The sequence below is a fragment of the Vitis riparia genome, chromosome 19 (assembly GCF_004353265.1).
Source record: "Vitis riparia cultivar Riparia Gloire de Montpellier isolate 1030 chromosome 19, EGFV_Vit.rip_1.0, whole genome shotgun sequence".
Classification (NCBI taxonomy): Eukaryota; Viridiplantae; Streptophyta; class Magnoliopsida; order Vitales; family Vitaceae; genus Vitis; species Vitis riparia.
In genome coordinates, this window is record NC_048449.1 from 23357136 (window position 1) to 23429224 (window position 72089).

The window sequence follows — 72089 nt, forward strand, 5'->3', positions numbered from 1 at the left end:
CATTCCCTATACCAGGACTAGTTAGGGTGCATACAATACTTCCTAGGCCTCTATATTCTTGTAATGGAAGTAATAGCTATATGAAAAACTTCTTAGGATCGAAATTTGAGTGTTTTACCTCATATCAAGATGTTCCTAGATCTAATCTTGTTGGTGAAGAAATGCTCAAAAAACACAATGCAGATGATGTAGATTTCACAAACCCATTAATTTTCCACTACAATGATTCTTTCCTTGAATCTCAGCACTAGAGGAGTGGAATCCTCTCTAGGTTGGCGGCCAGAGATCTCTCTCTTTAGAAAGATTAAGAAGATGGTATTTATAGACTTTTAATGGAGCTTAAGTGACTTAAACCTATCCTAGGCTTGATCAGTTAAACTAGCCCACTTGGGTCCAAATTGATTAATTAATTTACTTGACTTCTAATTAATCAATTAGCCAAGTCCGAAGAGAACATCAATAAGTTCATTTGTAACCTTCCATATTTACCAAAATGCCTTTATGCAAACAAGTGAATAAAGAATTTAATTAAACCTTAGAAACTATGTCATCAAGGAATATGAGCTTAGGGACTATTGGGACCTATAAACAAACACTAGCTCTCTCATAAGCTAATTTTGAAGTTAAATCAATATCCTACTACAGAGAGTCAACTAACTCCAATATCCTATGTATATTACAATGAGACAAAAGTGCTCGGGTTTTTAACCCAGTTTTCATTATATGTAGGTTATCCATGAATTGGTGTTTACCCAAAATATCAAAGTGTGTTCAGCATATGACAAGAAAACTCACCTGAACTTTGTCACAAAATTTATTCCTTGATAATAATTGAACTATCCTAAAGTGCACCTAAACTAAAGTGAACTAAATATGCATCTAAATGAACTACCCTAAAATGCATCTAAACTAACGTGAACTAAATATGCATCTAAATTAACTATCCTAAAGTGCACGTAAACTAAAGTGAATTAGAAAAATCCTAAAATGCAACTAAGTGAAATAAACTAAAGTGCAACTCAATGAGTTGAACTTGAGCTAAAGTGTAGTTAAATTTATTTTTTGTTACATGAGTTTATTTATTTATTGCTGCTAGTTGCTATTACCTATTTAATTTTGCACAAAGAAATGATAGAAAAATCCTGGTGTTTGTTGGAATATTGTGAATTCACCCTAACAAGTGGTATCAGAGCCAGGTTGATTAGCAGTGGGATCTCTCGTGTGAATTAAATGGAGGAAGCTAGGAATGGAATGATTAAACTCACAACTTCCAATTATTCAATTTGGAAGACTAGGATGGAGGATATTCTATATTGCAAAGAGTTGTTTGAGCGCATTGAATGCAGGAGTTATAAGCCAGTTACTACAACTGAGGATGAGTGGAAGAAATTAAATAGGAAAACCATTGGACAGATTAGGCAGTGGGTTAATCAGAGTGTCTTCCATCATGTAGCCAAGGAAGTTGATGCATATAGCCTTTGGCAGAAATTAGAGAGTCTTTATAAGAGAAATACTGCACAGAACAAAGCCTTTATGATAAAAAGGCTTGTGAATTTAAAGTACAAGGATGGTAATAGTGTAGCAGAGTATCTCAATAATTTTCAAGGACTGTTGAGTGAGTTGTTTACCATGAAGCTTGAGCTAGATAATGAGGTACAAGCTTTACTTTTGTTGAGTTCCTTACCAAACAGTTGGGAAACTTTGGTGGTATCCCTGAGTAATTTAGCCTCAAATGGTGTGATAACTGTCAACATGGTAAAAGACAACATGTTTAATGAAGAGGCAAGAAGAAAAGAGTTAAGTATTTCCTCTAATACGGAATCACTTGTTATAGAGCGGCGGGAGAGAAGTAAAAATAGAAAACCTTCCAGTGATTATAACCGTGACAAGTCAAGAGGAAAGTCAAAGTCCAAAAAAGAGATAAAGTGTTTTTATTGTGGCAAGTCAAGGCACATTAAGAGAGAGTGCAGAAAATTCAGAAGAGAACAGTTTAAAGGAAAATGTAAAGAACAGAAAAATGACAAAGACATTGCAATAGTTGCATTTGATGGTGATACGATAATTGTTTGTGATGATGCGTGTGTAAACCTTGCATGTCAGGATTCCACTTGGGTGGTTGATACAACAACGTCGTTTCATATCACTGTACATAGAGATTTCTGTTCTTCCTACACCAGTTGCAGTTTTGGTTGGGTTAGGATGGGAAATGAAGCAAAATGTGAAATTGTTAGCATGAGAGATGTACAGCTAAAAACTAGCATTGGGTGCAAATTGGTTCTGAAAGATGTTAGACATGTTCTTGAAATGCGCTTTAGTTTGATCTCTGTTGGGAAGCTTGATAATGAGGGCTACCATAGTCACCTTGGAGAGGATAAGTGGAAGCTTACTAAGGGTTCTCTTGTTTTAGTTAGGGGAAAGAAAAACAATACTCTTTACAAGACAAAAGTGAGACTAGTCAAGGGAGAGGTGAACATTATTGAGAATGAAGCCTCTATTGAGCTATGACATAAGTGGCTTGGTCACATAAGTGAAAAGGGACTTCAGGTTTTTTCCAAAAAGAAGCTTCTACCAATTAAAGGTACGTCACTATTACCTTGTACATATTGTCTGTCTGGAAAGCAAAGTAGAGTTGCATTTCGTAGATTTCCTTCACATAGAAAATCAGATATTCTTGATTTAGTTCACACTAATGTTTGTACTATGCAAAGTAATACTCTTGGTGGTGCACTTTATTATGTGACTTTTATTGATGATCATTCAAGAAAGGTGTGGGCATATGCTTTGAAATCCAAAGACCAGGTACTTATTCAAAGATTTTCATGTGAAGGTTGAAAGGCAAACTGATAAGCAGTTAAAATCTATCAGAGCAGACAATGGTGGTGAATATAGGGGGCCATTTGAGCAATACTGCAGAAGTCATGGCATCAGGCTTGAGAAGACAATTCCTAAGACCCCGTAGCAAAATGGTGTGGCTAAGAGAATGAATAGAATCATCTATGATAGAATTAGGTGTATGTTCTCTCATGCAAAATTGCCTAAGTCTTTTTGGGGTGAGGCCATGAAGACAGTCGTTGATTTGATTAATTTGTCTTCATCATATTCTTTAGAGGGTGATATTCTAGAGAGGGTTTGGACATGAAAATTTGTTTCCTTTGAGCACTTGAGAGTGTTTAGTTCCAGGATATTTGTACATGTTCTTAGAGACGAGCGGTCCAATCTTGACAACAAGACTAAACGGTGTATCTTCCTAGGTTATTCAAATGAAGAGTTTGGGTACAGGTTATGGGATCCAGCTACCAAAAAAATTATAAGAAGCAGAGATGTTATCTTCTTTGAAGATCAAACAATTGAAGACTTGGATCAGGTTAAGAAGCCAAAGCCTTTCAGTGAAGAACAGGTTGATTTAGGTCTAATCTCTCCTAACCTTATGGGACATAATGAATAGAGGGAAGTTGTGTAAGAAGAATAGGTTGATACAATTGACAGAAATGATGAGTCTATAGTTGATGATGTAGAAGAAAATTATACAGTTGAGAATGATGACCTAGAACAACAGCAAGAACAAGCTACTTTAGAGTTGCGTACTAAAACATAATTAAGAAGATCTACTAGAGAGCGTCAACCTTCCAGAAGGTATACTAGTGATGAGTATTTGTTGCTTTCTGATGGGGGAGAGCCATAAAATTATCAAGAGGTTCTGCTACATGACGAGAAAAAATAGTGGTTGAGAGCTATGCATGAAAAGATGAAATCCTTGCATAAGAACAACACTTATGAATTGATGGAGTTGCCTAAGGGTAAGAGAGCATTGAAGAATAAATGGGTACTGAAAAGAAAGCCTGAACCAAATAGATCATAGCCAAGGTACAAGGCAAGATTGGTTGTGAAGGGTTTTAGTCTAAAGAAAGGCATTGACTTTGAAGAGATTTTCTCGTTCGTGGTTAAGATGTCTTCTATCCGAGTTGTGTTAGGCTTAGCTGCTAGTATGAATCTAGAGAATGAACAGCTTGATGTGAAGACTGCTTTCCTCCATGGTACCTTAGAGGATGAAATATATATGGAGCAACCAGAAGGGTTTACAATCAAAGGCAAGGAACACTTAGTGTGTTGACTGAAGAAGAGCTTGTATGGTCTCAAACAGGCACTGAGACAGTGGTACAAGAAGTTTGATTCATTCATGGTTGAGCATGGGTATGATAGAACTGCTTCTGACCATTGTGTGTTTGTGAAGAAATTCTTTAATTGAGAATTTATTATTCTCTTGCTATATGTGGATGACATGTTGATTGTTGGTCATGATACTAGTAAAATTGATAAACTGAAAAAAGAAGTTGTGCAAGTCTTTTGAAATGAAAAACTTGGGGCCTGCAAGTGAGATTCTTGGTATAAAGATTTCTCGAGATAGGACAAATGAAAAATTGTGGCTATCTTAAGAAAGCTGTATTGAGAAGGTTCTAGACAAGTTCAACATGGGCAAAGCAAATCCAGTGAGTTCTTCACTTGGAAGTCATCTAAAGCTAATTTCCCAACAAAGTCCTTCAAGTGAGAAAAAAAAAAAAAAGAAATGTGAAAAGTGCCCTATGCATCGACCGTAGGTAGCTTGATGTATGCCATGGTGTGCATGAGGCCTGATATTGCTTATGCTGTTGGAGTTGTCAGTAGGCTCCTTTCTAATCCTAGCAAAGAACATTGAGCTGTTGTGAAATGGATTCTTAGGTATCTAAGGGGTACTTCTAAGACATGTTTATGTTTTGGGACTAACAAACCTATGCTTGTAGGATACATAGATGCAGATATGACTGGGGATGTTGATTCCAGAAAGTCTACTTTTGGTTATTTGACCACTTTTTTTAGGGAGAGCAGTGTCATGGCAATCAAGGTTGTAGAAATGTGTTGCTTTGTCGACTACAAAGACTGAGTATATTGCTATCACTAAAGCTAACAAGGAGTTACTGTGGATGAAGAAGTTCCTACAAGAATTGGGTCTACAACAAGAAATGTATCTACTCTATTGTGATAGTCAGACTGTTATTCATCTCAATAAGAATCCAACTTTTCACTCTAGATCCAAGCATATTGACGTGAGATATCATTGGATTCGTGATGCATTAGAGATGAAATTGTTTTGCCTTGAGAAAATCCATAGTGATGAAAATGGATCAGATATGATGACATAAGCAATATTTATAGAGAAGCTACAATTCTGTAGAAAGTAAGCGGGCTTGGTAAAGCCCCTCACATAGTCAGTAGGGGGAGATTTGTTGGGCTCCCTCGTATGTGAGGGAGTGGGCCCCATATTCTTAGGGCCCAAGTCAGTTACATTAAAAAAAAAACAAAAAAAGGAAGATTGGGAAAAGAAAAACAAAGAGAAGAGAAGAGAGAGGGAAAAAAACACATCTGCCCAAATTTCATCAACAAGCCAATCCCACTTCATTTGTGGTATGATCGAGTTGAAATTTGGAGGAGAGGTTTGAAACTCAAGTAGCTACAATATGAACAATGGAGATATGATTTTGAGCTCAGGAACTGGTGTTACTGCTTGTGAACAGTAATGACGTTTTTAGGTATTCTTTCTCCATTTTTTTTTTGTTTCTTTTGCCAAGAGAGATTATATAATCCAAGGCTATATGTGCTCTTGATGTATTTGGTAGCCTCTAGAGATTATTCTAGAGAAGACATGTGTAATCCATTATTGTTGATAATGGAAGTTTGAACTGGACTAGGTCCTGTGGTTTTTCCCTTCGCATTGGGGAGTTTTCCACGTAAAAATTCTAGCGTCTGATTTATTTTTCTATTGTATGAGTTTATTTATTTATCGTTGCTAGTTGCTATTACCTATTTAATTTTGCACAAAGAAAGGGTAAAAAAATCATGGTGTTTGTTGGAATATTGTGAATTCACCCCCCAAAAGAAATAGAGCAAATGCTTCTTCCCATGCTAAGCACTTCACTTCAATGCCCTTAGCTCCATATCTCAGCACACAGTTGAAAATCAGGTTGTAAATACCACCTTGGACTTATTTCCATCAATTACAGGAGGAATCCCCACTGCAAAGAGATCAAGAGGCTCCCATATATCATCCAATAGGAGGACAAATTTCTTCGTCTTCAAGACATTGAATATTGCTTCTTTCCTTTCATCCCACTACTACCTTCCCATTTATCTTTGGGAATCTCCAATTTATTGAAAAGAACTTGTTGGACCTTTTCCACATTGGCTTATCTAGACGCAGTCACCCAAATCACTACATCGAACACAACCCTTATTTTGAGGAACTCATTGTTGATCCTGGTCAAGAGGGTGGTTTTGCCCACACCCCCCATGCCATATAAACCGACACTTCCTACTTTGTAATCCTAGAGTTGCATACAAACGTGGTCAAACAATAAATCTAAGCCCACCGTCTTGTCCAAAGGCCTCTCGATCACGGTAGGGCTGGGCAGAGGTTCAGCCACCACACTGAAATTTAAGCCCTCCGTCTTCTTTGAAGCCACATCATCCATCTTTCCATGTACCATCTTCACAATCTTGTAGCTGGCACGACAGTTTTTGGGACAACAGGTTCCGAGACATTTCTTTTGGATTTCTTCATCACCTTTTGCCAATAAATCACTCACTTCTTTTTCCATGGGTTCTACACTCTGGATCCAGCCATCCACTCCATGAGTACGTTTCTTCTGAAGTTTCTCTTCACGGTCCACCTTTTCCTTCACATCTTCATAGACGTTCTTAAGATCCTCCATTGCAGTTCTTAGAGAGTTGAGATTTTCTGGGAGCTCATGAATGTAAACAGCACGCATGGCAGTACAATCCCACAAGCGAGAGGCAATATCCAAGACTGGGCTCACAAAATCCATGGCAAAAGCAAGAGTGGGAAAATTGAAGCAAACCAGAGATCTTAAGGTTTGAATAGAGGCTTTATGTTTTTATTTAAAGTTATTCTCAGCATTCTCCAAATAAATAAATTTTTATTTAATCGATATTTTTAAAAATTAGATAACTATACATCCTTGTTTTCAATAAAAATATTTTCCAATATCACCTTGAAGCCATCGATATTGAAAATAGGTTCATAGTAGTTTTCACCAATTTACCATCATGGTTTGCCCAACCAGTTGTCAATATTTTAATGAACCATAAACATGGCTAGCTGTTCCAACCTTTTAAAACATTATCTTTCAAAAAATAATCTATACTTCCAGTTATCAATATTTTAATGAACATATAAACATTGCCAGCTATTCCAACCTTTTAAAAATAATGTTGCATACATCAGTGGTAATAACTCCTATTTTAATGAAAATATTGATGTATAGCACCTATACCTATCGACCATCTTCCTGTCAGTTTGAGTCCAGTTTGAGTTTACAGGATTGCACCTATATCGGTCGGTCATCTTTTGTGTCAGTTTGAGTTTGTGTTTTTGGGGTCACACCTATATTGATTAGCCATCTTCCCATTAGTTCAGCTTGGTTGAGTTTTTCGGGACCGTAGTTATATCTATCGGTCATCGTCTTGTCAGTTTGAGTTTGAGTTTTTGGGGCTGCACTTATATTGATCGGCCATCTTCCTATCAGTTTGAGTTTTCAGAACCACACCTATATCGATTAGTCATCTGTTGTGTTAGTTTGAGTTTGTGTTTTTGGGGCTACACCTATATCGATTGACCATCCTCTTATCAATTTGTGTTCAGTTCAAGTTGAGACCGCACCTATATCGATCTTGTCAGTTCAGTTTGAGTCAGGGCCGCACCTATATCGATCGACCATCTTCCTATCAATTCAGTCTAGTTCAGTTCAAGTTTTTGGGGTCGCACCTATATCGATTGGCGATCTTCTTGTCAGTTTCAGTTTGAGTTTTTGGGGTCACACCCATATCAATCGACCATCTTCATGTTAGTTTGTGTTCAGTTCGAGTTGGGACTGTACCTATATTAATCGGTTGTTGTCTTGTCAATTTGAGTTTGAGTTTTTTGGGATCGCACCTATATCGATCGATCATTCATCTTGTCAGTTCTGTTTGAGTTTGAGTTTTCGGGATCACACCTATATCGATCGGTCATGGTTTTGTCAGTTGAGTTGAGTTGAGTCTTGTTTTCCTTCGAGCCATGCCTGCATAGTTGAGTCTTGTTCGATCTTGAGTCACACCTCTTTCTTCGGGTTCATTCTTTCTGAAGATCGATCATTCCTTATCTTACTTATCATTGAGTCGTTCATCGTGTCATAGTCTGGTGCTACTCATTGTACATTACGTATGCATCTCTCGCATCGTCCACATTATCTTTGTTTAGAGTTTCACCTCCCTAGTATGTGCCCTTGATTTTGAGCTCATCGTGTTGTGTGTTTAGACCAAAATTCGGGATCTTTTCTATTCTTTGGTATAGTTCACTTCATTCCATACATCTCTCGCATATTCGTGATCCATTCATTACACTCATGATCTCTACCGAAGAAGGGAATATTTGTAGACCCTCATTTTGGTATGGGTTTTTGGTATTTTAGACCACATTTTTTACCACCTTTTTGGTTATTTTGGTGGCACATGCATGAGGGAGTGGGCTAACAGTGACCTTTTCTGTGGGGAACCAGCAGCTGACGTGTGGCATGAGGATTCTGTAGGTCGTTATGAGGGGGAGCGTTTTTGTTGCTGGCAGCTTGAGGGGAGCGGGGTAGCTTGGGAGGCAAGACAACTCAAGAGAGAGGTAAAGAGCTTGGAAAGACAGAGTAGAGGGAGGCTTGAGAAAGATAACTAGAGAAAGAGAGAAAGAGAGGGAGAGGCAAGACAACTCAAGAGAGAAAGAGAGGGAGAGGAAAGGCAACTAAGAGGAGGTTGTGTGAGAGAGAGAGGGGTGGAGGGTTTAGAGAGAGCTTTTCAGAAAGCTTGAGGAAAATCAGCTATAAAGAAGAAGGAGGTTGAGAGGAAAAATAAGTGTCTAAAGCAGCAAAAGTGACAAGAGTTGAAACAAAGTAGAGAACTAAAAAATAGGTGTCATTGCCTTGCTCCTATCTTCTTTTGTTCATTTCCCTGTTTCTGGTAAGTCTGGGGTGTGAGGATCAGATTTGGATTGGCCGAACCACTACAAGAGAGGGATGAAGGCCGTGTTGATGCCTTTCGCTTTGACCGTGTTAGTGAGATGACTGAGCAACTGGAGGCACTCACAGTCAGTATTGTGCCATGGTACATGTGAGTGGCATCGCCACGTTAGTGAGCGTGTGAAGAGATTAAATGAGGAGAAGGGCTTTGCTGTTGCGATATTGATAGACACTGAGGAGAATGAGATTCAAATGGGGAACTTGGCGGTTCTCCATCAGCCAAAGCTTGGAGGGAGGAGAAAATAATCGACTGGTGCATGTAATCCCTACATGCTCAGCAGACAAGTTTGATTCCTTCCATAAACGCAGATCTGTATCAAGTGTGAAAGAGATGAATTTGATTAGTGTTGTTATATCTGGACATCTGGATCCTTCTACTATAATATCGCCACCTGTACTTGTCTCATCTTCATGCTCCACAAACGAGACTGTAGTAGTAGATTTTGATGCAGAAGTCGAAACAGCCACATCAAGTCATGTCAATTATGCTGCCCATACTAAGGAAGTCTTTAAGTATGATAGCAAAGGGGAGATATCTATAGTAGCTGATTATGATGCAGAGGTTGAAACAGTCGCATCAATTCATGCCAATGCTACTCCCTGCACTAAAGAAACCATTAAATATGATAGCAAAGGGGAGATATCTATTGGTCAGGCTACTAACGCATCAGAGACTGGCCACATGACACATTTTAGACAAATGAATGATGGTGTAACAACAAGACGAGACAAAGTTGATGAATTTGAAAGTGGAAATCCAGATGTTTTATACAGTCAAGACTTAATTGTGAGAGATATTAACTTGCTAACATCATTTTCTTCAACAAAAAATAGAATTATAAATTTCAAATGCTTCAGAAAGGCAAGGACTCAATCTGGGAATAACTTCGACAATCTTATTCCATTTGCAAAGTACCCGTATAAAGAATCTGACAATGGGAGTGATGAAGTAATGCAATCTGTGAAAGAAGAAAAAAATCGGAAGCAAATGGAAGCAATTTCAGAGGATTTATTCAACAATGAGAAGGGGAGATGACGAGGAGTAGCTGGTTCTCTTGCTGACCTTCTTACTCGTGGTCGATGAAATGTTAACATTGGACTATGATGCTGAAAAATATATTATCAACCTTGTATCTAGTTTGGTTTAAGGTCCAGCAAACCGAATATTTTCTTACTCTCATCACACATATGGAGATGAACAAGAAGGGGAATTCATGGCAGCTGCAATCACCAACTTCACAGTGCAGTACCAGTTGCATCCCGGGCTCGCACACACATGGGTTCAGCTTGCATGGCCACCTTGCAATATTTGGGAGTCACCGCGCAGGCTGGTAGAATGATGTAGTTCCCTAGCATGTTAAATTGCCAAATTGCCATGTGAATGGAGGCGTTTGAAAGCTTTGATGTTGTGTCTCTTTCTATTCCACTTCCCCATTACTCAATCATGAAACTCATTGCCACGGAGAATTGGACAGCCTTGACTGTGGAGTTTCTTGTTGTGTATAAGAAAAAATGGTATTGACAGGCAAAGAAGTTGCAATCTAGTTGGAAATCATGAGGAGAATTCCAAAGTCAAGGCTCGATAAAAGCTCTTCGTTCCGGTGCAGTTTGTTTTCAGTAGGTTATGGATTGCGTCCTAAATTAAGAAAATGCACTGCTAGTCTTCAGAAAGAATTAAATTGTTCAGAAAAGTTTAAGCATCATGACGCTGTTCATTTTGTCCAATCAGTTGTTAGAGTGACAATTGACCATGCATATGTTGGCAAAATAACTTAGTGGTCAAAGTTGGTTTCGCTACAGAAGGAATGCACTGCGTAATGAGCCAGTGAACACGCAAGATGAGACATATATGGCAATAAAGAAGATGTTTGCCACACTTGGTGATCATTTCACTCGTTTTCTGGAGCCTGGCAAGTTTAAGAGTTTGTGGTCTGGAACTCTAGGTGCCCTTACAGGTGTCAAGCTATCAATTGAAGATCCTAATGGATTTGGAGGATCACCTGCTGGGCTTCTTGTTATTTCAGCTGCTCCAGGTGGTCTGATAAGTATAGCTGACTTTTTGTACAGAGGTGGAAGATGTCATCTTTATGAGTTTGACTACTATTGCTCCCCTCATTGAGAAATGTGAGATTGATCTAAAGAAAATTGTATGGCTGGAAATCGACAGTGAACTGTGATAGACAAAATAACCATGGAGAAGATGGTTTTTGTCATGATGAAGGCTCTATGGGTTGTGATTCATGTACTAAGTCGCCAAATTCGCCCCAAACTTCATTTATACCGAGAGTATATGTTGTTATTAAAGGAATGGCGCGCTAGCAGTGCAACCCTCAGTGACACCCCAGGCCTCACTCTTTCATGGCATGCATGGCCACCTTTTGGTGGGTCAGTTTTTTTAAATTCTTGCCCTCATTTTCTCCTTTCTTCATCCTTGTTTTCAAACTTCAATTTTCTAAAGTCCAATTTCCAAATAATATTAATTCTTTAACCTTTTTACTCTTCCTTGGAGTTCTAGGTTACCAAAAATTCCATTTTTCAATAAAATTTGTTCCCATTTTCTCTTCGGCAAATGTTTTTCACATCTTTGATTTTTAAATGTTCTAAAAATAAGCATGAATTTAATTGTGTAATTCCAAGTGATGGAGGTTACGGAATTGATTCATGCAAAAATGAGTCGGGCTTTGGTGGGGCCCCACTTTTGTGATTTTCTCATTGATTGATTGATTGTCATGCTTGGTTGATTTGCTTTGTGATACATGCAATTATTTTGTGTTTGTTTACTAACCTTTGTTTTCCTGAAGCAATCAACTCATTACTCATGTACACTCTTTGATTATTTTTAGATCGATGTTCTTTGAGTATCCATGTTGAATCAATCAATTGTCATACGTGTTTCATTTTATTTAGTAGAAACCCATTTTAGGGGCTTAGAGGGGTGCTACGGTATTTACCGTACCTTCCCAATAAGTAACTTGACCCTCGAGCCCATATTTGGTTTTTCGTAGACCATCTTTTCTAAATAAGGAGTCACACTTAGGGTTTTCTTTCTTATTTTGTTTGCCCTTTAAAAATAAAACAAAAATAAGTGGTGACTCCAAGACATTTTCTAAAAAATAAATTTTTTTCTAATAAAAAGCGAGTTTGCCATTGAGTGGAAGTTCATGAGCAAAAATACGGGGTCCACACATCTCTACGCGTATTATCATACGCTCTCATAGTCTATGCAAAGGGATAAAAATCGGTTGGCCTCAAACCCCAAGCAATAACAATGGATAGAGAGCAAATGTTTGTTTCATCTGCATGCTTGCAAGATTACATGGTTGCTAATAATAGTGACCCAACAAGTGGAGAATTGATGGGTTTTGCTTTATTTGTAGATTGTGACCCATTAAGTTATGAGGAAGCTGCTCAAGATGATTGTTGGCTTAAAGCTATGGATGAAGAAATCGTGTAAATGAGAATATTATACATGGAAGCCCACTAATCTCCCTAATTCTAAGAAGCCAATTACAATATGCAAAACCAAGTACAAGACAATGGAGAAGTGAATTGCTTTAACGCAAGATTGGTGGCAAAAAGGTACTAGCAAAAACCAGTTATTGATTATTTTGAGGTATTTATCACTATTGTTAGACTTGACATTGTTCATATGATTATCTCTCTTACCACAAAACAATTGGGAAAATTTTCAAATGAATGTAAAATCAACTTTCTTGAATGATGAATAGAAGAAGAGGTTTGTTTTGAACAATCTCAAGGATATTAGATAAAAAAAATGTCTATAAGTTAAAAGAGACCTTATATAGATTGAAGCAGGCACCAAGAGCATGGTACACACACATTGATACTTACTTCATGAAGAATGGATTTCAAAGATGTCCTTATGAATGCACTTTATATGTAAAATCTAATTTGTAGGGTGACCTTCTTATTGTGTGTTTATATTTGGATAATTTAATTATCACTAGTAATAATTTGAACTCAATTGTAGAATTCAAAGAAGTGATAATTAGTCAATTTGAGATGATAGATATGGGATTGATGTCCTATTTTCTTGGGATTGGAGTAATTCAAGTAGGGAAAGGTATTTTTATTTTTCAAAAGGAGTACCCAAGTGATATTCTTAAAAAAATCAAGATGGGATCACGCAATCCTATTCTAACTCTAGTTGAAGAAATATTGAAATTAGGAAAATATAACTCAAGTGAGTTTGTTGATCCTACAAATTTTAGAATTAGAATGATTGTGAGTTTATGGTATTTGACTTTTAAAAGACTAGACATTGTCTTTGGAGTTGGGCTTGTAAGCAGATTCATGGAGTCTCCATGCCAATCTCACTTATAAGCAGTAAAACATATCCTACGACACATTAAAGGTATGCAAAGTGATGATATTTTTTATGCATATGGTTACAAGATTGAGCTTGTTGGATACATACATAATGATTGGGCAAGTGATGTAGAAGAGTGAAAAAGTACTTTGGGCTATGCATTTAATCTTGTATTTGGAGTTTTTTCTTGATTGTCAAAGAAACAACATGTAATTGCTTTGTCAACAGTAGAAGTAGAGTATATTGAAACTAATCAAACGATCTAAGTTTGCATTACAAGAATGCTTTCTAACTTAAAGCATACTTAAGAAGTTCCCACAAAGATTTTTTTTATGATAATAAATCAATAATTGCATAGACCAATAATATGATTTTTCATGGAAAAAGCAAACACGTTGACATTAAATTTCACTATATTTATGATTTGGTGAAAGACAAAAAATTATGTTTGAGTTTTGTTCTTCTAAAAATCAAGTTGCAAACTTTTTTACAAAGCCAGTCAAGGTGAAAACATTGTTCAACTTGAAGAAGATAATGAGTATAAAGAAATTAGAGAGCTTGAATTAAAGAAGGCAATTTAGGAATCTTAATTAAACCAAGACTGTTTCCTTAGTACATTAGAATTATTAATATTTGAGTTTGATTCTTCTTAGGATTTGGAATCCTAATTTGATTAGGAGTTTAGTTTTTATTATAGTTAGGTTTTTATAATTGTTCCTATATGTATTAAAAAATAATAAAAAGTATGGTATGGTAAATTTATTTAATTATTTATCATCTCTTTCGTTGTTCTTCATTTTTTTTAAGTGGAGAAATTGTTTCTTGTGTTGGAAAGATTATTTTTTATTGCTCACAAGGAAGGTAGTGGAAGTTAACTTATGATTTGTATATTTTGGATCTAAAATAATCGCTCTTGAATTTTTGGGTTTTTAGTAAATAAGAAAAAGTAACTACCTTGTCATGTGACTGATTTTATATTTAAAAATCTTATTTTTAAAATGATTAAATTTAAAAATAAAAATAATTTTAAAATATTTTAATTAAATAAAAATAATAATATTTTAATGGTAAAAAATAACCACACTTATAAGAATAACCATATATAAAAATTTTAATTTCTTTTATACTTGCTATATTGCTAGGATTTATTTTTTTATTTGAAAACTTTGAATCATAAATACAATATCCAAATTATATTCTTTTGCAAAAAGATTGATTCCAAAAAGTTTTAGGAAACTCAAATAACTTAGAGTTTTCTAATTTATCTATGGAATTCCCCTAATTTTAGTGTTTTGTTCAATTTACCCTTAATTTAATTTTTCTATAGTTTGAGTTAGAAGTTTTTTTATGTCGAAATTTTTTCACTCCCACTTTGATCATGGAGGTGTGAGAGAAAAGAAAAAAGAAACAATGAAAAAGAAAATGTGCTAGTGTGGACCCCACATTTTCAGCTCATGCGTTTCCCACTCGATGGCGAGCTCGATTTTTATTCATTTTGTGAAAATTTGATTTTTTTTAAAAAAAGACTTGGAGTCGCCACTTATTTTTATTTTATTTTTAAAGGGTAAACAAAATAAAAAAGAAAAACCCTAAGTGTGACTCCTTATTTTGGAAAAAGCGGTCTGTAAAAAACCGGATCGGGTTCGGGGGGCAAGTTACTTATGGGGAAGGTACGGTAAAGACTGTAGCACTCCTCTAAATCCCTAAAGTCGGGTCTCTACTAATAAAATGAAGCAATGGTGACAATTAACTAATTAATCATGGATACCAAAATTAATAATCAAGCAAATGAGCATGTACAAGTCATAGTGAAAAGCAATATACACAAATAATGATGAAATCTAATTACGAAAATACACAAAATAAATAATATGAGAATTATGCAGAATGATTTATTGAATTAAATAAATAAAAGATATTAAAAAAAAATTTAAAGAAATTTCAAAGGATTTTATTAAAAATGATTTTGAATTAATGATTTCAATTTATTTACTTACAAAAAAAGAATCAATTTATTTTCTCAACTTCATTTGTATTCAATTTTCAAAAAAGTTATTTACACTTAGTATCAAAAGAATTTATTACAAAATTTCAATTTGGGCACAAAAATTATTTTTACTTGCTTTTACTAGAAAATAATGAATTTTTACAATTTTATTTACAAAAGTATTTAGATTCATTTTCATTTAAAAGAGTGATTTTTAAAAATTATATAAAATGACATAACTTTATTTGCAAAAGAAATTTTAATTAAAAAGAAAAACAAATATTTAAATCCTCTATTTCTTAAAAACACTTTTAATTCCATTTTAATTCAGGAAAAAGAATTCATTTGAAAAAATATTTTTAGACAATTTTATTAAAAATTAATTTTTGGGACAACTTTATTTACAAAACAATTTTTGGACAATTTTTATTAAACAAAGAAATTTTTGGACAATGTCATTAAAAACAATTTTTCGAATTCTATTAAAAACAATTTTTTGGATTTTTTTAAATGCATTTTTCTGAATTTTTATAAATAATAAAAAAAACTTTCTTTTATTAAAAATAATATTTTAAAATTATTGTTTCATCAAAACACATTTACTGAATTCTTCCTCTCATTTAAATAAAATTTCTAGTTTGTTCGATGTTCAATTCTGTACACACAAGTAAATATACACAGATAAATATTTATAGAAATCAATAAAAATAAAACTAAATATAAATGAAAAATCAAATATGTACCCCAGTAGGCTTACAACAAGTTCAATGCTCTATTTATAGCTTTTCGAGTCTCACTTTGTTCCATGAAATTCCATGCTCCACGTGTCATAAATTTATGCTCAGCCAACAGGTTTGCAGAACGAGCCCATGCAAAAACAAAAATAGCCCAAGTTTCATATTAATTCACCACCAACAAATTAACTCAAATTTCATATTAATTCAACAATTCAAATATCACAAACAACGATTACTAGTATAATCAAATCAAGAAAAATGAATAATAATAATAATAATAATAATGATAAATAATAATAATAATAATAATAATAATAATAATAATAATAATAATAATAATAATAATGATAATGATAATAGTAATGGGAAACGGATGAGATGGAAAGGAGGTCGCCGACCGGCACTGGCTCACCGGTGGCGGTGAGGGGTTGAGTTTTTGAAAATAATAATAATAATAATAAAGAAAATAAGGAAAAAAATGGAGAATGAAAAGAAAATGAAGGGGTGTTCGGCCGGTGAGGTGTAGTGGAGTGAATGGAATGATGAAAAATAAAAAGAAGTGAATCCTTGGGCGCTTGCTCTGAGTCACAGTGGAGTTGCAGAGAGGGGGAAAAGAGAAAAAAAATTGGGAGGGGGGCTATCGTGTCTCTCTTAGAAAAACTGAAGAAAAAAATTAGGGGGAAAATGGGGACTCCAAGTCGGGCAGCCCGGCCATCCTTGCCTTGGGAAATGGAGGAGATGAACAAAAAAAAACCCTAGGGCTTGAATGGGAGCCCGCAAGTCTTGCATTGGGAATGAGGGAGATGTTAATAAAAAAATGGAAAGAAATGATGAAGAGTGGAAATTGGGGAGGGCTTGGACGTGGAGTGATGGAAGGGTGGGTGAGGATAGGTAGGGGAGAGAGAGGAGAGAGAAGAGAGAAATGAGGGAAATAGAAGGAAAAAGAAAAATAAATAAAAATTAAAAATATAATATAATAATAAAAATAAAAATAATAATAATAGTAAAAATAAAATAAAATATAAAATGATAAAAACTAATAATTAAATAGTGAGTGGGCCAAAAACATCACTTGTAATTGAGATTTAAAATTTATGGACAAAATTAGGCTCAAAATCAATGTAAAATAAAAATGAGACAAATTTTGGGGTCTACAAATATGCCCCTCTTCGGTAGAGTCCACGAGTAAAGTGAGTGTATACACAAATGAAACGAAGTGAACTTTGCCGAAGAACAAGAAAGACCACCAAATTTGTCCCAGTATGACACGAGCTTTCTCAAACTAAAACAAGAACAAAGAGGCTATAAGACCCTACAAAAATGGCAAGAACAAAAACTCTTAAGGTGCCCTTAAAGATGCACTATAGATTTGGACTCCCTCATAAATGTCCTTAAAAGTGACTCGAAAATTGATGTGTAAATCGAGTAGCATCTGAACCACCAAGGAACATAGGAATAAATGCGTACAAAGAAAGAAATCACTCATCTACTATACGAAAGTAGGATGGAATATGAAGTTGTGAGGACAAGGTGTGCAAAGACTAGTGTCACCTAAATCTAAAGTAAAGAATGAGACGCGACTCAGAGGCGAACAAGACTTAACTCAATCTGACAAAATAGTGATCGATCAATATAGGTGCGGTCCTGACTCAAACTCAACACAAACAGATAGGAATATGGCCGATCGATATGGGTGAGGCCCCAAAACGCAAACTCAAACTGACAAGATGGTGACTGATCGATATAGGTGCGGCCCCGACTCAAACTGAACACGGAAGATGACCGATCGATATAGGTGCGGTCCCGAAAACTCAAACTCAAAACTCAAACTTACAGAATGAATGACCGATCGATATAGGTACGGTCCCGACTCATACTCAATCAGACAAGATGATTACCATCGATATAGGTGCGACCTCGACTCAAACTGATCACAAACTAATAGGAAGATGGTCGATCGATATGGGTACGGCCCTGACTCAAACTGACAAGACAAAACTGACATAAAGATAACCGATTGATATAGGTACGGTCCCGATTTGAACTGACATGGAAAATGACTGATCGACATAGGTGTGGCCCTAACTCGAACTAAACACAAACTGATAAGACAAATGACTGATCGATATAGGTGCGGTCCCAAAAACACAAACTCAAACTGACAAGATGATGACCGATCGATATAGGTGCGGTCCCGAAAAGTCAAACTCAAAACTCAAACTGACAGGATGAATGACCGATCGATATAAAAGCGGCCCCGAAACTCAAACTAACATGAAAAATGATAGGAACATGGTCAATCGATATAGGTGCGACCCCGACTCAAACTGACACGACGAATGACTGATCGATACAAGTGCAGTCCCAACTCGAAAACTCAAACTCAAACTAACACGACGAATGATCGATCGATATAGGTGCAGTCTCGAAAACACAAACTCAAACTGACAAGATGATGACCGATCGATATAGGTGCAGTCCCGAAAAGTCAAACTCAAAACTCAAATTGACAGGATGAATGACCGATCGATATAGGTGCGGTCCCAACTCAGACTCAAACAGACAAGATGATGGCCGATCGATATAGGTGCGGCCCCGAAACTCAAACTCAAACTCAAACTAACAAGATGATGACTGATCGATATAGGTGCGGTCCCGAAAACTCAAACTCAAAACTCAAACTGACAGAAAAAGTGATAGGAACATGGCCAATCGATATAGGTGCGGCCCCGACTCAAACTGACACGACGAATGACCGATCGATACAGGTGCGGTCCCAACTCGAAAACTTAAACTCAAACTAACACGACGAATGACCGATCGATATAGGCACGATCTCGAAAACACAAACTCAAACTGACAAGATGATGACCGATCGATATAGGTGCGGTCTCGAAAAGTCAAACTCAAAACTCAAACTGACAGGATGAATGATCGATCGATATAGGTGCGGTCCCGACTCAGACTCAAACAGACAAGATGATGGTCGATCGATATAGGTGCAGCCCCGAAACTCAAACTGACACAGAAAATAACCAATCGATATAGGTGCGGTCCCAACTCAAACTAACACGAAAAGTGATAGGAACATGGCCGATCGATATAGGTGCGGCCCTCAAAATGCAAACTCAAACTAACATGACGAATGACTGATCGATATAGGTGCGTCCCGATTAGAAAACTCAAATTGATAGGAAGATGACCGATCGATATAGGTGCGGCCCCGATTCGAAAACTCAAATTGATAGGAAGATGACCGATCGATATAGGTGCGGCCCCGACTCAAACTGAACTGAAGCTGATAGGATAAATGACCGATCGATTTAGGTGCGGTCCTAACTCGAAAACTCAAAACTGATAGGAAGATGGCCGATCGATATAGGTGCGGCCCCGACTCGAACTGAACTGAAACTGACAGGATGAATGACCGATCGATATAGGTGCGGTCCGGACTCGAAAACTCAAACTCAAACTGATAGGAAGATGGCCGATAGATATAGGTGCGGCCTTGACTCAAATTGAAATGACGAATGATCGATCGATATAGGTGCGGCCCCGACACAAAGTGAACATGAAAAGTGATAGGAACATGGCCGATCGATATAGGTGCAGCCCCGACTCAAACTAACAAGATGATGACCGATCGATATAGGTGTGGTCCCAACTCGAAAACTCAAACTGATAAGAAGATGGCCGATCGATATAGGTGCGGCCCCGACTCAGACTGACACGACGAATGACCGATCGATATAGGTGCGGTCCCGACTCGAAAACTCAAACTGATAGGAAGATGGCCGATCGATATAAGTGCGACCCCGACTCAAACTGAATTGACAAGATGATGAATGACCTGATCAAGTGACCCAAAACCAAAGGATGACTCAGATAATGATGCAAGCAAACTCGGCCGGAAGGGATATGCCCCAGTATGACAACTCATGAGGATCAACGACTAGGTCGAAAGATAATGAAGCCTCTGAATGGTCCGATGATCTTAGGGAAGGATGGTATGCCCCAGTGTGCAACTCGTGAGGGTCAACAACTAGACCAAAAAGTGAATGAAACCTATGGAAGGTCCAATGATCCTAGGGAATGGGGGTATGCCCTAGTATGTGACAGTGAACAGACTGAGATATACAATGTCTCAAAACTACTGTACTCTGAAATATGCTCATCCATTATGTAATGAAAATGTCCAACCTCAGATAGGTAATGCTAAACAGGACCATGTATCGTGACACCATGCTGACAAAAAAAAACTAATTGGTGAATAACAACAATAGTGATCAGTGCTCAAAATGCAAAGAGTAAGCAAAACAATACTCAACATGCCAACTGCCAAAGTGAAAACATCGTCACTAATAAATCAACAATCTGTCAGGCCCTGCCATCATGGAAGATGTTGAACCTAAAGTCCAAAAGATGTATGAAAACACAACCAATGTGACCGAGGACTAATCTACATCTCCTCCTAATTGAGAAAATGGTGAGGTCATGTGTCACGGTGGGATGTGTAGGATAAAAGAAGGTGATGATCGGGCTCCGGTATGATAGAAGGAGTGAAAATATCCAGGGTGAAATGTCTGAGTACAAAACGAAAGGTATGTAAGTGTCTGAAATCATCCAAGTATGTCGAGAAGACTAAACCCAAGGTGTCAATAGCTCCATAATCCATCAAAAGTAGCAATCATAAACAGAAAGTCAAGTCTCGATGTCTAAACATCCGACTAGGTGGCTATGCCCCAATATGCCATGAGGATAACATGAAACAATCCAATAATCTCCATATCACTCGTCGGATGCTCCAACATCAAGAATCAATCTGATCTCCCTCCAAAAGATGGATATGCCACATTGTAAGGGATCCAATAGGGTGACTATGCTCCAATGAAAAAAAATACTCTCCACCCTGACTATGCCCCAGTGTAAAGCAATGCATCCGAGTCAACAAATCAATCAATCTCTACTCTAGTGCTAAAAATGGAAACATCTCAACATAATCCATATGAATCAGAATCCCCGAGCTATATGAATGTGAATAGGGTGGCTATGCCCTAGTATAAACCACCTGAAGTGACTATGCTCCAATGAAAAATCAAAGTCCATCATCGATGAGAGGGCTATGTTTCAAAATAAATCGTCATCTCAAAAATCAACCATCAATGAGTGAAGTATGTCTTAATGCAAAGTATCAAATAGAGTGACTGTATCTCCAATAAAAGCGCTCTCTGAAATGGCTATGCTCCAGTGTAGGGTCATCCAACAACTCCTAATCCATCATAATCCACATGAAGAAGCAAACTGACTACGCCTTAGTGCAAGGCATCATCCCGAATGAAAACGTCATCGATGAGCGGGGTATGCCCCAGTGTAGATAACGTTGCCTCTGAAAATCCATCACTGATAAAAGGGGTATGCCCCAGTGTAAACCATCATCTCAACTCCCCATCCATCATGCTCCGAGAAATAATCTCCGACCAAGCTCGAGTATTGCCCATGTGTGAGCTGTCAAACACAATGTGAAGTAATGGCTTCAGGGTAGTCTTCAGACACGGGACGTAACGTAGGCTAAGGTAATAGGGTGAAAGAAATGAAAGGAAACTAGGCTCAAAGATCCCAATGATATAATCCCCATACGCCTCATGCATGAGATGCAATGCGTAAAAAAAACGTCATAAGTCCCGGACCTAAGGGTCCCCACATAAAAAGTGATGATAAATGAATAGTCACATCGAATTAACAAGTATGATGTGTGTGTACCAATCCCAAGTCAAACATAAAGCAGAATGAAAAAAGAATGAGATCAGATGAGGTATGGTGAAACGGAGGAATAAAATAAAGATAGCAGAAGGCGAAGAGATAGAAAAATGAGTGATGGTTAGCCCGCATCAAAGCATGGAAAATAGTCACATCCGAAATAGATGGGATGATGGATAGAGCCAGGATCCAGAAATACAAAAGAAAGGTTGCTCGACTCTCTCACAAAAATCGAATGGGTGACTCATACTTTCACCCAAAATATACCAAGATAGAATCTCATAAAGAAGCTCTCATATGAACTCTCTCTAACACATGAACTCAATGAAGCAAACTAGCACATTCATACATGTGCTAAATGGAAAACGGTATAATGAACAATACACTTTTTTTTTTCTTTTTTTTTTTTGTTTTTTTTTTCGCGCATACTCTTATCAATAATGAATGAACTCCCATGAAAATACATACCCAAATGATCAAACCCTTTCCACATACGGATGTAACACGAATCCTCACTAACAAGGCAACCTCTCAAACCGAAATCTCTGAACCACTGCTCATGGGGTGAACGGGATGAAAGAATGTGACAATCCTCCATGTAGTGGCGTGTGAAAAACCACCACTCAAGGTGAAATAAGGATAATGTCGAGTAAACAATGATGAAAGAAAAGACAGAGAACGAATATCACAAATAGTGATATGTGATGTCGGAAAAAGTGATGAGATGATGTCAAAGAGGAAAATATCACAATGAAGAGTGAGGAATGAGGCCTGAATATGTATGTTAGGTTTGGAACTCATGACGTATCCAATCATAGCATGCAAGCACTGCAGGGTCCCTAACCCGGTGTAATAGGTAAATGAGGTGATGAAATAAAAGGTTATGATGCTCGTGTGAGGCTCAATGGGCTAGCAATGGGTAACTCTATACGTAAGGGTGATAGGGTCAATGGGCTCATGAAATGATGGCCACCCATCCTTTAACCACAACCTCGAACATCGTGCTTTCAAGATCTCACATGGTCAATACTAACTACTGGCATCTGTCCAACAAAGTCATGTCAACTCCTCTGAAATCGTGTGAAAGCTCTCACTGATGCTCTGTGATAACCGTCAATGTCCTCTGATAATCACCTCACTCCATCATCATAAGCTACTCACCATCGTCTCATAAAATCACCATCTCTAATCATCCCGACTCTCTGAAGTCACATGTAGCGACTCAAATCTGGATGCCCCAAGACCACCTCTCTACCTCAACAACATCATCAAGCAGTCAAGCCACTCTCTCATTGTGATCCATCTATCATCATGTAAAGCTCACCTCGGGTCAAACCATCTCGGACACTACCTGGTCAGATCAAGGAAATGATGGAACGAATAGGCAATGATGCTGTAATATACAAAGGGGAACAATGATGACTAGGTCATATAGTGGTATCAGGGGATGGTGTCATGTCAAGCTCAAAATGGGTAGGCCAACAAGTCTGAAAAGTCAGGATATGGATATAGATATGACGTTGCTTTGATCAGAAAGTGAAATGGGTCACAGGCTCGAACTCCCTAGGTTGATCTTCTAATCCTAGGTCAATAGGCTCAATATCCTCCATGATAGGTCAGGCCAGAGTGATCGCGATGTGCAAATGAATAAATGTCCCAAGTCAAAAGTACAACACATCATTTGATATATGGTCCTGTGATGGCAATCTAAAACGGGAAATATGATAGAAACTCTAAGGTCATAAAGGTGTCCATTGTGAGATGGCTACAAATGTGACTAAAGAATTTCTATCAATGATCCAAAAAATGAATGAGGTGTGAAAAACAACACTGTCATGAGATCGATACTCCATCTATAACAACATATCTCTGATTCACTTTCAACCCAAACTCAATAAAGAAAAATGATTAGGTGGTAAAGGCGAACATCTAAAAAATGGTGTGAATGTGAAAACTTGTCTTTCACCTTTCTGTAATGAAAATATCGGGTTGGAAATAGAATCAGGCGAGTCAACCAAAGAATGAAGTATCAAGCCCATGATAGGTGAAGAATATAAAAAAGTGAGCATAATCAATGAGCATATCCCAAAACATCAAGTAGAAAGTGACAACAAACTGAAAGAATGTGTCAGCCTAAGAAAAGAAGACTATTTAAAGTCCTAGGAAGAAAGTGTGCTAGACTCAATGAGCGACAAGAAGAAACTAAAACCATACAATAAAGGGTGGTCCAACTGATACTCAAATTCACACTGATCTCTAAGCACTCTCAACTGGAGACCAAATGAGAAAGTACTGGATTTGAACTGTAACTAAAGAGGCTTTGAAGGCCCTCAGATGCACCCACATGTAAGGAAGAAAGTCCTGATCAAAGGATCTAAGCTCATCCTACAGGTCAAGGTGGCCCTAAAATAAGATGGGTGGACTTTAAAAGATCCCTAGCAGAAGCGATCGTACCCTCCGGCGGTATGCAACCCTCTACACGCCTTCGTAGAGACGGGGCGCTTCCATGCAAGGTGGTCATCACCTCCACACATGCACTGCCTCGACATCCCAGGGAGTTTCCTATGGTGAAAGCTCTCAAACTCTCAACGCTCAATGGTCAACTAGAGTGCACAATGAACGGTGTGGGTGCATCCGATAACCCTAAGAAGCTAAAACAGGAAATGAAACACACTAGCCACACAAATATCCATGAAACTTAGCTTCGGGCTATACAAGTCTTCAATGATCGGACTCCAATCATCATCAGAGTGTCGCTCTCCTCCAGAATGCTCCCGTGCATCGATATAGCTCGTCGCTAGACCTCACTCCTAATCTCTAGCTCGGTCGAAGAGCAAATAAGGCAACAAGTCTCGTATAAAAAACGAGAGCAAGGAAAACAATGTCGACCGAGACTAGGGACTCGGCAATAAGGGGATAAGCGTGTGTCCCACATAGACAAGCAACTCATGCAATCACACGGAATGAGAGAAGTCATGCAACAGACAGTCATGCAAAACAGGTATATATCATCCAAATCTGCACACAAGCTAATCAAGAAGAATATCTGACAAATGATACCATGCTCTATGATAAACAAGATAATATATAATCAAGAGAATCAATCATGTCAAATCAAATGATATACAATGGTGAGTCTATACATGTGAGGTAATCAGAACAAACATGGCAAAATCAGAGTCACTATGCTAAGCGAGGTAAGATGATCAATCAATATAATCAGCATATTAGTGTCCCAAACAAATATAGCTATGAAGCACGAGAAAAAATCGCCACAATCGGAATGCTCAATCAAGATAAAAAAGCATCATAATCAGCATGTCCATGCCCTAAATGAATACAATATCTAAGCATGCATCCAATGACGTCTAGAACTCTCAATACGCAATCAAGAAATAAGTACCCACTGATCGACTCATCAAACGCCACATTTGCTTCATCTTAAGTTCAAGCTTGACTCTCTAAAAGATCCCCAGTGGAGTCGCAATTTTGTGGACCCCGCATTTTCGGCTCATGCGTTTCCCACTCGATAGCGAGCTCGATTTTTATTCATTTTGTGAAAATTTGATTTTTTTTTAAAAAAAAAAGACTTGGAGTCGCCACTTATTTTTGTTTTATTTTTAAAGGGTAAACAAAATAAGAAAGAAAAACCCTAAGTGTGACTCCTTATTTTGGAAAAGGCGGTCTGTGAAAAACCGGATCGAGGGTAAGGTTACTTATCGGGAAGGTACGGTAAAGACCATAGCACCCCTCTAAGTCCCTAAAGTCGGGTCTCTACTAATAAAATGAAGCAATGGTGGCAATTAACTAATTAATCATGGATACCAAAATTAATAATCAAGCAAATGAGCATGTACAAGTCATAGTGAAAAGCAATATACACAAATAATGATGAAATCTAATTACGAAAATACACAAAATAAATAATAAGAGAATTATGCAGAATGATTTATTGAATTAAATAAATAAAAGATATTAAAAAAAATTTAAATAAATTTCAAAGGATTTTATTAAAAATGATTTTGAATTAATGATTTCAATTTATTTACTTACAAAAAAAGAATCAATTTATTTTCTCAACTTCATTTGTATTCAATTTTCAAAAAAGTTATTTACACTTAGTATCAAAAGAATTTATTACAAAATTTCAATTTGGGCACAAAAATTATTTTTACTTGCTTTTACTAGAAAATAATGAATTTTTACAATTTTATTTACAAAAGTATTTAGATTCATTTTCATTTAAAAGAGTGATTTTTAAAAATTATTTAAAATGACATAACTTTATTTGCAAAAGAAATTTTAATTAAAAAGAAAAACAAATATTTAAATCCTCTATTTCTTAAAAACACTTTTAATTCCATTTTAATTAAGGAAAAAGAATTCATTTGAAAAAACATTTTTAGACAATTTTATTAAAAATTAATTTTTGGGACAACTTTGTTTACAAAACAATTTTTGGACAATTTTTATTAAACAAAGAAATTTTTGGACAATGTCATTAAAAACAATTTTTCAAATTCTATTAAAAACAATTTTTTGGATTTTTTTAAATGCATTTTTCTAAATTTTTATAAATAGTAAAAAAAACTTTCTTTTATTAAAAATAATATTTTAAAATTATTGTTTCATCAAAACACATTTATTGAATTCTTCCTCTCATTTAAATAAGATTTCTAGTTTGTTCGATGTTCAATTCTGTACACTCAAGTAAATATACACAGATAAATATTTACAGAAATCAATAAAAAATAAACTAAATATAAATGAAAAATCAAATATGTACCCCAGTAGGCTTACAACAAATTCAATGCTCCATTTACAGCTTTTCGAGTCTCACTTTATTCCATGAAATTCCATGCTCCACGTGTCATAAATTTATGCTCAGCTAACAGGTTTGCAGAACGAGCCCATGCAAAAACAAAAATAGCCCAAGTTTCATATTAATTCACCACCAACAAATTAACTCAAATTTCATATTAATTCAACAATTCAAATATCACAAACAACGATTACTAGTATAATCAAATCAAGAAAAATGAATAATAATAATAATAATAATAATGATAAATAATAATAATAATAATAATAATAATAATAATAATAATAATAATAATAATGATGATAATGATAATAGTAATGGGAAACGGATGAGATGGAAAGGAGGTTGCCGACCAGCACTGGCTCACCGGTGGCGGTGAGGGGTTGAGTTTTTGAAAATAATAATAATAATAATAATAATAAAGAAAATAAGGAAAAAAATGGAGAATGAAAAGAAAATGAAGGGGTGTTCGGCCGGTGAGGTGTAGTGGAGTGAATGGAATGATGAAAAATAAAAAGAAGTGAATCCTTGGGCGCTTGCTCTGAGTCACAGTGGAGTTGCAGAGAGGGGGAAAAGAGAAAAAAAAATTGGGAGGGGGGCTGTCGTGTCTCTCTTAGAAAAACTGAAGAAAAAAAATAGGGGGAAAATGGGGACTCCAAGTCGGGCAGCCCGGCCATCCTTGCCTTGGGAAATGGAGGAGATGAACAAAAAAAAAACCCTAGGGCTTGAATGGGAGCCCGCAAGTCTTACATTGGGAATGAGGGAGATGTTAATAAAAAAATGGAAAGAAATGATGAAGAGTGGAAATTGGGGAGGGCTTGGACGTGGAGTGATGGAAGGGTAGGTGAGGATAGGTAGGGGAGAGAGAGGAGAGAGGAGAGAGAAGAGAGAAATGAGGGAAATAAAAGGAAAAAGAAAAATAAATAAAAATATAATATAATATAATAATAAAAATAAAAATAATAATAATAGTAAAAATAAAATAAAATATAAAATGATAAAAACTAATAATTAAATAGTGAGTGGGCCAAAAACATCACTTGTAATTGGGATTTAAAATTTATGGACAAAATTGGGCTCAAAATCAATGTAAAATAAAAATGAGACAAATTTTGGGGTCTACAGCTAGGTTTAATAAAAAAAAATTCTTAATCTCCCTATGTTGCAAAGTATTTCAAATTCCTAATTAGTAAAGATTTCTTTTTGTAAAAAATATTGTATAGAATATTTCCTAAGTTGATTTGTTATTGCAATTTTAAATATCCTTATTAAATAATGAAAGTAAAAATATCTTTATGTTTTGTGTATCATGTGTCATTGTTTTTAAGGGAAAAGTAGGTTTTGACTCACTAATATGAAAACAAGAACCCTAAATTTTTTAAATCAGTATTATCTTCATCTATTTAAAAATAATTTGAAATACATGCACTTGAACTCCTTAAAATGCTCATTTTACTTGTCATGTCATCAACACCAATTAACAACTAAACTCCTTCACGTAAATGTTTCTCTTCCTTTTAGATATGTTCTTTATTACTATTATTATTATTTGAGATTTTTTTTCTCCAGAAACAAACACCCTTTAGGAAAAGTTGAGAATTTTTTTTTCTCTATAAACAAGCACCCCATAGAAAAAGTGAAATGGTTTGAAAAGTATGGACATTAGAAGTAGTGAAACCCTGGTGGACTATAGATAAGTTTGAGTTTTGCTGGGAATAAGATTTATGGTTTTTCCCATGGTCTCTTTATGATTTTTTTTTTTCATTAGGGCAAGTTGAGATTAATTTCAAGGAGTTTGAGGCATTTTCTTTGTTTTAGGCTTCACCTTCAATTCAAGAGATAGAGATACATATAAAAGGTGATATATTGTAGTTTTTAAAAGATAAATAAGTTTGAGTTACCTACGGAATGTTTGTTTATGGAGAAAAGAAAAAAAAAACAAAAACAAAAAATATCCTTATAGGGTGTTTGTTATTAGGAGAAAAAAAATTCAAATAATAATAATAAAGTAATAAATAATAATAATAAAAATAATAATAAATATATCTAAATAAAAGGAAAATATTTATGTGGAGGGGTTTAGTTGTCAATTGGTGTTGATGACGTGGCAAGTAAAAGAGAAATTTTAGGGAATAATTACATTACTTATTAAAAAATGCATGTATTTCAAATTATTTTTAAATAAATAAAGATAATACTAATTTAAAAAATTTGAAGTTCTTTTTTCATATATTTTTATATTAGTGAGTCAAAACCCACTTTTCTCTTATTTTATTTTGTGTTCTTGAACTAACATTGTTTACATTAAACCTTCCTGTATACCCCAAAATTTATTTTAATTTTATTTTTACATTAATTTTAAACTCAATTTTAAATCCCGATTACATATACTATTTTAGGCCCACTCACCTTTCAATTTTTCGTTTTCATTATTTTATAAGTTATTTTTTATTTATTTATTCATTTTATTTGTTATTATTATATTATATTATGCAAACCGATCGAAATATGGTTGCAAATTTTAAGAAAATGAGATTTTTTTTTTATTCTAAGGACTCTAAATGAATTTTTTTTAAAATAGATTTTCTTCTCTCTCCTCTCTCCTCTCTCTTCTCTTCCTCCACCTACCCTCACCTACCCCCCATCCCATGTCCAAAAGCTCCCCCTCTCCCCTCTCCACTTTTCATCATTCTTTTTTTTTTATTTTTTTTATTGTTGTTTTTCTCCCTCCGTTTCCCAAGATTTTTCCCCCCATTTTTTTTCTCTCCTCTCTCCTCTCTTCTCTTTCCTCTCTCCCATAACTCGGAAAATGTCAAGCCCCCAATTTTTTTTTGAGTTCTTTTCCCCCTCCACTCATTCTCTCTCTGCAACTCCACTCCCATTCTCAACAGTCGCCCGCCCAATTTTTTGAGCTTCCGCCCAAGACCACCATTCTCTCTCCCAATGGTGCACCGGCCACATACCCGCCATCTTCTCTTCCCTTTCCTTTCATCTCCATTTTTTTTCTTTTCTTTCTCCATTTTTCCTCCCCCAACTCCCACACAGACAGGTTGGGAAACCCCCCAGATTTTTCTTTCATCATTTTTTTTTTCTTTTCTGGTTTCTTTTCTCCTCTAGAACACCCACTGCCACATGCCCCCTCATTTTTCCGTCCCTCCATTTCTTTTTTTCTTTTTGGTTTCTTTTTATTCCTTGTGAAACCCATCTCCATATCCACAGTCGGTTAGTCGTTATCAGCGAGCTACCACCGTCGGCATCATTTCCAGCAATCGAGGATCCCCTTCCCTTCCATCCATTTTTGGGACCGTCGATTATTATTATTATTATTATTACTATTTTTTTTCTTTATTTGATTTTAATAATAATTATTGTTGACATTGGGCTTGTGCATTTATGTTTATTTGTGGGCTTTATATTTGAGCTTTATTAATTAGCATGGAATTTATGTTAATTTGTTGTTGGTAAATTAATATGAAATTTGAGTTAATTTGTTATTGAAGAATTAATGTGAAATTTGGGTTAATTTATTGTTGGTGGATTAATTTGAAATTTGTTAATTTGGGTTTGTGAGATTAATTTAGGATATTTGGACTATATCAATTGCATATTGTTTATTTGGGCTTGGGTTATTGTTAATTGATTATTTGTTTAGGTTTATTGGATTGGGCTTAAGGTATTATTTTCTTTGGTCATGTGTATTATTAATGTGGGTTTGTTAATTGATGTGAATTTTGGGCCCACAATATGGGTGAGATTTGTTGGATGATTTGAATATTTGATATGAGCTTGGCCCATTTGAATTATTTAATTTGAACATGAGATAATTATGATGTATATTAAATTAGGTTTGGATTATGAAATATCAAATTTAGACATAATGAGATTTATTTTAATTTATCATGTTTTGGGTTTGATTAATTGAGCTTACATTTTAGCTATTAATTTGAAAATTTTAGATTAGGATTTATGATATGTGAGATATTTTTGTTAGATTATATTAGTTAATTTGGACCCATTTATAATTGATGAAATTTATTAAACTAATTTGAAGTTTGAATTTGGGCTTGAATAATTATTTTGGACTCTACATATTTTTGGATACTTATATTTGTGCTATTTTTGTTTTTGCATGAGCCCGTTCTGCAATCTTGTTGGCTGAGTATGAATTTATGACACGTGGAGTTTGTTGTAAGTTTATTTCCCATTTTTATTTAGTTTTATTTTTATTAGTCTTTGTAAATATTCGTTTGTATATAGTTATTGAGTGTGTACATAATTGAACATTGAACAAACTATAAATTTTGTTTAAATGATAGGAAGAAGTCAGTAAATGTGTTTTAATAAAACAACAATTTTAAAATATTGTTTTTAATAAAAGAAAGTTTTTTTATTTATTTATAAAAAATCAGAAAAATGCATTTAGAAAAATCCAAAAGAAATGTTTTTAATGGAATTTGAAAATTTGTTTTTAAATAATATTTGTCCAAAATTTTCTTTATTTAATAAAAATTGTCCAAATAATGTTTTGTAAATAAAGTTGTCCCAAAAATTAAGTTTTAATAAATTTGTCCAAAAAAATGTTTTTTTTTTTAAAAAAATTATTTTTACTTAATTAAAATTGGATTAAAAGTCATTTTTAAAAATAGATGATTGATTGATTTATTTATTTCATTTATTTTTATTTTTATTTTTATTTTTTCCTTTTAATTAAAAATTCTTTTGTAAATAAAGTTATGTCTTTTTAAATAATTTGTATAAATCACTTTTCTTAAATGAAATGAAATTGAAATATTTTTGTAAATAAAATTGTAAAAAATCATTTTTTTTTAACAAGTAAAAATAATTTTTGTGCCCAAACTGAAATTTTGTAATAAATTCTTTTGATACAATAAGTATAAATAACATTTAAAAAAAAATTAAATACAAATGAAATTGAATCAAATCACTTAAAGAAAATATTTGTAAATAAATAAATTGAAATCACTCATTCAAAATAATTTTTAATAAAATCCTTTGAAATTTCTTGAAAACTTTTTTAATATTTTTTTCGTTATTTATTTATTTAGCTCAATAAATCATTTTGCATAATTTTTTGTCATTTATTTTGTGTATTCTTATAATTAGATTTCGTCATTATTTTTGTGTATATTAATTTTCACCGTGATTTGTACATTGATTATTTCTCTTGGTATCCATAATTAATTAATTAATTGTCACAATTCCCTTAATTCATTTAGTAGAGGTTGTATATATACAGACTTAAAGGGGTGCTACGACTCACCACCGTACCTTCCCAATAAGTAACCTGACCCCTAGACCCACACTTGGTTTTTCACATACCTATTTTTTCCTTCAAGAGTCATACTTAGAGTTTTTGTAAAGTGTGATTAAAGGGTCAAAGCTTAACCCTAATTGATATTCATCCACGTCAATATATAGTACATCAAGCAAACCTAATTAAGGGAAAACCGTGAGTTTAGGAAACAATCCTAAACAATCCTAAACAATAGCAACTACTTTCCTAGAATATATCATAATATCTCAACATGTTTAGGAAACAATCCTAAACAATCCTAAACAATAGCAACTACTTTCCTAGAATATATCATAATATCTCAACACCCTCCCTCAAGTTGGAGCATGAGGTTCAAAAATGCCCAACTTGGCAAGAAGATAATCAAATTGTTTCTTTCCAAGAGCCTTTGTAAAAATATCCGCCAATTGTGTAACAGTAGGAACATATGACGGAGCAATCAAACCATCTGTTATCGCATCCCGAACAAAGTGACAATCAACCTCAATGTGTTTGGTGCGTTCATGAAATACTGGATTTTTGGCCATATGAAGGGCTGACTGACTATCACAAAAGAGCTTGATTGCCTTTGGGTGGTGCACACCCAAGCTCAGAAGCAACCCCTTCAACCATTTGAACTCACAAGTAACTGCTGCCATAGCTCGGTATTCCGCTTCTGCGGACGAGCGGGAAACTGTGTGTTGCTTCTTTGTCTTCCAAGAAATAGGAGATTGCCCAAGAAACACAAGCCATCCGGACAAAGAGCGTCTAGTGACTGGACATGCTGCCCAATCAGAATCACACCAACCCTACAGGGACAGATCACTATCTGCACGTAACAAGATACCCTGACCCGGAGTACCTTTCAAATAACGAACGACTCTCAAAGCCGCCTCCCAATGCTCAATTCTAGGCTCCTGCATAAATTGAGATAATATATGAACCGAGTAGGCCAAATCTGGACGGGTCACTGCTAGATAAATGAGTCGACCTACTAATCTGCGATAGGACTCAGGATTCGACAAGAGCTCCCCATTTGCGAGTCCTAATCTGTGATTTTGCTCGATCGGGAAGCCACACGGCTTGGTTCCCAGTAATCCGGCCTCCAATACAATGTCAAGTGTGTACTTGCGTTGACACAAGAACAAACCAGCCGAACTCCTGGCCACCTCGATTCCGAGGAAATACTTCAAAACACCAAGATCTTTCATCTTAAAACAATCACTGAGATAGGCTTTAAAGGTCTTAAGTGCAGCGGAATCATTCCCAGAGATAATAAGATCGTCAACATACACTAGCACATTTATTTGAACATTGCCCTTAGTGTAAGTAAAAAGAGAATAATCAGAGTAGGATTGTAAGAAACCATATCCTTTAAGAGCCGTGACCAACTTGGCAAACCAACATCTCGGAGCCTGTTTCAACCCATAAAGTGATTTCCGTAACCTACAAACCAAGTTCGGATCGGAACGCTCAAATCCTGGGGTAGCTTCATATACACTTCCTCCTCAAGATCTCCATGCAAAAAGGCATTGTGAACATCCATCTGATGAAGTTCCCAATTTTTCGAAGCCGCAATAGCCAAGAAAGCACGCACCGTAGTCATTTTGGCAACTGGAGAAAATGTCTCATGATAATCAATACCGACTTCTTGATGATTCCCCAAAACTACTAATCTGGATTTGAGCCTTTCAATATCACCGTTTGAGAAGTATTTGGTTCTGTAAACCCACTGACTTCCCAAAGCACGCTTACCCTTTGGAAGAGGTACAAGAGTCCACGTACCATTGTCCTCCAAAGCCCGAATCTCCTCATGCATTGACTTTTGCCAACCGACATCTTTCATAGCCTCTTTAAATGACTTAGGATCATTGCTCGAAATAATAGCTGCAAGAAACTTTCGATAATGTACAGAAAAATTGTCACAATTTATATGATGTGCTATGGGATAAGGAGTACCCGAGGGACGCTGTGGAGACGGAGTGGCGGGAGATGGACTTTCAGCAACCACCGTATGAGTAACAAAATCTCGTAATAGAACCGAAGGAAATTTATCCATCATTCCCTTTCCCATAGGCGCAGACTGCCCATTGCTTGTATTGTCAAGCCCAAGTGAATCAAGCCCAACAGTGGGAACAACTTCCGGCCCAGGTGAAAGAGGCGCTGAAGAAGCCTCGGTGTGGGCCAGCCCACCCTCCCTCAAGCCTAGATCTAGATCAGCATCAAAATGGGGCACCTGATCTTGGTGGGCTTGGGGTTCAGGTTGGATGAGGTTGGGATTTGTGTTTGGGCTTGTGGGTTAGGCAAATCAGCATCATCATTGACAAAATCAGCAAAATCACTATCAATTTCAACATTTACCGTAGGCACAATGTTTTCCGGAATAATATTCACAGCACCCGGGTTACCAAACGGAAAAACATCCTCAAAAAACTTGACATCACGAGAAACAAATAATTCCTTGGTGTCCAAATCAAACAACTTCCACCCCTTCTTTCCAAACGGGTAACCCAAAAACACACATTTTCTACTTCGACTTGCAAATTTGTCACCTTTGGATTTTTTATCATGAGCAAAACTAAGACAACCAAAGGTGTGAATTGCCGCATATGAAGGAGGGGTGCCAAATAGGATTTCAAATGGTGTTTTATTGTGTAACAAAGGAGAGGGAGTGCGGTTTATTAAATGAGCAGCGGCAAGAACACTTTCGCCCCAAAAATAAATAGGCAAATTTGCTTGAAAGCATAAGGCCCTCCCCACATTTAAAATATGCTTGTGTTTTCTCTCAACCCTCCCATTTTGTTGCAGAATTCCCACACAAGAAGTTTGGAATAAAATGCCAGTTGCAGAAAAATAGTCAAGTAGGCATTTAAATTCCGTACCATTATCACTTTGAACAACTTTCACTGTTTGAGAAAATTGTCGATCTACCATTGCAATAAAAGACATAAACATCCGAAAAACTTTTGTTTTATCGACCAACAAATAAATCCACACAGCTCTTGAGAAATCATCAACAATAGTTAAAAAATAACGAGCTCCACAAGAAGAGACATGTTTATAAGAGCCCCACAAATCACAATGTATTTTCTCAAAAATTCTAGTTGCCTTATTGTCACTTAAAGGAAATTTGTCTCTAGGATGCTTAGCACGAAAACATATTTCACAAGCTTTGTTTAAACTACCCTTAAGATTGCTAACTGGAGGAAGTAACTTCACTACTTTCTCTGAAGGATGTCCCATCATTTTGTGCCACAACTCCAAAGTGGATGCTGCGTTGTGGACAGAAACATGTTGTACCGAATCACCTTCAGCTCCACCGAAGTAGTAAAGTCCATCTCGCCTAACTCCCGTTCCAATCAGCTCCCTGGTGTGGTCCTGTATAGCACACTTATAAGAATTAAATTGGACAATACAATGTAAGTCATTAGTCAATTGTGAAACCGAAAGTAAATTGCAATTGAGTTTCGGCACATAAAGAACGTTTTTAAGAGTGATGTTATGCGACAAACGAACGGAATCGGATTGGGTCGCAACAACAGATTCACCATTAGGAAGGCCAACCGGACACTCAAACAACGCTATAGTATCAAATAACCAAGATAAATCACCGGTCACGTGATGAGTTGCCCTGGTGTCAATGATCCATGACTTCGTGTCAAACTTACCATTCAACCTGACATCCGGAACTTGAGCATTACCAATTAAGCCCGCAAGAGCTTTCCATTGTTCGGGTGTGAAGAGTTGATCGGTAGAACTTTTAGTAGAGGATGCTCCAACTGTGCTACTTGCCGCGTTAGCACGAGCTGAACCACGCCCACGACCAGCCTGCTGACGACTATGTCCAGCACCCCCATCAGCCTTGTTTTGATCCAACCACCCCTCAGGATAACCCACTATTTCATAACAATTATTTTTGTCATGGCCATGCTTGTGACAGTGAGGACAAGCAACGAGGGACCAACAAGTTGAAGTCTCGTGCCCCGTCTTCTTGCAGTGGCTACACATAGGCCTCTCCATTTTTCCTCGTCCTCTTCCAGCACCTGTACGGACAGCAAAGCCAAGGACCTCTGCTGGCTTGTCTTCTGTGACTACCTTAGCGAGCCGCACACGCTCATCTTGTATCACCAGTTGGTACGCTCGATCAAGCGAAGGCAAGGGATCTTGAGAAAGGATATTGGTTCGTAATTGAGCGTACAGATCAGTGTTGAGTCCCATCAAGAAATCATGTAATTTTCCTTGTTCACGTCTTGCTTGATGCAATGATGCGGCAGTACAAGACGAACAACAAGTGCAAGAAATTAGCGGTTCATGCTTAAATAATTCCTCCCATAATACATTCAATTTGCCATAGTAAGTTGTAACAGACATAGATTTCGGTTGCTCACACTTAGCAATTGAAGTCTTTAACTGTTGAATTCTTGGGCCATTAACCATAGCATATCGTTGCTTAAGATGCTCCCATAAGCGTTTTGCATCACGAAATTTAGATAGGGTACTCTTTACCTCGGGATCGATTGTGTTTGTAATCCAAGAAACCAACATTGCATTGACGGTGTTCCAATCAGATTGGGTATATGGAGGTTGTGGTCCGGTGATAGTGCCTTCCAAAAATTCGAACTTGCGGCGTGCCTCCAATGCCAACTGAATATCGGAAGCCCAATCATCGTAATTGTCGCCGCGTAAACGAGTGGGAGTGATGAAGTCGCCTGGTCGGTCTCCTGTGCCGAGAAAAAAAGGTGAATTCATCTCCCTTTTAGGTGGCAGCAATGGTGGTTGTTCATCGTCGCCGGCCATTGTTTTATTGTGTGTGCATGTCAGTGCTCTGATACCATGTAAAGTGTGATTAAAGGGTCAAAGCTTAACCCTAATTGATATTCATCCACGTCAATATATAGTACATCAAGCAAACCTAATTAAGGGAAAACCGTGAGTTTAGGAAACAATCCTAAACAATGCCGTGAGTTTAGGAAACAATCCTAAACAATCCTAAACAATAGCAACTACTTTCCTAGAATATATCATAATATCTCAACATGTTTAGGAAACAATCCTAAACAATCCTAAACAATAGCAACTACTTTCCTAGAATATATCATAATATCTCAACAGTTTTCTTTCTTATTTTGTTTTTCCCTTAAAAAAATAAAACAAAAATAAGTGGCGACTCCAAGTCTTTTTCTAAAAATCAAATTTTCACCAAAATAAAATAAAAAGCGAGTTTCGTCATCGAGTGGGAACGCATCAACTAAAATGCGGGGTTCACACTTCCATTGGCACAACATTTTACCATAAAAACAAAGGTTTTGAAAATACTATTATGTTACAACAAATAAGGAAAATTCCTTCCTAATTTTTTATTTAAATCTAAATGAATGGTAAAGACAAATATCATATCTAAAACTAAATCTAATTTTGTGTACTTTCCTATTCGAATTCGAATTTATATAAAAATGAAAAAGAAAAGTGATGAGAACAACACATTAAGATGATAACAATGCATTAAGATTACATCACAATTTAGAGTTTACTCATACCACATACAAATTGAAAATATGAAATTACACAATCAACATTTCACATGGTTTTAAGCAACTGGAAATTCCTCAAAGATCTTTAATATCTCCCCGAAAATTTAGCCTGCAAAGAAAAAGGAAAAGAAAAGATAATAATAACAATAAAGATTTAAAAAAGAGAGAAAAAATTAATTTTCTTATTTAAGTATGAATTATTACTTGAATTGGAAATGCAAATTAAATTTGCTTGCATATAATTTCTACTTTCTAAATTACTAGATTAATTTAAATGATTTAATTTTTAGTCCTTAAAATCTTCTTGAATATGCATAGAGGAGAAACTATATTATTTGAAACATCAAAAAATGTGTAAATAAATCTTAGCGACAAAAGATCGAGTTTTTGAGGAATATCTAAATGGTAAATTAATTTAAAAGGATTTAACAAAGCAAAGACAACTTTCAGTGAGAATCCTTGAGGTGTTTACAACTAAGAAAAAATCATTTAAGTGAAAGAATTTCCATAATTAAAATATTTCAGAGACTAATGTTAAATCTCGCAAAAAAAATAAAATTTAATGTCTTTTTTGTGAAAATAGCAAAAGTAAGTTTTTGGGAAAATCAAGCCAACATCACCGTAAATAACAAAATTTGGTAACTAATTAGTTGTCTTATTTATCCAATACATGCATTTTATACTTTAAAATATTAATAATAAGAAGAAGAGAAGAAAATGAAAGTACCTTGTCATGCATGGGAGCCGATCGACCACAGATGAGGCTTGAAATATGGAGTGAGGTTGTGCAAAATGGTTTGGTCCGCCCACTCCAACTTCTCCCACCATTCTTCTTCTCCACCGATTTCTTTTAAATTCTTACTATTCCTGATGTTGGAATCAAAAGGTAGTTTCCTCAAACGGGGACATCCAACCACATTCATCACTTTTAAGGAAGGAAAGAGCAAGCTCCATTTGCATATACTCCTTAGCTTTTCCAGATGCTCCAAATAAAGATGACTAAGTCTTGAAAATAGGCCCAAGTCAGATTCAATTTCTAAAACTCCACACTCATCAACTTGTATCACTTCTTGCAAAGAGGCACAATACCCAATGTATAGAAACTTAAGTTTTGGAGCATAAATAAGGCATGTCAATTTCATCAAATTTTCACAATTTAATATTGTTACATCAGAAAGGTGGTTTAAGTACTGATGCCTTAGGACTGTTGAGTGGACCACTTTCTTTTCCAAATTGATTGTCACATCTTCCAACTTCGAACAATCGTTGACGTCAATCTCCTCCAAATAAGGAAATGACAGGTGGAGTAAGTTGATATCCCAGCTGCCTTCTACCTTTAAGTGTTTCAAGCACCTCTGAAACTTGTGGGAGTTCAATAATGTTTGGATGGAAAGAACACTATCGAGATTAATGGATACTTCTCCCATGCATTTCAACCCCTCTAACTCCTCTAATAAGGCTCTACAATCTCCGTGGGTAGCTTTATCGGAATCCATAATACGAAACAATTGCAAGGATGAAAGACCTGATATGACTTGAGAAGGAATTATGTCAAGTTGTGGCATATTATCCAATATCAAAAACCTTAGTTTTTTCAAATTCCTGAGCTCCGTTGGTATCTTTCTAATCCCTGTACAGACAAATTAAGATATTGTAAAGTAACTAATTTGCCAATTTCCATGGGCCAATCATTTAAATTGTAAAGGTTTGCGAAGTCCAAAACTGTTATAATAGGCATATATGAGAAGAACCCACTTGGAAATGATAATGGTTTCCTCCAATTAACAAATAGCAGCAAAGTCTGAAGATTAGGAAAAGATGGTGGTTTCATGGGTTCTTCAAAAGTAGCAGTGACAAATGATATCCTTTGTGTGCCCTCCCAATTTTCAACTTCTTGAGAAGTAACCAATTCATATTTATCTACAAACACAAATCTGTTTTGCTTCTTATTCCCGTTTTGACAAGCTAACCACAAAGCCATTTCACGGATGACATCATGCACCTTCACCAATCTTTGCCGGGTCGATATATCGACATTAATCTCCAACAGGCATGCATGATTTAAACTTGCAATAATATCTTCTCCTCCATTTGTTGCATCTTTTATGTTACCGTATTTATCTAGAAACCCCTCTCCAATCCATAGTTGTACAAGTTCATTACAATCAATGTCATAATCCTCCGGAAATAAAGAGCAATACAGGAAGCATGATTTGGTGGCTTCATCTTGTAGGCTATCATAACTGAACGCTAAATGCGGAAACAAAAGCTTCTCCATACCTGGAAACTTTGCTGGATAATTCTTCAACTGTTGTATTTTTTTATCCCATTCCTCAGGCGTTTTTGTTCCTGCCATTGCTCGTCCTATGATGATGAGGGCAAGTGGGAGGCCGTCACACTCTTCGGCAACAATCTGCGCCAGCTTTGGTATCTCTGGGTGGGAATTTATAGTGTCTTCTCCTACATATGTCTGAAACAGAGCAAATGCTTCCTTTCTTGCTAAGCACTTGACTTCAATGCTCTTCTTAGCTCCCATATCTCGGCACACAGTTGAAAAACGGGTGGTAAATACCACCTTGGACTTACTTCCATCATTTACAGGAGGAATCCCCACTGCAAACAGATCAAGAGGCTCCCAAATATCATCCAATAAGACCACACATTTCTTCTTCTTCCAGACATTGAATATTGCTTCTTTCCTTTCATCCTCACTACTACCTTCCCATTTATCTTTGGGAATCTCCAATTTTTTGAAAAGAACTTGCTGGACCTTTTCCACATTGGCTTGTCTGGACACAGTCACCCAAATCACTGTGTCAAACCCAACTATGGATTTGAGGAACTCATTGTTGATCCTGTTCAAGAGGGTGGTTTTGCCCACACCCCCCATGCCATATAATCCGACACTTCCTACTTTGTCATCCTGGAGTTGCATACAAACGTGGTCAAACAATGAATCTAAACCCACCGTCTTGTCCAAAGGCCTCTCGATCACGGGGGGAGTGGGCAGAGGTTCAGCCACCACACTGAAATTTAAGCCCTCCGTCTTCTTTAAAGCCACATCATCCATCTTTCCACGTACCATCTTCCCAATCTTGTAGCTGGCACGACAGTTTTTGGGACAACAGGTTCCGAGACATTTCTTCTGGATTTCTTCATCACCTTTTGCCAATAAATCATTCACTTCTTTTTCCATGGCTTCTACACTCTGGATCCAGCCATCCACTACATGAGTACGTTTCTTCTGAAGTTGCTCTTCACAGGCCACCTTTTCCTTCATATCTTCATGGACGTTCTTGAGGTCCTTCATTGCAGCTCTTAGAGAGTTGAGATTGTCTGGGAGCTCACGGATGTAAACAGCACGCTTGGCAGTACAATCCCACAAGCGGGAGGCAATATCCAAGACTGGGCTCACAAAATCCATGGCAAAAGCAAGAGTGGGAAAATTGAAGCAAAGCAGAGATGAGGATCAGAAAACACAAGTGATGGATTGCGGTGGGAGAGATTAAGGTTTGAATAAAGGCTTTATGCTTTTTTTGTTTACAAAACCTAAAAGCTATGGGGCATGTCAAGTTATAAATAATAAACAAATATATAACTTTTATGAACAGATGGATTTGAACGATTCTAACATTCGTTTTCTTTTTCTTTTTTAACACTTTAATGAGCAAAAACTGTCTTTTTAAATACTCAATACTCAGTAAATAATACTTCTCCAATTTATTAAACGTGACTTTGGAAGTTTTGTGGTTTGGTGAATAGCCTAACACAATGCAAGTTCTGTTAAATTTGTATAACAGCATGTTCAATGGATGTTAATGAATTAAATTAGGTATTTTAATTGACTGATTTGGGGCAAATTATCTTCATTTTAAGCTTTTTTTATTATTTAAAGTTATTCTCATCATTGTCCAAAATAAATAACTGAGGCAAGGCAAATGAAAAATTTCTCATACCCCAATGCCCTCTTTAAATTTTTAATTATTTTACACTAAAAATAAATTTGGTTTATAAATAAATAATATAAATATTATTAATTTATTTTATGAGAAGTAATTTTTTTATTTTGCATGTGTTAATAAGAGGGAAAATGAAAAAAACTTAATTATAGTATATTTTTATATAATTATATATATATAATTGCAATGGAGTAAGGTAGGTGGGATAAGGAATTTCTCGATCTATACAAACTTGACTATGAGTTTACTTTTTATTTTTTATTTTTAAAGAACTCTCTTAACTTGTTTATACTTATACGTAACTCGTTATATTAGGAGTAGGACAAATACCTGAAGGAAAAAAAAGCTTCCTAATTTAAATAAGGGATTTTAAAACATCTCATGTTCTCCATTTTTTATATCATCCTAAACTACAACTCATCTTACTCAATTAGATATCTCTTGTTCTTCCAGACATTTCTACCTATTATGCATAGTCTGCATATAACTATTTTCATCTCATGACCTTTTGTTATCATGATATAAAATATTAATGGAGATATTCCTAATAACTTTCCATATTTTAAAAAAAAATTTAATATTACAATGATATATAAATATAAGAAATGCTAGGAATACGTAACAAGATCTATTCCTATTTTAGAGTCATGAAATGTGAGTCTTACATTTTCCAATATTTATGTTTTAGAAACCTATATTTTTTCTCAATTTTTGTATGGAAAGCAAATTTTCATTTGATCAATATTTTTAAAAATTAGATATCTAGCTTTGTTTTCAATAAAAATATTTGTCAATATCACCTTGAAGCCACCGATATTAAAAATAAGTTCATAGTAGTTTTCACCAATTTACCAAGAAACCCTACAAATGAACAGCCGGCCTAACCGCAATTTGTTAGTTAATTAATAGCCTAATTATTATATTAATATGAAAAGGTATTATAATAGCATTGGGGTTCATGCATATATTGACTAACATGAAAGTGATATGCAGGCCTTTGAGAATAAAATAATAATGTTGAATATTTAATTAATAGCTACAAAACAACTGGAAGGTACCTAACCACCACTTATTAATTAATAGCCTAATGTGAAATTGATTTGAAAACCTTAAAAAAAAAAAAAAAAAAAAAAGTACAGACGTTTACAATTAATTAATATAGATTGGCTTGAAATAAAGAGATTATCAGCTAGATTTCTTGGGAACTAAATACATTTAAAAAAATAATAATAATTATTTAAAAAATAAAAATAGTAAGTTATGTTTAGATTAAAAAAGCTTTTTTCTAAAAAAAATTTGGTGTTAAGTTTTTTCTCACAAGAAAATATTGAAAATAATTAAAATTAAAATTTTATATAATTAATTTATTATCATATTTTTTAAATATGTCATTATAATATGAGAGTAGTTTTCATTCGGTACCCAATGCTACATAGTGGGGATAAGCCATCTTAGGGATCAAAGCCAACAGCTACTCCAAAGAAGACCATTAGAAAAACACTCATAGTACATATCACATTGTCCTGATTGTGAAAACAGTGGAAGGTCATCCAAGTCAAAGGAACCCTAATGACCAGATATTAAGGATTGGGAGAGAGAGTCTCCATCATAAGGTGCCTACGACCCAACCTACTAAGCTACTAGACGAATATGAAAGGACATGGAAAACAAAATGGAAGGGCTGACTATTTGAAAAAGTAAATTCGTAGAAATGCTTAGGAAGAGTCCAAAAACACTCCTATGGGTCGGATTGGACGGAAAAACACTCAAATAGCTATAAAGATTCAAAGAGAAAAAAAGTGAAGAGCGCTAGAAGGAACTTGAACATGAAAAGCGAAAACAACAGCCACTAGAAAGTCCTTTTATTGGCATGGGCTGGCTGGAGAATTGGAAGAGAACTAGAAGGCTCTTAGAGCACTCAAGCGCTCAAGTCCTCGATGGGAGCTAGAAGTCCTTAAGAGAGATTGAGCACTCAATGCCCTTTCTCTAGCATTAGGGGTACTTTGAAAGTGCTCATTTGAGCATCTGAAACATTCTTTACAATGTAAAACTTTAAAAAAATGAGAAAACCTAGAACCCTAAGAGGCCTAAAATGATTTGAGAGAGTCAAATTAGCATACCAGGGTTTAAAATATATATATAAAGACTTGATCCTTTAGCATGAACATGCAAAAGTAAATCAAGTAATCAAATGGAGACTAACATCAAAGGTCGCAAGATTTACTCAACATCATCTAAATAAACACGTTAATAGTATAATAGACCCCAAGATTTTTCAATATTAAACAAAGTATAATAGGAATAAAATCATCCAAAGCAATTTTTGTCAAGGATATTAACTTACTATCTAATTTAAGTTATTTAATTTTGATATCTAATAAATCACTAAATTATGTCAAATTTTAATTCATTCAATTTGAATATAACGTAGTGGATTTTTGTTTAACACAATAGAATATTGATCTACATACATCATAGTTTTATTTTATTCCCTTTTGATTATTGATATCATCATTTTTTTTTCTTTTTTCTTTTTTTTTTTAATTTGATTTGTGGAGGCTTTTTACCACAAATACAGAAATCATACTTCATGCATAGTAGCCTTTTTCCACAATAGGTTCGTAGTACAATCCCACAAGTGAGGCTCATCACGTCCAAGTTTGATTAGAAGCAAAGAAGGTATGAGGATAAGAAAAGTGATGGCTGCCATGGGAGAGATTAAGGTTTGAATAAAGGGTTCAAGTTTTTTTTTTTTTTTTTTATTTATTTACAAAACGCAAAAGCTATGGGGCATGTTGAGTTATAAATAATAAGCAAATACATAACTTTCTATGAACAGATTGATTTGAACTAATCTAACATTTTCTTTTATTTTATTTTAAATAATTTAATAAGCAAAAATTCTCTCTTAAAATACTAATACCCAGCAAATAATACATCTCCAATTTATTATATATGAACTGACGAAGTTGTTAAGTTGTTTTCACCAATTTACTTAGAAACTCTATATATAAACCAACTATTTAATAAAGGAAGTTAACCTATTATCTTTGCATCACTTATTTGTTTTCTTTTATAAATAGTTTATTTTATTTTATAAATAATATATCGACGGTAAATTAGTCATATTCTAAGTCATTATTTTAGGTAATTAGGAAACTCTTCATCATCAAATAAAAAATATATAATAATTTATTAATCTCATCACATTCATCTTTAATACAACCGACCTAATCAAAATTTGTTAGTTAATCATTAGCCTAATTATTATATTAATATGAAAAAGTATTATAATAGCAACAAGTTGACTAATATGAAAGTGGTATGCAGGCCTTTGAGAATAAAATAATAATGTTGAATATTTAATTAATAGCTACAAAACAACAAGTCGACACCTAACCCCAACTTGTTATTAATTAGTATCCTAATTATTGAGCTTCTATAAAATTGATTTGACAAAGATTGAGATGGAATACATATCGACTAATATGAAATTGATTTGACGACCTTTCAAAAATAAAAAAAATAAAAATGTTTACAATTAACTAAGATCGGTTGGCCTGCAATAAAGAGATTTTTAGCTAAATTTTTTGGACGTAAATTTTTGCTTTTTACAAAAGGGAAAAATATTAAGTTATTTTAATTTAGTTTAGAAAAGGATTTTGGGTTTTAATTTCGGATTTCATCCTCTTAAAACAATTTTTATTTCTTATTTTTCTTTTGAAAAGGTGTTTGGTTTAGAAACATATATATATATATATATATATTTTAAATGATTTTTTTTTAAATTTTGTTTGGTGTTACTTTTTCGCTCACATGAAAATATCGAAAATAAATAACATTAAAATTTAATATGTCATTATAATGTCTAATATTATTATATTTTGTATGATATATGCATAATAAGATATTATATATAATAACATTTAATTATATTAGTTTTATGATATAATCTTGTTATTGTCCTTTTATATTGAGAGTTAAAATTTAATATGTCATTATAATGTCTAATATTATTATATTTTGTATGATATATGCATAATAAGATATTATATATAATAACATTTAATTATATTATTTTTATGATATAATCTTGTTATTGTCCTTTTATATTGAGAGTATCATAAAATCTTTGATAAGATTTGATCTTTTTCCCTATTTTCTGTACTTTTTTAGAACTAATTTCTGTTTTTTAAAAATAACATAAAAATCCATCCAAATTTCGATGTCATGAAAAGAGAATCAAAATATAAAAATTTGTTCGTTAGATAAAGAATAAATCCACCCACCTACAATTAAATATTAATACAATGTATTTTATATGTATATGACTAAGTAGAAAGACTACAAAACATGTGAATATGTTAATGTAGTGTTAGGTTTAAGGGTTTAGACATCTCATTTGACATCTTATATTGTTTTAATCACACCAATTTTGGACTTACTTTCTTGAGCCTATGCCAAATTTTTAGCCAAAATAATCTTAAGCTTATTCCTCGATGCCAACAACAAATCCCAGCCCAATACACAATGAAGTTTATATTATTAGCTTAACATTTGTTGCATGCAAAGGTTTATGCCAAAATGAATCCAATTTTAAAGCAACAGTAATCGGAGGAAGAACGAGAATCAAGCAAATTAATATTTTAGAATGATTGGTATAGTTTTGTCAACTTTAAAACAACTAATTAAGAACTTTCTGAAATGACCAAATGAAAATATTTGGAAAAAAAAAGCTCCTTTTTAAAGTTCTTCCAATTCAGAAAGATTAAAATATATTTTATTCCATAATAGAAAATTAATTAGATTTTTTTAATAGAATGGTTAAAGTATCCTTATTTAGATCTTATAAATTTAAAAGAAAAAATTAATATTTTTATAACCAAACTAACCATCAAATTGGAAAAGTTATTTATTCATAGTTTTCTGGTTGGATGGGTAGTTAAATAGGTGACATAATAAATATATAATTTATATATTACTAAAATTAAAATAATTAAAAAAGTTTAATATATATATATATATATATATTAAAATTCAATAATATTTATTTTTATTATTGATATCATCAAATTAAATCAATATATTACTATTTTAAATTTTATTAAATGAAATATGTATAATATTTAACTACAAATATATTGAAAATAGAAGAAAATTCAATTATGAAAAGTGATATATACTAATTTTATATTTTTTAAAATATTTTATTATTTGACTACAAGTTGTACAATTTTTTTTGTAAAGAATATATTTTCAAATTTGTTTACATTGTTGAATGATTAAATGTAAGCAATTGAGTGGCAAATACTTCATGTTTTAAATTTGAGGTCCAAGGTTCAAAACCTATCATGTGTCTTTTCAAGAATTTTTCTTAGACTTAATATTAAAATGATGTATTCTACATCGACCTTGAATAAGGCTTAGTGATAAGAATGAGGTTCAACTGTTGCATATACTTAAATTATTGGCACTATCAAATAAGGATGTGATTTAAGCAAGTTGGCCCGACCCAACCTCAAATCTAACCTAACCTTTAGGTGGACTTGAGCAATTATTTTTAATATTCGGGTTTGGTTAAAGTTATATTTTTTCAACTTGAACTTAATTTGGATTTGGCTCGGGATAAGATTTGGACAAATTCAGCATAATTTGAACCCAATTTAATATTTTATGATACTTCTTATTTATATTTATCTTATATAATAATATTCATTCTATTTGTTTTTCTAACTTTTTTTACAAAATAAAATAAAATTATAATTATATTATACACTAGTTGACTTTGTTGTATACATAAATTTATTTCTACTTTTTTGTTATTAGTTTGAAATATTATCTTATTTACTATTTAAATTTTGATATAGATATATAGAGATATTTTTTATAAAATAAAAAATAACACATTGTAGGCGAATTTTATCCAACACCGCCTTACACAACGCAATTTTGACCCACCCAACCTAGCTAATATAAGCATAACTTGACCAAACCAAGTTTAATCTCTAGCAAGATAATAAGACATTTTGATGGTGTGGACCTCATCAAAAGTAAACTCGGTCAAGAATAGGTCATTATCCTTGTAACTAATCTCTAATATTGGTTTAGATGAGGGAGCAACATCATGAGAGGATAGAACTATAATGACTCTACCATTATGGATAAAATTCACCTTCTAACGAAGGGAAAATGGTATAGTGCTACTAGCCTTATGGATTTATGGTAGTTAGGTTAAGGGGTATGGGTACCTTCAAAACTTGAAGTAAAGTCGAAAATGTAACTAGCCCGACCTGGATGTCTAGCATCAATGTCCCCATAACATCTCTACATGTATTATCATACACTCTCACAGTCATGTGCAGAAGGGTACAAATCGTTAGCCCCAGACAACAACAGTGGATAAAGGATAAACATTTGTTTTACTTACAAGCTTGCAAGATAACATGGTTGATGATGATAGTGACCTAACAAGTGAAGAATTGATGAATTTGCTTTATTTGTATATTGTGATCTATTAAGTTATGAGGAAGCTGCTCAAGATGATTGTTGGCTTAAAGTTATGGATAAAGAAATTCATGTAATTGAGAAAAATAATACATGGGAACCCACAAATCTACCTAATTCAAAGAATTCAATTACAATCTACAAAACCAAGTACAAGACAATGGATCAAAAGTGGATTGCTTCAATGCAAGATGGTGGCAAAAGGTTACTAGAAAAAACTAGGTATTGATTATTTTGAGATATTTGCACTTATTGCTAGACTTTACACTATTCGTATGATTATCCCTCCTGCTACACAAAACAATTAGAAAATTTTTCAAATGAATGTAATGGCAAACTACAAAATGAGGATTATTTTGAACAACCTCAGGGATATATGATTAAAAAAAAAGGAAGAAAAAAAATGTCTATAAGTTAAAAAAAGACCTTATGTATATGGATTGAAGCAAGTACCAACAACATGGTACAGATGCACTGACACTTATTTCATGAAAAATGGATTTCAAAAATGTCTTTATGACCTCACTTTATATGTAAAATCTAATTTGCAGGGTGACATTCTTATTATGTGTTTATATGTGGATGATTTAATTACCACTGCCAATAATTTGAAGTTGATTACAGAATTCAAAGAAATGATGATTAGTCAATTTGAGATAACAAATATGGGATTGATGTTCTATTTTCTTGGGATTTGAGTAATTAAGTAGAGAAACGTATTTTTTATTTTTCAGAAAAAGTACACAAGCGATATTCTTAAAATATTCAAGATGAAATCATGTAATCTTATTCTAACTCTAGTTGAAGAAAGACTAAAATCGGAAAAAGAAAACTCAAGTGAGTTGGTTGATCCTACAAATATTTTAATTAGAATGATTAAGAGTTTATGGTATTTGACTTTTACAAGATCATATATTCTATTTGTAGTTAGACTTGTAAGCAAATTCATGGAGTTTCCATGTCAATCTCACTTGCAAGCAGTAAAACATATCATATGATACATTAATTAAAGGTATGCAAAGTGATGGTATTTTTTATGCATATGGTAATAAGATCAAGCTTGTTAGATACACAGATGGTATTATAGGTGATGTGAAAAAGTGAAAAAGTACTTTAAGCTATGCATTTAATCTTGCCTTGGGAGTTTTTCTTAGTAATCAAAGAAACAATTGCATTGACCAAGAATCTTATTTTTCATGGAAAAAACAAACACATTGACATTAAATTTCATTACTTTCATGATTTGGTGAAAGACAAAGAAATTATGCTTGAGTTTTGTTCTTTTGAAAATCAAGTTGCAAACATTTTTACAAAGTCCATCAAGGTGGAAACATTGCTCAACTTGAAGAAGATGATGGGTATAAAGAAATTGGAAGAGACTTGTTTAAAGAAGGCAATGTAGGAATCCTAATTAAACCAATACTATGTTTCCTTAGTATATTAGAATTATTAATATTTGAGTTTGATTCTTCTTAGGATTTGGAATCCTAATTTGATTAAGAGTTTATTTTTTATTATAATTAGGTTTTTATAACTATTCCCATATATATTAAAAAATAATATAAAGTATGGTGTGGTAAATATTATTTAATTATTTATCATCTCCTTCATGTTCTTCACCTCTCTCTCTCTCTCTCTTTTTTTTCTGTGAGGAGAAATTGTTTCTTGTGTTAGAAATGTTATTTTTGGTTGCTCACAAGGGAGGTAGAGGAAGATAAATTATGATTTGTATATTTTGGAACTAAAAATAATCACTTTTGAATTTTATTTCTTTTCGTTTTGAGTAAATGAGAAAAAGAAATTGCCTTGTTATATGATTGATTTTATATTTAAAAATCTTATTTTAAAATGTTTAAATGTAAAACTAAAAATAATTTTGAAAAAAATTAATTAAATAAAAATAATAATAATACAATGATAAAAACAATAACCATATAGAAAAATTTTAATTCTTTATACTCAAAATATTGCATTGATAGGATTTACTTTTTATTTGAAAACTTTGAATCATGAATAAAATATCCAAATTATATTCTTTTGCAAAAAAATTAATTCAAAAGAGTTTAAGGAAACTCAAATAACCCGAGTTTTCTAATTTACCTATAGAATTCCCCTAATTTTAGTGTTTTGTTCAATTTACCCTAAGTTTAATTTTTCTATAGTTTGAGTTAGATATTTTTTATGTCAAATTTTTTTCAAACCCACTTTTGATCATGGAAGTGTGAGAGAAAAGAAAAAGGAAACATAGAACAAGAAGATGTCCTAGCCTCCTAGGTTTAATAAAAAAAATTATGAACCTCCCTATTTTACCATAAAAACAAAGGTTTTGAAAATGCTTTGATGTCATAAGGGAAATTCCTTCCTAGTTTTTTGTTTAAATCTAAATGAATGGTAAAGACAAAGATCATATTTAAAACTAAACCCAATTTTGTGTACTTTTCTATTTAAATAAGAGCTTTTATAAAATGAAGAAGAAAAGTGATGAGAACAAAACATTGAGATTAATAGTTATTAGATGCATACAATTAAATAAGAACACATTAAGATGACAACAATACATTAAGATTACATGGAACACAAACAAAACATGCCATCATAATTTAGAGTTTACTCATAGCACATACAAATAGAAAATATGACATTACACAATCAACATTTCACATGATTTTGGGTAATTGGAAATTTCTCAAAGATCTTCTTCAATATCTCCCCAAAAATTTGGCCTGCAAATAATAATAATAATAATAATAAATAAAAACAAAAACATAATAATAACAATAAAGCTCTAAAAAAAGAGAAGAAAATTAATTTTCTTATTTAAGTATGAATTACTACTTGAATTGGGGATGCAAATTAAATTTTCTTGTGGATAATTTCTATTTCCTAAATTTCTAAAATTTCAATGATTTAATTTGCAGTACTTACAATTTTTTTTAATCAACATTGGGGAAAAACTATGTTATTTGAAGCGTCAAAAAATGATGTAAACATATTTTAGTAATAAAAAATCTAAGGAATATCTAAATGGTAAATTAATTTGGATTTAACAAAACAAAGGAACTTTGAATTATTGAGAATCCTTGAGGAGTTTACAACTAAGAAAAACTCATTTAAGTAAAGGAATTTCCATAATTAAAATATTTCAAAAATTAATGTCAAATCTTGCAAAAGGAATTTTAATGTGTTTTTTGTGAAAATCATGGTAACGCTTCTATAGCAAACATTTTTTTTACAAAAATCAAACCAACATCATCGTAAATAACCAAATTTAGCAACTAATTAGTTGCCTTGTGTATCCAATAAATGCATTTTATACTATAAAATATTAACAATAATAATAATAATATGAAAAATAAATAATATAAAATAAGAAGAAAGGAAAATGAAAGTACCTGGACATGCATAGGAGGAAGCAAAAGAGAACCAATTGGATCCATCACTATAGAGGCTTGAAATATGGAGCGAGGTTGTGCATAATGGTTTGATTCTCCCACTCCAACTCATCCCACCATTCTCCTTCTCCCTCGATTTCCTCTAAATTCTTACTAATCCCGATGTTGGAATCAAAAGGTAGTTTCCTCAAATTCGGACATCTAACCACATGAATCACCTTTAAGGAAGGAAAGAGTAAGCTCCATCCGCATATACTCCTTAGCTTTTGTAGATTCCGCAAATGGAGATGAGTAAGTCTTGAAAACATGCCCAAGTCAGATTCAATTTCTGAAACTCCAGACTCATCAACTTCTATCACTTCTTCCAAAGAGTCACAGTTCTCAATGAATAGAGACTTAAGATTTGGAGCATAAATAAGGCATGTCAATTTCATCAAATTTTCACAGGATACAATCCTTACACGAGCAAGATGGTGTAAGTATTGATGCCTTGGGAATGTTGAATGGACTTCCTTTTCCAAATTGAATGTCACATCTTCCAAATTTGAACAATTCCTGACCTCAAACTCCTCCAAATAAGGAAATAACAGTTGAAGTAAGTTCATATCCCAGCAGTTGTGTACATGTGGACCTGCATTTTTCACGTGCGTTCCCACTTGATCGGCGAGACTCGCTTTTTATTTGTGAAAAAATATTTAGTTTTGGAAAAGTTGGAGTCGCCACTTATTTTATTTTTATTTTAAAGGGAAAATAAAACAAGAAAGAAAGATCCTAAAATGTGACTTCATAATTTTTGGAAAAAGTATGTCTTTGAAAAACCCGAGTCTAGATCCGGGGATCAGGTTACTTATTGGGAAGGTACCTCTAGGAGATAGCACCCCTCTAAGTCCTAAAGAGGTCTTTACTGATTAAATTGGGGAAATGGGGCAATTAATTGATTAATTGTAGATACCTAAGTAAGTTAGGCGATTTCAGAAAGTAGCATGCTAAATAAGGAGATCAATCACAACAAAGGAGAGTTAGAGTGCGTACCTGAATCACTTCTTAAGCGCTATCATAAAACATCAATGGTTAATTCAGAAGTATGACACACGACATGCATTTTATCAAGGATGATCAAACAAGCATTGAGACAATCAAGTATGGCATCAAACAAGGGCAATGACATGCATATTCATGAAATTTTGGGAACGTACCTGGATAGCATATATAACTCCTAATGCGCTTCCTCAGGACATGGGGGTTAGATAATAAATAATGAATAATGAATAATAAATCCTAGCATGCTTATCTAATTAATTAGCAAAAATTATCAGAATTCAGAATAATTAATTATCATACATATCTTGCATACAATTCTTAAAAAGAAAAATGTAAATATGATTACAATAAATAGCAGGGTGGTAGCAAAAAATAAATTTTGAAAAAGATTTTCTTATGTAGGGGTTTCAACAATTCCCCAAATTAATATACACGAATTTAGCCTAAAATTGTCCCATTTATTTGGGACTACAAGCTTTGATTCACGTTTTGTTTAAAATCAAAATTTTTGTTGAAAATTGAGAAGGATGCAAACCGATCGAAATATGGTTGCAAATTTTAAGAAAATGAGATTTTTTTTTTTATTCTAAGGACTCTAAATGAATTTTTTTAAAATAGATTTTTAAAGGGATCTTTTAAGAAAAGTGTTGGATTTCAAAATAAAAGAAATTAATTTGAAAACGACAAGACATAAGGAACAAAATACCAAGCAAAACAAAAGTGATTAAAATCGTAAAGTAGAGTTTTTGACAACTGAGAAAATTGAAGTGGTGGGAATGGAGGTCAATCTTCACTATTTTCCGATGGCCTCCGAAAAGTAAATTTTACCATAGACTACCAAAGCAATAAACTATTCGAACTTAGATCATATAAGCTAACGATATACCCACGAAGAATTAATGACTATTTTCAAGAAACACATCAATTAAAAATAACAATCAAGAATTAGCACATGATCAATCAAACACACAAACGCATCTAGACTGGTTAAAATGGACGAAATTAAGTCAAGGCAAATGTGAATTTTCAGTCATAAAATTAATTTTATTAATAAGCTAATATTATAGAAAATACGTAAACTAAATAGATGAGTGAAGCCAAATCAGAGTAAACTAAAAGCATGAACTTTCAAATATATAATCAATTTTATTAATGAATTAAAACTATAAAAGTACCTAAACTAATCAAAATGAACCAAATTAAATTGAAGCAAGCTAAAAAAAAGTGAGCTTTCGAACATGGGATTAATTTTATTAATAAACTAAAATTATAAAATTACCTGAACTAATTAAAATGAACAAAATTAAATAAAAGAAAACTAAAAGTATGAACTTTCAAACATGGAATTAATTTTTTCAATGATCTAAAACTACGAAAGTATTTAAACTAAATAGATGAGTTAAATTTAACCAAAGTAGACTAAAAGAAACATGATTTTTTTTCACATAAAATTGATTAAACCAAAAAGTTAGAAACTCACAAACACATCTAAACTAAAAGAAAAATCAGCACTAAAGTAAATTGAAATGAAAAAATAAGAACTTTATCATGTAGAATTAATTAAACTAATTATAAAAAAACATCTAAACTAACGAAATAAATTAAAATTAAACTAAAATAAAATTTAAAAAAAGAAAAAAAAAACTTGCCTTCTAGAATGCATATTGCTGAATCTGTTGTAGGAAGACCGCTCTTGGATGCGTGCCATTCTTTGCATGTTTCAGAAAATCATCTCTTAATGCGTGGCTTATGTGGCGGCCATCTTCCTCTTTCCATAAGATACAATTCCATAAGTACCCGAACCAAGTTCTTTTATGTATTCCAGGTCAGAATTTTATTTTATTTTTTATAATCTGAAACACTCTAGTGGCTAGAAGAGAATAAAATATGGCCTGGTTGTGTAGTTGACAATGACGGGAATTGGAGGATTCATCGTTTTCAAAGATGCATGGATGGATGGGCTACTGTCCAGATGGTTCCGTCAGTGAGTTCAAACAGCCGCCTCTTTGCTCTCAAATCTCCTAGCACTGATCCCTTCAAAACAGCCCCTCTCACACTCTCTAAACTCTCTCTTCGGATCATCTCAAACAGCAACTCCTCACGCTCTGAAAATGCGGACTGATCTTTGTGCGAACAGCAGCCTATGATCCCTTCAAAATGCCTACTAATCTCCTCCCAAACAGCATCCTCAAAGGCTCTAAAAAATCCCTCATCCGATCACTTCAAACAGCAGCCTCTCACGCTTCAAAACGCAGGCTGATCCTTTCCAAACAGTAGCCTCTAATCCCTTCAAAACGCCTCCTCCTCTCCTCCCAAACGGCAGCCTCCTCCTTTATATGGCGGCTTCACTCTAATATTTCTTTCCTTTCCGTCGATGCACGTGATATAGGAAAGTGCATACATGTGGTTCACATTGGAGATTTCCCAAGGATGCAGCCGCATGTTGTTTGGTAAGTCATTAGATCAGTTGACTTTTCTTTCTAAAAAAAACCCAAAGGAATCCCTTACAGCCCACTATATGCGTGCTGTGTGGCCACTTCCTTCCTATTTTGGTTTTCCTTGATAAATTATCCACCTTGTCATCTCTAAGCAACGCATGGCACCCAGAGTGCTCCTTCTCAAGCAGTTGGTTTGCAAATACCGACAGCAACTCATTCTGGACTTTCTAAAGCAGCTTTGGTTCACTTCTATCCTCGGCAGAATATGAAGTTTTTAATCTTGAATTGACTGCTACTGTGGGGGCTTCAGGCTGATTCTTCAACCCAGAATTAGATGATAAGTCCACTAAATTCTCACTATTTGTCACAGCAACATCATTGTCAGAGTTAAAATCATCAACTTGATCCTGTTTCTTCAACTCCTCATAACTATCAACAATCTCCTGTACTGCACGAACAAAATCAGCATCTTTTCCCTGACGTTTGGTAAGAAGAGATTCTTTTTTCTCTTCTGTATCAGAATCTTCGTCATCGAAGAACCAATCTTCATCCTCATTCCAAGGGTCTGCTCCAAAATCAAGGCTTTAGGATTTAATATCTTCTGGTACTTCAAATCGGACAGCCCCATCTTTAACAGTAGCAAGCTCTCTCAATAATTTCCTCATGCAAAACAGAATAAAATTAAATTGAAAATAAAAATAAAATAAAAATTAGAAGAAAAGAGAATAAACTAATGGAAATAATGAGATTGGTAATAAAATAAAATATGATTTAAAAGAAAAGAAAGAGAACAATGAGAGACTAGATTATATATCCATCATTCAATAAGGGGCTATATGCACATTTTGGAGTCTAAACAATTCAAGCAATTTCCTATTAGATAAGTGAATAAATAAAATAAAAATAAAAATAAAAATTGTAATAGTAATAATAATGACAATGATAATAATAAACAAATAAAGAGTAAAAAATGAAAATGAATAAACAAAATAAATATAATTATCGAATACATGCAATAATAATAATAATAATAATAAAAGTTATCTATATATATATATATAAAAGTTAAGCTCGATGAAGTGTTTAAACGGGCCTACATGGGTGCCTAATGAACTAAGTGTCTTAAAGTGATCGGGATATTGTCTAAGTGACCTAAACATGCTTAAGAACTATCCTAAAAAGGAATGGAAAGCTTAAATCTAAATCAAAACTGCCAAGGGTCACAATAAAGGGGTTAGGCAATCCCTTAACCAAAGTCTCCAAGGTGGCTCAAGAAAGGTAAGTAGCGTGAGTAGATATGGGCCACCAAGGAGCTAACTGTAAAGTATCGAACAAGTATCTAATAGGACATGTGCTAGGAGGACAAAATTGAGGGTCTACAGTACATTTAAGCGTTTCAAGCACCTTTGCAACTTGTGGGAGTTCAATAATGTTTGGATGGCAAGAACACTATCAAGACTAATGGATACTTCTCCCATGCATTTCAACCCCTCTAACTCCTCTAGTAAGGCTCTACAATCTCCATGGGTAGCTTCATCAGAATTCATAATACTAAACAACTGCAAGGATGAAAGACCTGATATGATTTGAGACGGAATTTCAAACTCAAACAAATCATCCAATAACAAACACCTCGGTTTTTTCAAATTCCTTACCTCCATTGGTAATGTTATTATCCCTATATCAAACAAATTAAGATATTGTAAAGTAAATAATTTGCCAATTTCTATAGGCAAATCAATTAAATTATCATGGTTTCCCAAGTCCAAAACTGTTATAATAGGCATATATGAGAAGAACCCGCTTGGAAATGATAATGGTATCGTCCAATTAACAAATACCAACAAAGTCTGAAGATTAGGAAAAGATGGTGGTTCCATGTGTTCTTCAAAACTAGCACTCACTAATGATAACCTTTGTGTTCCCTTCCATTTTTCAACTTCTTGAGTATTAACCAATTCACCTTTATCTACAACAACAAATTTGTTTTGCTTCTTATTCCCATTTTGACACGCTAACCACAAAGCCATATCACGGATGACATCATGCATCTTCACACATCTTGCTTGGGTCCATATATTATCAGTAACAGTAATCTCCAATAGGCATGCATGATTTAAACTTGCAATAATGTCTTCTCCTCCATTTCTCACTTCTTTTATGTCACCGTATTCATCTAGAAACCCCTCTCCAATCCATAGTTGTATAAGTTCATCACAATTGATACTATAATCCTCTGAAAATAAAGAGCAATACAAGAAACATGATTTGATTGCTTCATCTTGTAGGCTATCATAACTGAACGCTAAACGCAGAAACAAATGATTCTCTATACCTGGAAACTTTGCTGGATAATTCTTTAACATTTGTATTTTTTTCTCCCATTCCTCTGGCGTTTTTGTTCCTGCCATTGCTCGTCCAATGGTGATGAGGGCAAGTGGGAGGCCGTCACACTCTTTGTCAGCAATCTCCGCCAGCTTTGGTATATGTGGATGAGAATATATAGTGTCTTCTCCTACATATGCCTGAAATAGAGCAAATGCTTCCTCCCATGCTAAGCACTTCACTTCAATGCCCTTAGCTCCCATATCTCGGCACACAGTTGAAAATCGGGTTGTAAATACCACCTTGGACTTATTTTCATCATTTACAGGAGGAATCCCCACTGCAAAGAGATCAAGAAGCTCCCATATATCATCTAATAAGACGACAATTTTCTTCATCTTCAAGACATTGAATATTGCTTCTTTCCTTTCATCCTCACTTCTACCTTCCCAGTTGTTACTAGGAATCTCCAATTTATTGAAAAGAACTTGCTGAACCTTCTCCACATTTGCTGGTCTGGACACAGTCACCCAAATCATTGCGTCAAACTCAACCCTGGATTTGAGGAACTCATTGTTGACCCTGTTCAAGAGGGTAGTTTTGCCCACATCCCCCATGCCATATAATCCGACACTTCTTACTTTGTCATGTTGGAAAATTTTTATATGGGCTAACATTAATTGAATAATTTGTATTTTCAAAAATGGGTTAATGGATAGTCTATTCTATAATGAGCCCAATTAACTAGTGATCACATTTTGGATTGGGTTTTGCATCTTTTGAGTAGAAGCTCAATTGAGTGGCAAGTATAGGCTATGGGTCTCATTGAAGCCCATTATGGGAGGGCCCAATGAGAATCCAATTTGAGTTATGCTAAGTCCCCTCTCTAATCTAGATAAAAAGGGTTTATCTGTTTTCCCATAGAGCCACCATAGCTATTATCAAGATCATAGAGAGGAAGACTCGGTTACAACAATCAATCACGTTTTTTTTATCATGGCTCAAATAGGTATGTTCTTTATAGTGATTTCCTATTGTTAGTATCCTTTAATCATGTATGATTAATCTATGTGATTATGTAAATATTTACATATGGTATCAGAGCCTAATTTACATGATTTAGGATCTACATTTGGAAATCGAAAATAAAATTTTTAGTTTCTTATTTTATTTTCTTTTCGGAGCCAAATATATGATCCATGAATGTGTATGCTTTTTCTGTTTCTTTTGATTGTGAAACTTTAGACCTTTTGTTCCTCTTGTCACAAGCTTCAAATTGATATATCATATGTGCAATTTCGTTGTTTAAATTGGGAGTAATTAAGTTTTTAAATTTTCGGAATTTTCTTGTTTAAAAATTCAAGAAAAATTTTATTTGTTCAAATTATTGTGTTTTACTCAAATTAAAATCTTAGATTTTCTTGTTTACATATATTATAGTTGATATGTAGCATCAATTTTGATTTTTTGGCTCAATTTGGTGAAAATTGAAAATTCGAAAATATGGGTATGAACCCTAGAAAATTCGTTTTATTTTTAAAAAAAAAAAAAAATTGAGCAAGATTGAGAAGTTTTTTTTTGTTTAATTAATTGTTGTAAAGAGACTTCTTATATTGTTAATGTAAAAATACATGTAAAATGAGGCCGAAATAGGTGTTAAAATAGAGTTTTTCAATCTTGGCTATGGAGGTATGAAAAACGAATTTTGTTAATCAATTATGGAGATCTTTAAGTTGTTTTTTTTTATGATTAAATGTCCTAGAATTGTTAGAAACAACCTAAAGTTTAAAAGCCCTCAAGATCCCGATCAAAAAAACTTTTTTTTCAATTGTTTGTAATCCGGGTTGCAACCGGGTCATTTGACCCGTATTGCAGAATTTTGGACCCAATGCTGGAGGTTGAAGATGACCTCCAGCACATGCCACACGTGCCACATGTGTCACACGTTCCCCACTCACGGATCAAGTGTGTGAGGCACGTGTAACCTCATCCGGTGTCCGTTTTGAGCCCCGTTTTTTCCTGTGCGTTCGTTTTTTTGTAATCTATTTTTCTAGATATATTATTTTATTTTTTGGGGGTCAAAAATATTTATTAAATAATTATTACTTATTTATGTGATTTAATTAGCTTAAAATTATTTTTTGGTATAATTTTCTATTGAGAATTTACCAGAAATTATGCTAATATATATGGAATAGGAGTGTAGTACTCACTCTCTCTAGATTGAAACTTTTTCATGCATACTCTCCTACTTGGTCTAAATCAGATAAACTAGTTAAATAATTAGTTTAAAGTGTAATAAAAAAAAAAAATTGTTGTTCAAATTCTTGCAACTATAATTGATCATATGCATATATATCGCTAATATGCACTATTGTTGTTGGGCAATTTTTTTTAATTTACCCAATTTTGGAACGTTGCATGTGAATTGTTGAGGTTATTTTACCAAAGTAATTTAACCATCAAAATTTGCAAGTTTATGAGTTCCTATTTTGTTGATGGGAAAATTTTAGATTAATTTGTACAATCGCTTGCCCAAAGGGGGTTATTGTGCAAATTAATTTAACAACATGAGGATATTGAATGAGATAAATAATTTGATAAATTTATTTGCCCAAAGGAAATAAATTTTAATGAATTATTTGTTGATCTTCATGCTTAGAGAATAGTTGTTTATTGTGGACTCTGCCCAAAGGGGAGTTTATGATAGTACAATTGATTCTTGTATTGTATTGCTTATGATTATTTAAGTTTTTTTTTACCTATTGCCCATAATTATCTAGTTGCAAAATTTTGTCAATCGGTTTCTTTTGTTGTGAACAACAATAATGCTACAATTGAAATTCTAAGTGGGTCGAACTATAAGAGATGGAGATCAGACATAGAGTTTGTTTTAGGAATGATGGACTTGGACATGACTCTTCGTGAAGATGAACCTCCTAATCCTACTAATGAAAACACTGAAGCTATGAGAGCTCATTATGCGAAATAGGAAAGATCGAACCGTTTGAGTCTTATTTCAATCAAGAGGTCCATTGCTGAGCATCTCCTTGGAGGAATACCTGAGAGCAATAATGCTAAGGAATTTCTCGTTGTTGTGGCAAATAGATACCAAACATCTGACAATGCTAAAGCTGGGCATTTTATGGATGAATTGATGAATATGAGGTATGATGATATGAAAGGGGTTTGTGAGTATATCCTAAAAATGGTGCATCTTCAGACTAGATTGAAAGCACTAGACATTCCCATTCCCGATAAGTTTATTGTTCATCAAGCCGTCAATACTCTGACATCTTCTTTTAGCCAAATCAAGACTGCATACAACACCCTGAATCAGTCTTGGGGTGTGAATGACCTGATCACTAAGTGTGTGGCTGAGGAAGAAAGGCTGAAAAGAGAAAAGAATGAATTTGCTCATCTCGTTGCTCTTGGAAAACCGAATAATTAAAAGAGAGCTGAAAAGGCTAGAAAGCCCAACTTCCATAGTCATAAGAAAAATAAGAATTTCAAGAAGAGTGGGAGTGAAAAGCAGAAGAATGGAAATGCCAAGAACACAGACATTAAGTGTTATCACTGCAACAAAAAGGGTCACAAGAGGGTTGATTGCTTTAAGTTTAAGAATTGGCTAGAGAAGAAAAAAAAGGAACAGGGTATGTTATCTGCCTATGTTTGTTTTGAATCTAATTTAGTTAATGTTCCTTTATATTCATGGTGGCTTGATAGTGGTGCTACTGTTCATGTTGCAACTTCTTTACAGGGGATAAGAAATCTGAGGAAGCCAAGTGAAAAAAAGTCAAAGCTTAAAGTTGGCAGTGACATCGAGATTAATGTTGAGCATATTGGGGTTGTTGTTTTAGAATTAGATTCTAGTTTTCAGCTTGTTTTGGACAATGTTTTTTATGTACTTTCGTTTAAAAGGAATTTAATTTCCCTTTCAGTACTTGATAAAGTTGGATATAGTTTCACTTTTGAAAATAAAAGAGTTGATGTGATTTATGACTCTAAAGTGATTGGCAATTGTGTTTTATCTGACGGGCTTTATAGATTGTCGTTGTTATCTACTTGTTCTTACAATATTGAAAACAATGTTACTAAAAGACCTTTGACTAAGGAAAGATCTTCATTGTTATGGCATAAGCGTTTGGGGCACATTTCTAAAGAACAAGTATAACGCTTAATTAGTTCTGAGATTCTTCCCCGCCTTGATTCTGATGACTTAGAAATTTGTGTTGATTGTGTGAAAGGAAAATTGACAAAGAATAAGAAAGGGTGCAACTCGTAGTCAAAATTTGTTGGAGATTGTTCATACAGACATTAGTGGACCTTATTCCACTACCTTGTGTGGCAACAAGTACTTCATTTCATTCATTGATGATTTTTCTCGTTATGGCTATGTATTTTTTATCAAAGAAAAGGCAGATGCTCTTGAAATGTTTAAAGTCTTCCGAACTAAAGTTGAGAACCAACTGGGGAAAGTCATCAAACTTGTGAGATCTAATCGAGGTGGTGAGTATTATGGGAAGCATGGTGATGCTAGACAACAAAAAGGACCTTTTGCAAGGTACTTACAAGATAATGGTATTGTTGCTCAATATACTATGCCTGGTAGTCTTGAACAGAATGGCATAGCAGAAAGGCGCAACCACACTCTTATGGAAATGAAGAAGAGCATGATGGGTAGATCAAATTTTCCAGAATACTTATGGGGTGAAGCCATTAAAACAACAACCTACATTCTGAACCGTGTTCCTAGTAAGTCTGTGCCTAAAACACCGTTTGAACTATGGACAAACAGAAAACCCAGTTTGAATCATTTTAAAGTATGGGGATGTCCAGCTGAGGTGAAAATCTATGATCCTTCTTTAAAGAAGATGGATTCGAGAACTACTAGGTGCTACTTTATTGGGTATCCTAGTCACTCAAAAGGATACAAGTTTTATTGTTCGACTTGTGGCACTAGAATTGTTGAGTCTCAAGTGGCAAAGTTTTTAGAGTTTGATGTTGCTAATAGTGTACCCTCTCAATCCAATGAAATAGTGGAACCCATGGATGTTATTTCTTCATGTTTACCAGTCTCAAACGTTAACCTTGATGTTGGAGCTTTTGATTCTGGGATTCAACAAGGAGTTGCTACTGTCAATTTCCCTACTGTCGAAATAAACCCTATTGTGGATGAGATTCCTCCTGTGGAAATGAGGAGATCACAAAGAACTAGGAGACTTGCCTTATCTAACGATTATTATGTTTACCTTGGAGAGGAAGAGTATGACATTGGAGAAGAAGTGGACCCTACCACTTATTCTGAAGCTCTCAGTAGTGATAAGGCAAATGAATGGTTGATTGCCATGAGAGATGAGATGCAATCTATGTCAGACAATGATGTTTGGGAACTTGGTTGTTCTTCCCAAAGGATATAAACCCATTAGATGCAAATGGGTATTCAAGACCAAAAAAGACAACAAAAGAAATGTTGAAAGATACAAGGCTCGGTTGGTTGCTAAAGGGTATACACAGCGAGAGGGCATTGATTTCACATAGACTTTCTCACCAGTCTCTACCAAAGATTCCTTTAGGCTAGTTATGGCGTTGGTAGCTCATTTTGACTTAGAGCTTCATCAGATGGATGTCAAGACAGCTTTTCTCAATGGTGATTTGAGTGAGAAGGTCTACATGTCACAACCTGAAGGAATTAAGGAAAATGGAAAAGAGAACATGGTATGCAGATTGAAAAGGTCAATTTATGGTCTCAAGCAAGCTTCTCGCCAGTGGTACTTGAAATTTGACAAAATTGTGACGTATTTTGGTTTTATAGAGAACAAGTTTGATCAGTGCATTTACATGAAGGTTAATGGGAGCAAATACATTTTCATGGTTCTCTATATCGATGACATTCTACTTGCTAGTAGCGATGTGAATCTCTTAAATGATACCAAGCGTATTTTGTCTGCTAATTTTGATATGAAGGATCTTGGAGAAGCATATTTTGTGTTGGGTATTGAGATTTATCGTGATAGATCTCGAAACCTCCTTGGGCTATCTCATAGAGCCTATATCAATCGTGTGCTTAAAAGATTCAATATGTAGACATGCAAAGCTGGTGATGTACCTGTTGTGAAGGGAGATAAACTCAGTAATGAACAGTGTCCAAAGAATGATTTGGAAAAGGATGTCATGAAGACTATTCCTTATGCTAGTGCCATTGGTAGCCTGATGTATGCACAAGTATGTACAAGACCTGATATCGCCTTCATTGTTAACGTTCTTGGTAGATATTTATCGAACCTTGGACATGATCATTGGGTTGCTGCAAAGAAAGTCATGAGATATCTACAAAGAACGAAGGATTTTATGCTTGTGTATAGGAGGATGGATAATCTCGAGGTAGTTGGATACTCAGATTCTAATTTTGGTGGTTGTTCTGATGATCGCAAATCTACTTCAGGATACATTTTTATGTTAATTGGTGGAGCCATTTCATGGAAAAGTGTCAAACAGAGCCTAATTGCATCATCGACCATGTATGTTGAGTTTGTAGCTTGTTATGGTGCATCATCTCAAGCTGTTTGGCTAAGAAATTTGATTTCAAAGTTGCAAGTTGTTGATTCCATCTTTCGACCCATTGTGATTTATTGTGACAATAATGCAGCTATGTTCTACTCTAAGAACAATAAGATTAGTACGGGTTCTAAGCATATGGAAATCAAGTACCTTACCGTCAAGGACTTAGTGAAGAAAGGAGATATTGTGATTGAGCACATAAGAACTGAGTCCATGCTAGCTGATCCTCTAACCAAAGGTTTAAAGCCCATAACGTTCAAGGAACATGTTGTGAATATGGGTGTCATTAAGTCTTTTGATTCTTTGGTTTAGTGGGAGCTTTTGTGATTTCCCTTATTTCAATTATTGTTTTATGTAAACATTGATCATTATTGTTCTGCGACTTGCAAAATTAAAATCTTTTTATTATGATCATCATAATTAAGTATTATATTATAGCATGTCGTAATTGAATTACATACAACCTTAAGAATTACAGTTGTATACTATTGGATGTCACAAATACCACTATTTTGAGATTTTGTGGTGCATTGTTGGTGACATATGACTTGTTAAAGTCAAGCAATTTCATATTGTTTAGAAATTGCAGCAATTTCATTTTGTTGAGAAATTGTAATTACAATTTCATTTTGCTGGTAAATTGTAATGAGGACTGATAAGAAACAATGCATATAGATGATGATCACATGTTGGCATTGATTTCTTACTACACTACTGGGTTTACGATCCATGTCGATATGGTTATAAATATTCGTGACTATAAGGGGTATTATGTTTGTTGAGATTAACATATAGACCATTATAGTCCAATATTAAGACCATGTTGGACCGGATAAGTTTAACAAGATGCTACTTATAGACTATCATTTCTTTCAAAAAAAAAAAAAAAGTGTGGCCACACAAAATAAACTTTTCTGTATTTAACCCGAGAGTCTTATTTTCAAAATGAATTTAATGAATCCTCAAAAACAATTAATGTAGCCCAAGTGGGAGAATGTTGGAAAATTTTTATATGGGCTAACATTAATTGAATAATTTGTATTTACAAAAACGGGTTAATGGATAGTCTATTCTATAATGAGCCCAATTAACTAGTGATCACATTTTGGATTGGGTTTTGCATCTTTTGAGTAGAAGCTCAGTTGAGTGGCAAGTGTAGGCTATGGGTCTCATTGAAGCCCATTATGGGAGGGCCCAATGAGAATCCAATTTGAGTTATGCTAAGTCTCCTCTCTAATCTAGATAAAAAGGGTTTATTTGTTTTCCCATAGAGCCACCATAGCTGTTATCAAGATCATAGAGAGGAAGACTTGGTTACAACAATCAATCACGTTTTTTTTTATCATGGCTCAAACAGGTATGTTCTTTATAGTGATTTCCTATTGTTAGTATCCTTTAATCATGTATGATTAATCTATGTGATTATGTAAATATTTACATGTCATCCTGGAGTTGCATCCAAAGGTTGTCAAACAAGGAATCTAAGCCCGCCGTCTTGCCCAAAGGCCTCTTGATCACGGGAGGACTGGGCAGAGGTTCAGCCACCACACTGAAATTTGCTTTGCTCTTTAGTTCAGCCACACCATCCATCTTTCCACACATCATCTTCCCAATCTTGTAGCTGGCACGACAGTTTTTGGGACAACAGATTCCAAGACATTTCTTCTGGATTTCTTCATTACCTTTTGCCAATAAATCATTCACTTCTTTTTCCATGGCTTCTACACAATGGATCCAGCCATCCACTGCATGAGTACGTTTTTTCTGAAGTATCTCTTCACGGTCCACCTTTTCCTTCACATCTTCATAGCGTTCTTGAGGTCCTCCATTGCTGTTCTTAGAGAGTTGAGTTTTTCTGGGAGCTCACGGATGTAAACAGCACGCTTGGCAATACAATCCCACAAGCGGGAGGCAATATCCAAGACTGGACTAACAAAATCCATGGCAAAAGCAAGAGTGGGAAAATTGAAGCAGAGAAGAGACGAGGAGAAGAAAACTGTAGATGGGTTGCAGAGGGAGAGATAGAGGTTTGAATAAAGGCTCTATGTTTTTGTTTAGTAAAACCTAAAACCCAAAAACCCAAAAGCTTTAGGGCATGCTGACTTCTGAATGATAAACTATGAACAGATGGATTTGAACAGATCTAACATTTTCTTTTCTTTTCTTTTCTTTTTTACAACACTTTGACCAGCAAAAAATGTGGCTTAAAATACTTAAAGAGTTAATACTCAGCAAATAATACGTCTCCAATTTATTAAATGACTCATGAAGTTTTGTGGGGTGAATAAGCTCTCTCACACTGCAAGAAGTTTTTTTAAATATGTAAAACAGTGGGTTGAATGGATGTAAATAAATTTAAATTAGGTGGGTTGGAAAATTTGCATATCCACCATCCCCTCTCTTTAATGTTTTAAATTATTTATAAATTTATAAATTTTTAAAAATTTTACTTATGCTAAAAATAAATATGATTTATAATTAAATAATTTAGATTTTTATAATTTATTTTATGAGAAGTAATTTTTTTTAAAGGATCCTGTAACCTCCCATATTTTTCCATTGATTATATTTATATCCTAAAACGACAAGTCTTTTAGCTCATCTCCATCTCATGACCTTTTTCCAACTTGATCTAGAGTATCAATAGATATTTTAACAATTTTCCTTATTTCATAAAGATATATATTATTAGAATGATATATAAATATAAAAAATATTTTATACAATATTCTATCTTAGAACAAATTTCATTGACTCAATCTTCATCTTTGTCACCTCCACAATTTTTCAATTTAACTTTGATACCATATACGTAAGTAGAAGGTTCAATGAAAAAGCATAAAGATTAAATAATTTATATACAAAAAGGTTTAGCAAACCATGTCTACGTCTATGAATTAGAGATAATCATTTCACTATATCTTGGAAGATGTTATAGATAATAAAATCTAGATGCAACTGTTGACATATTTCATGTTTCCTCGCACTTCCTATCTACATCCTAAACCACAAGTCCTTGATGTTCATCATTCCTTGCATATTTATCTATCACTCATAGTTTTCATGGATTTATCTTTTTCTTATGTCTCATAATATTTATAAATATATTCCTAACAATTTTTCTTATTTTATAATAAAATATAATATTATAATAATATAGGGTTATTTGGTTAAAAGGATAAAAATAATACCCCTATTAGCAAAAGTAACCCATAATTTTAAAAGACAAAAAAAAAAAAAATAAGTAACCCATAAGATAAAAATACCCTTTTCTTTTTATGCCCTTCCAACATATAACTTTTCTTTTTCTAGTTCATTCTCTTTTAGATGCACAAAGCGTATAGAAAAACCGTTCATTTCTCATTCCCTCTCTTGATTTAGATATATATATATATATTGTGAAGTTATACTACAATAAAAAAGGCTTTCATTGACAGTTTTTCACCATCAAGATAGGGTATATCTGTCAAGGTATGTTATTATTCATATATGTCATCTATGCCAGTGTCAAGAAAAGTTTAAATCTACCTTGACATTTACATATATGAAGATTGTTTTTATTTCTACTAATTATGGAATCTTTGTTAGTATGACATATGTCAATGTTTCTTTCACTTTTGTTACGGTTGGATTCAACATATGTCAAGATTCTTTGATCTTATGTTAATGTTAACTTGCTTTTCTATCAAGGTTGCTGCAACAAATGTTAAGGATAAGTATAATATGTCAAGGTTTCTTGCTATTGCAGATGTCAATGTTGGGCATTAACCATCTATCAAGGTTGCCTATGAAAAATTTAATATTATTTTATTATAATTTTTAGTTTTTAATGGAAAATTAACCTATTACCATATTTGGTACTATTTAATTATTATTATAATAATTAAGTCCTAAAACCATACAAATAAACTATTACTCAAGGAAAAAAAAATTATTATATATACATTTGAATATTAAAAACACAATGGAATAAATATTTTTCTAGTTACTCTCTATTTTATATATACAAAAAAAAATTAATTACAAACATTCAATTAAGATAATATACAAACTTAAATTAAAAAGTACAATACTATCTTCGTAAGAGGGTCTCTAATTCTTCATCATCTTTTTCTTTTTTTGCTATATTTCTTGGATACCTAATAGGATAGACACAACATTAATAGAAAAGTAAGTAACAAGTATCAAAATAGCCATTTTCAAATTATAAGGTACTTTCAATTACAAGAATACATCAAACATATATGCAATTTGTAGATACCATATCTCTAGCATTAATCTTCAAGCATTGCTCCTCTAAAGAGACCCCAAAATTGCCAACACCTCTATCTCAAACCTATGATAGAAAAAACAAACCATGTTAACAAAAAGAAAACTCAAATTGAGAAATTAGATATCTAACTACAATTAAATATTTTTAAGAATGAATTCTAAGTTTAATTGTTGTGCTTTTATATTATGGACCTAAATAGCTATAAAAATATACTTCTTTTTAGTTTCTAAAAGGATTAATGCAAAAAGGAAAAGAGAAAAATAATGTTCCAAATATATCTTTCATGTTATTTTGGCTTTTAAATAGATAAAAACTCACATTATCTAAGAAATAATTGAAACTAAAGTTGAGTAGAAATTTTAATTATCTCAATCATAAATAATGAAATATCTAAATTCAAATTCATAGAAATCATACTCACTATTAATTTCATACACCAAATGCATCTAAACTTAACAAAATAAAAAATCAAGGATATTCTTATACTAGGGAATATTTTTTATATTGTCACACAATAAAGAAAAGATCAAAGATAATAGGAAAATTCAGAGAAGTGGACAATTATCTCATGACAAACACTGAAATAATTTCCATATTACACAACTAATATGCATCACCAATTGAAAATAATCAAAAGCAAACATTCACCAATATGGTTACTGACACACTCAGCAGCTAACTAGAAAGCAGGGAAATTAGATAGCAAACAACAAAAAATAAATTAATGAGGGAATTTTATACTGCAGACTAAATGAAATTCATTTATACAACCACGTATTGTTGGTAGTCTAACATTGAGCAAGCAAGGATTTTCACCTATAGAAGCCTATTCGGCACAAACATAACTTCTAATGAAGTATTAATCAGTAAAAAAAAAAAAAAAATTGTATGGTGAAGAGGTTTCTATTTAACATGCAAAAAAGTTAAATTGTAAAACCTATCCATTAAGCTCTTCAGCAGAAGTATATCACCCTTTTAGGTCTCAAAACTTTGTAAGATTCTACCTTGAAGTACATTATCCAGCTGACCTATGAGACTCACTAACATTCAAATAGGTTTTTTCAAATAAATTCCCTCTTGCTTAAAAAAAAATTAAAAATTTTATTTATTTTTGGAAAAAAACAACAACAGCAAGTGAAACAACCTTTCACAATCAGAAAGAGCATGGAGTGGGGCTTTTGTCTACATTCTATTAATAAGTCACATGGAAAACCAAGGGGATTATAAGTTCCTTATAATTCCTCTACCACTCTAAACACGTATCAACACCATAGGCAGGAGATGGAAACACATTTGTGAAGACAGAGGTTAACGCAACCAACATCATCACTGACACGGGAAATGGAAAATACTGTTAGGAAACCTATTACCAATTCTTCACAATGATGACAGTTCGCATCATGCATGCTGACAGTTCGCACCATGCATGCTGACATGTTCACCCATTGCTCTGACATGTTAGCCACAAGGTGTTGTCGTGGCAACATCCAAGTCATCTAGTACATGGGCTCAGAGTAAGATTATAGCATTTTCCTTTCACAGTGTATATCTCAACCAAGAAGTACAAGTCAAAATAATCCTAACCCTTCAATTGCTTGTTGAGAGTCAAAGGAACAAACAAAAGAATGAAAATTTGAATCCTTCTTTTTACATCGCTGTTTCAGTTTCCAGTAGAAAAAAGAAAAGAAAATAAAAAGTCCTATAATGCATAGTATAGTCTAAGTTTCGTTCAGGCCAATGAAAAACAATTCAAAATTTCACCCTTATTTACTCAAAATGCCTCAATAGCCAAACAAATCCTAATTTCAACCAAGATTCTCGTTAATCAAACAATCAGTTACCAAGAAATATGACATACACTACAATTTGAAAAAAGAAAAGAAAAAATCCAAAATTGATTGAAACAAAAAGAGTGAGCTTATGATTATTTTCTACGCAATTTTTTTAATCTCATTCTCCCTCAGTTTTTCTCGGCAACCAAACAGATCCTGAAAAGCATTCTAAAAAGATCCAGAGTCACCAAACCACTAAATTCAATGAAAAAGACAAAATGAAGCTATGACGAGTTTATGCTTTAATTCCTCCTCTTTTTCCTCAATTTTTTCTTGGCAACCAAGCAGATCAACAAAAACAAATTAAAGAAAAGACCAACAATCGAAAGAGATAGAGGATTACTGGGCTTCTGGGGAACGCCATTATCCCATTTGGAAATGGAGAAATGGACATTCTAGCAAGTGAGGGCTTCGGATTTGAATGGCTCCTTGAGGCAGTTCCTCACCAGATTCGCGCAGATGTTCGAGTAGGATATGTACATCATCCTCGCTGCTCTCCAGAATGGCACCACCGCACCTCATCCCACTGCCGACGCCATTGATTTTCTTTCTTTCCTTCTCTCTCTGATCTTTGCCTTCTTCACTGAGGAAATTCGAATTCAGTGAAACCCTAACCCTAATATAAGCTAGGACCTGGATATTCGCTTGGACTGGGTCTGAATATATCGAAATGGGCTGAGCTTAATTGTGGTCCGGATATTGTATTTTCCTTAATTAGATTATATCTAGAAAATTAGTTTACAAAATAATACAATTACAATATTAATTAAAAGCACTTAGAATAGGAATATCATCGAACACTCCTTTTTATTTATGTTTAGACATTAGAATTTTTAAAATCATTTCTAAAATTATAGAAATAATAATATGTAATTCTTCAAAAAAAAAAAATAATTACACTTTTATTGATCATTATCATTTTTTTTTTTAGCTAATATCTATAGACCAACTAATTTTCCTTAAAAGTATTTATAATGGAAGGGTTATTATTAAAAACACTAAAATCAATCACAAATGGACTCTAAATCTATTATAATATGTAGTCATAAAGTTACATATCTTGTTGTCTACTTTGCTAATTTCAATTCAACATATATAATTAAATAGCTTCCCGAATGATGGAAACAACACGATATTGACTTTTATTAAAAAAAAAAAAAATCACAATTGGAGCAATGATTCTCGAGTGAGTCTATTCTAACGTCTTATTATAATATCCAATTTTTTATTTTCTATTTTTTCACTAAGATTAAATCCCTTGGGTCACCTTCACACTTCCTTTTTATAAAATCTTTTCCTTGTCATTCAACAACACAAAATATTTCCTAATTGAAATGAATGGTAAGGATGAGATTATAAAATAAACGATCCAGATTTCACCAACATTAATATTATCACACCAAAATTTAAATTCTTATTATATGATAGTCAACTTTATGAGAATCAATATATGGAATATATTTATAACTTGTATAATGCCAATATACTATAATTAATTTTATTCTTTCCTAATATCTAAATTTGTATGAGTTAACTTAAAAAGTAAAATTTTGAAACCTAATATTATGCCCGTCAATTTATAAATAAAAATTTCAATTATCTTAATTTTCAAGTTCACATAAATTAATTAATTAATTTTAAATTAAATTCAAGTTAATTACTAATTTAAAAATAATGAAAAATAGTTTATAAAAATAGATTATATTAATACAAACTCAAAAAAAAAAAAAATTCATTAACATCGATGAATAAAAAAATAGTTTATTAAGATTGATTTTATTTATATCAGTTATTAAAAAACAAAACCATAATGTAGCAAATTCTATTTCACTAAAATTAGTGAATAAAAAATGATTTATAAAAATTTATTTCATTGTTATTGGTATAGACTAAAAAATGATTTAATCAATTTGATAAATAAAAAATGAAAATTGATATTAGCATTATTAAAATAATTTATTAAATAAACATTGACTTCCTTAATCAAAATAGATTGTTATCACTTCAATTTATAATACTAAGTAATTAGATCTACACATATCAAACAAATTGTTATCATTATTGTTTTTATTTAAGTACCTTGACATATGAACATATTAACTATACATTGACTTATAAATTATTTGTCAAGATTCTATTATATAAGTCATGAAAGAATTCAAAAAAATTTATATATGTCATTATTGGTTTAAACAGGTTGTATATGTCATTATTG

General features: G+C 33.7%; 1 protein-coding gene, 1 long non-coding RNA gene and 2 pseudogenes across 3 annotated transcripts; 1 reads left to right on the forward strand and 3 right to left on the reverse strand.

Moving 5' to 3' along the window:
• The first annotated feature begins 8545 nt into the window (after nt 1-8545).
• Nucleotides 8546-10128, forward strand: LOC117908349 (nijmegen breakage syndrome 1 protein-like). The gene is made up of 3 exons (XM_034821937.1): nt 8546-8733; nt 9058-9160; nt 9262-10128. The coding sequence occupies exons 1-3, from the start codon at nt 8546-8548 to the stop codon at nt 10126-10128; spliced, it is 1158 nt and encodes a 385-aa protein (XP_034677828.1).
• Nucleotides 10129-37507: 27379 nt separating this feature from the next.
• LOC117909473 lies at nt 37508-41030 on the reverse strand (annotated as a pseudogene).
• Nucleotides 41031-51451: 10421 nt separating this feature from the next.
• LOC117909447 lies at nt 51452-65712 on the reverse strand (annotated as a pseudogene).
• Nucleotides 65713-67765: 2053 nt separating this feature from the next.
• Nucleotides 67766-70458, reverse strand: LOC117909448. Of its 2 annotated transcripts, XR_004650368.1 has the most exons (3): nt 70218-70458; nt 68031-68105; nt 67766-67908 (listed from the first exon to the last, which is right to left on the reverse strand). It is a non-coding gene; the product is annotated as an uncharacterized LOC117909448 (long non-coding RNA). The 2 variants fall into 2 exon arrangements; XR_004650367.1 differs by lacking the exon at nt 67766-67908 and having other exon boundaries at nt 68028-68105.
• Between the last annotated feature and the right edge of the window lie 1631 nt (nt 70459-72089).

What these genes read in the sequence shown, in the direction of transcription:
- LOC117908349 (XM_034821937.1), top strand. Translation starts at nt 8,546, where the DNA reads ATGAGGGAGTGGGCTAACAGTGACCTTTTCTGTGGGGAACCAGCAGCT. An exon ending in GAAAGACAGAGTAGAGGGAG is followed by an intron (nt 8,734 to 9,057) that starts GCTTGAGAAAGA and finishes TGTGAGGATCAG; the next exon opens with ATTTGGATTGGCCGAACCAC. An exon ending in AGCAACTGGAGGCACTCACA is followed by an intron (nt 9,161 to 9,261) that starts GTCAGTATTGTG and finishes CGATATTGATAG; the next exon opens with ACACTGAGGAGAATGAGATT.